Genomic DNA, 62,514 nt, shown 5'->3' with positions numbered 1-62,514 from the left:
TTAATCAGTTTTTGGTGTGTGTTGCGAGCATTTTAATGACGTCATTGCGACCGATTTCACCCCACAATGGTTTATTATCTATGAAACGCTAGTAGCCTGCAGTAGAAAAGGTGTTGTATAGCGCCATCTGAGGCGAATTTCTGTACCGTGAGTTTATTAGCGCAATGTAAAACGGACGAAGAGAGCAAATATCCACTCTAATGCTCTTTCTGTCGAGTAAAGTGGATCATTACGATAACGTTCAAGGATGTAAGTCTACGCAAACTATGTTAAATTGTAACAACATTGTTATTTATTATCACACATAAAAGTTTACAGTTTAAAGTGAAAGTGTAAGTTTAAAGTGTCAGCACTTCCCCGTGCAATAGAATCCGAGGCGCAAAAACAAGATACCCTTTCCAACTCATTGACTGTCACCATTAGATTGTTTGACTATTACTGCAAGAGACCCCGTATATCCTCTCGCTGATATATACTCCCTCGAATATTGACAATGTATCAAAAACCATACACTTCATTCCCTTTCCTGAGTTCACCAAAGGTGTATTTGTTGTTCCTGTTAATGGCATACTTGCTGGTGATGTTCTTTCGGTGGTCGTTCTCAATGAGGGTGTGGTTCCTGACGTAGGCTATAGCGGGATAAGAACAGGTAAGCCAACGAACAATGCACTTTTAAAAGTGGTCCTTATTATGATAAAATGTATTGTGCAGGGCAAATAATGTGAATTGACTAATTTTAAGTCCAGATGGTAATTAGTTCATAATATGCTCTCCAACTGAATTTTTTTCGACTTACCCTCCCGCACTCAAACTTCATTTTATCCACTCCCACATATTTTTGCCTGTTTCCCCTCCCTTTGTGGATTTTTGAAGCTCCTCTGCCTTGTTGCAAAAAAAACTTGTCAATTTCCCCCGCCTTTACAAAATTTTCCTCTTAAAATTTTATCATTCTCTTGCACACATGAAGCTCCCCTGCCTTGTGATAACATAATCTACATTTTTAATTTTATAAATAGCATTATTTATTTCTCAGGTATAGAAGTCCCAAACCAGAATAAAGTATACATTTTCTGAAAGCCCTGATATAGGGAAATCTTATCAAGCACAGAACATAGTCATTATTAGCATAATAGTCACGTGACAAGCGTTTTGCAGAACCTTCCAAAATATCGGTTTTACCTCCCTTTAGAGTTGATTCTTTCTGTGTGTCCGAAAGCCAGGAGGATGCAAGATTTCTGGCTATTTGTCAATACTATCATTCTACTGAGTCTGAAAGGATAAACCATAAAAATAAACTGTGACCCCACGCCATTTCGTAAAATTAACATTATATCATTAGTCCTGACACTCCTAGTACGCCATTACACGAAGAACGACGTAGGCAGTCCCTACGGCAACGGAGAAGGGTAAGTTTTAACAAGTACAGTATCATCGACTTAGAATTCCTCGAACAACTCCACTCGCTTGACGTATCGTTACAATTGTATAAAATCATGTAGTGCACTAAATGCAGTTGTATCGAATTCTGTACGTGTATGACCGATAACCCCTTAATGGCAGCATTTGAAACGCGTCACGTGAGGGGTGATGAAATCGTGATAAGTGTTTGACTCAGGAATGTTGTGTTTTTATGTCGACTATGTCAATATTAATCGTCTACTGCAACAATTAAACTTGCATACTCTTTGTAAATGGGTGTATATAAATTATGGACTTTTACATCACAATGTTTCGAGAGGTATAAAGCTATGTTCTACACCCGTCAATGAAACATAAAATGCTATTGGTCTCCCTAAAATTAAGCAGCACATAATACGCTGGTGTAATTATGTCAACAGGACTATTATAGCGCCCTCAAGCAACGGAGTGTCCGAGATAATATTCATGCATGAAATGACCTGCATTCAATATATTGCTATTAAGTGCAGGCTATTTCATACAATATTTTCTACACTTTCTCGGTATACGGTGAATCTGCATCTTCATACATTGATCTGGGGCACATCTAAAGTCATTTTTTGTTGGTTCAATGCAATTATGGTGTGAGGCTCTGCTGCTATATCAAATCTTGTTGCAGAAACGGTATCTGTTGACACCTGTAGATTGTCCACTTTTCTTTCACCAGATTTTCTGTTCATGTAGGGAACCATCTTCACGCTAATGGCACCAATTTGGCAAAGAAAATTCAAAATTGTTGACTTCCCTAGAAAGACAAAAAACTGAAGCTTGAGTAGTTTCCCTTCTCCCTCAGAGCAATAGTTTGGTTTTTCTGTTGTATTGATTAAGTCGACAACCTGAAAGAGTGTTCTATAAGAATGTTCTAGAGAAATGTAATCAATAGCTCACAATTGAGTGTAACAGTGAAATAATTCTCACGCTAAAATTGGAGAAAAGCATTGCTGGGTTCTCGAAAATAAACAAATTTAGATGCTCATTTCAAATAAGACTCAGATAGATAAAGGCTTTTCCTCAAACGATAAACCTAAAGTTTGTTGGAACTTTGCAGCAAAACTAACATAAATGCTTCGATTTCCATCAATCGAAATTGATCACTATCCTATGAGAACGTTTTCATAAGACAGTTTGCAAGTGACTCGAGAATTTTGGTACAACGGTCTCACTTCTGGCCGGCGTAAATAACATGGAAACTTCGTATGTTTAACGTTGTTAAAGAAGAAGATTTACTGCCAAATACTAAAGAGGGTAGCGGGCAATACTATCATTGAAAGTTCCCTCAGCTGTTTTTCAGATCAACAGCGCAGAGGATTTTCAACTTGTTAGTTAATCACAATCAGTAGAAATAACTATTGGAAGGGACAAGGTTTGGAAATTGACATATGGACTGTTTTCTTTGAAATAACACAGAGACTGTGAGGGGTAGCTGTAATAGACACACTCTGCAAAAGTGCATGTTTGTTTTATAAAAATGTTTAATATACATGGTATATATAAGTTATTTATGAAAATTAATTAATTATTTGATTAATTAACTAATTAATTAACTAATTAATTAATTTATTAATTAATGAAGAATATTCTTCTTGTTTTAATTAATTAAATGACCATTCTTCTTATTTTAATTAATTAATTAATTAATTAATTAATTAATTAATTAATTAATTAATTAATTAATTAATGTATGGCTCGCTTGTCCATGTGAGAATTATGAAAAAAAACAATAATGATTTTAGTGCTGTCCCTTTCCAAAATAAGTGGCAAGGCTTCACAAGCAGGTATACACTGTAAATATATTATCGCGAAACTGATTAATTGACAGACTTAGTTAAAGTCGGTGAATTTAAAAGAAAACATAAAATCATTTACAACATTTTCTTTGCGTCCCTTCTATATTATACATACTATTTAAGATTAACAATCCAAGTCTGGTTTTCATAGCGATCGAACGCGTTACCTTTGAGTCTGCGCAGAAGTGAGTTCATTTTCCCCAATCACATGTTTCATATGAAAAGATAACACAAATCAATCAATGTATGTATGCATATGTCTGTACATTTGATAACATTCAAGTTCTAGTAATTGGGGACACTATTAAATATGACGTTTCTTTACCGTTTATAATGACGAAAAGATTACACAATTATAAACGTGGTGAACTTACACAGTAACTTAACATTCCTCCCATTCTAGCTATTATTACATGTATAGTATAATACATTTCTGAACATCTAGATATCGTTGAGTGCTGTGATTTGCTTTTTTATCATTTAATCATTGTTTACACAAGGATCACGTGACAGGTAAATTTGTTTAACTTCTCAAAATTCGGGCTTTCGTCTCTCTGTACAAACGTGCGGTGCCATCCTGTTGAAATTTGCGTGGTTAGCAGGCTGTGCATCCGCCTTGCTAAAATTGTCTACCATTTTTGTATTTGAGGCTCCAGATCATATTCTATGACACGACAAGTATTCCGGCTCATGATCGATCCGTGGTCTAACACCTTTACAAAATGAACTGGGAGAGATTAATAGAATCTCACACCCCCGAGGACCTTGGATCAGATTTCTCACATTGGCACTCGTTGGGGATATTTTGTCTCTCACGAGCCGCAGGCGAATGTGCGACAAATATCTCCAACGAGTGTAAGAAATCTAATCCCAGGTCCTCACATGACCACAAAATGCGTTAAATTCTCACTGCAAACATTGAATGAGTATTATAAGTGTATCATTGACTATCCTACTTCGTGACCATGTATTATACCTCGTCACTAACACCAACCCTGAGGCGAGTTTCACTGCCGATATTTCAACTTCTGCTCCGGAATAGATATCCATTAAGAAAAATTGGCGATATGTTCCAAGTGGCCTATGTTCACTTGTTGTGTGGAAAATTCGACCGTCTTTTGTGAGTCTGTCACCAACGTCGTACAACATTATGCAAAATCATGACTGCCTGCACTGTAACCTGTTTACTTTGTAGTTCCGGTCCGTGTGCTACTCATCGCACATTGGATGATATGTTGCACGTGGAGCGAAAGGCCGTTTATAATCCAATTAGAATTCGTGTAATAATATATCGCTTTCGTACATGCGCATTTATACATAGTGTGGGGTCGATTTTACCCACACCGTCGATCTTACACTCCGAGGCATTTCATCGTTCAAATCGATTGTCTCATGATCCTTCTATAAACAATGATTACAAAATACAAATCACCTTGCAGTATTTGCCAATTTTCAAAGCTTTCGGAAAATTTAAATGGGGTTAAGAGTTCCAGATTTTTGCAAAGAATTCATTGTATGGAATAACCAATATTTCCCCCCACATCCAGAAGAGCAACGGTTACATGAAAGATTGCACCATTCTTCTAGCAATGACAAACGCTCAGTCAGCAAATGTCCTAATATATATAGGTGTTCTAATATGCTCTTGTTAAGATAGATGTGTATGATAATTTGTAAATATGTAACTTAGGTCAAGTAAAACACCCTGCCTTGATCAGACTGTACACATATTGCAACATCTCTACGAAATCCGGCACCGTGTTTGAGAATTTGATTTATCTGGGCAGTATTTATATAAAATCCTATACAACGTAACACACTAACCCCGCAACTTGATGCGATTAAGATAGTGGTGCAGTCTCTTTTGAAGCGCAGATTAACAACAGGGCGCCCTCACCAAATGCATTACGTCAGACACGAGGGCGCAATTTCAGTTTTTGCGCTACTTTCATAGTCATTTGTGTGACGCCCTTTGTTTTGGCTTACTCGGTCCTCAAACAAGGCAAATACAGTCTCATGATTACATCAAGGACGTGGCACCTTATATATTTGTCAAGAATTCTACTCATTATGATATTTATACTGAATAACCGACTCAGAAGGATCACAGTGTGCTGATAGGGGTCATTCTATTTCAGTGTCAATTTTGATTGTTGCTAGAAAAAAATGATCACCTGGTAGATGCTATGATTGAATTTCTGTCACGTGACTGCCTGCGGTAGAAATTCCTTGACGATTTGAGAAGTGTGACCTCGGGGCATGCACACGATGGCTGTCTTATCTTTAGCGCCAGATATTAAAGCATCATTGTTTCATAGCTGCTGAAACCATTACATAATCATCTTAAATATTCGTACTCTGAATTGACGATCCGAAGCGCCAATTGCTATCATATGACGCAGGCTGCCCTCCGTGAGTTCCGTTTTGATAGACACTAGGCTGACCCGGCATCGTAGAATTCGGTATACCTGGCGGAACTCCGTTTTGATAAACTCCCTTCGGAGGGACCTTGGGCCTTCCTGTAGGCTTACTAGTCGGTCCATATCCATTTTGGTATCCATATAAAGGGTTGGCATACTCCTTCGCCTTTGATTGTGGGTAGAAAACGTTCTTTTCACAGTCAAGTCGGTTAGCTTCTGCCTTTGCTTGTTTAGCTGCCAGTGCTTTCGATGCTTCCATAGAAGCTGCTTTATGACTGGAAAAAAAGAAAAAAAAAAAAAGAAAATGACCTTCTACAACTGTAAATTATTACATTACAGGGATAATAGCGATGACGTTTGACAGTAATGATATTTCACTTTTCCTAAAATTATACATTTTTCTCTTTTTCCTTCTCCCTGAAGAATACTGAAAAATAAACTTTAAGTCTTGCCATGACATCACTTCCGTACAACACATCATGTTGTAATTGTCAAATGAAATCTGTCTTGACCAAATTCAGTTGTCAACAATAATATTAAGCCAAACAATATTAGACAGAGTGTGAGAATAAGTTCGATATTAGGTATTTCGAGAGTAAAACAAGAAGTTGTATTACTTCAAGCATCATAAAATGGGAAGATACATAAAATTCACATCTATTGTAGCTTTTAACATTTTTCGCCCAGAGCACAACTCAACAAAAGTCCACGCGATGGCGAGTGCAGCAACCACATACCTGACCACAGCTGAGACAACTGCGAGAGTTACTATGGCAACAGCTGCTACACCAATCACGCCGACAACCGCATCTGAAACAAAGAAAGATGTAAAGTCTTTAGTGTCCTTTCATTTTGTATTTTAGAAGCAGTATGCCTAAAAATTGTAATAGCACAGGAATTACGCGAATTAATGTCATTGGACTAAATGGAAATACGTGTAGACAGCGTACAGAGGGTCAATATTGTTTTCCTTTCTAGACTTATTTGCCGAAGTTGCGATTTGCCAAAGGGCCAACAGCATAAGGTAGTCAATTACACATGTTCACTGTTTTACTGTTTCGGCATAGATCAAAGAATGACTTAACGATCCGCCGCTCAATGGAGTTCCTTTGGCCAACGCTACTCCTTCCTCGACGAAATTCAATCCTTTTTGAGAATCTCTCTCAGGTACGGTAGTCTCTACTTTGTTTCTCCTGGGAGAGTACCTCTTGATAAATGATTTAATATTGTTAAAATGATCATAACACGAAATGCTAAGAGTTGTACTTACATAATCCAGGAGGAATCGTTCCTTCATTTCCTGACGAAAAGAAAAGCTCAAATATTAGCACTACTGCCAGTAAAGTCTATGCATTTCACCTAAACAACAATAGCACACAAGAAATTAAAACGAGCGTCTTTTCTTCACAGTAACCATACATTGTTATGTGAATGAGACACTAGTAGTAATTAAATTGTTACGTTTGACCGTACCATAATTTAACCATATTTGAAATTCGCCAAAAATGGATTCAGTTGTTGAATATTTTGCCTTGTATATTACCGTGCATGCTTTTCGTGAATACATAATGGTCGCAGTGAAGGAGACACCAAAATGATATTGTCATTTGAATATTTGGGAAAACCCCCACCTGTTGATTCAGTTGTTGATTCTACAATCTCAGTACCCCCGGTTACTGTTTCAGTTGACTTGTCAAAGTCTGACGTGCCCAGGGTTGAGACATCAGTCGTTCTTTTATCCGTTACGCCTGGAAGGGTTGCCTTTTCCTCTGCAGTTGTTGTCGAAGGCGTCGTCGTCGGTGTGGTTTCCCGTTTCGTTGTCCGTCTCACAGTTGTACGCGGTATGGTTGTCGATGGAGGCACACTGTCCGCGGTCGTTAAAATTCTCGCCGTCGTCTCTGGCAAAGTTGTCGGTTTTGACGTTGTCAATCCGGCTGAACTAGCAGGGGAAGTGCTAATGACTGCCGAAGGGGTAGTTGAATCCGGATGAGTCGTTGATTCAACAGTTGATGGTTTAGCGGACGTGCCCACTGAATCTGTCGCCCGTGAAGTTTCGAAAGATGTGGTTGGTGCGACGGGCAAAGTTGTGTGAAGATTTGTACTCGTTTGTGGCTTAGTTGTTGGCAGCGTTGTAAGTAATCCAGTAGTTGATTCTTGTGTAGTTTCTCCCGATGCGGTCGTTGAGGGTGCACTGTCCGTAGTTGTCCCGGCTGTCGTCGACAGATATTCTGTCATAGTTGTTGGCAGCGTTGTAAGTAATCCAGTAGTTGCTCCCTGTGTAGTTTCTCCCGATGCGGTCGTTGAGGGTGCACTGTCCGTAGTTGTCCCGGCTGTCGTCGACAGATATTCTGTCATAGTTGTTGCAAGCGTTGTGTCTGATCCAGTAGTTGCACTGTCCGTAGTTGTGCCGGCCTTGGACGATAAATAAGTATTCATTTCTGTCATAGTTGTTGGCAGCGTTGAAGGTAGTCCAGTGGTTGCTCCTTGTGTTGTTTCGCGTAATGTTGTCGTAGTGGGTGCATTGTCCGTAGTTACTCCAGCTGTGGTCTTGGGCATAGTTGTCGAGCCACCGACTGTAGTGTCTGCTAAATTATTCGTCGGGGACACCATGATTGTTGTTTGTGCCGCGGTCGAAAATACAGTCGATCCGTCGGCAGTCGTTTGACGTGCTGTCGATGTTGGTCCATCGGTAGTCCCAGCGGCCGTTGTTGTTTCTGCAACGGTTGCTAATGCCTCTGTCGACGGTTTAGGTGAGGTTTCCGCGCTAAAACTGGTTGTTGTCGGTTCCGCCGTGGTGGGTTGGGAAGTTGTTGCGCTTTGTGTGGTCATCGCGGCAGTAGTGCTCATTTCGGCGGTTGTTTCCTTCGCTGACGTCATCGCATCTGATTGCGTTGTTTCTGGTGCCGTCGTTGTCTCTGTGACGGTGGAAGATTCGTCGACGTCACTCGTGGCATCTTGACTTGGTGTTTGGACATTCGTAGTTGTAAGAATCGTCGAACTAGGACTTTCTGTATTCGTCGTGCCGCTCTCGGTGGAGCTGGGTTCTGTTGTCGCAATCGCAGTCGTCGTTGTGTCTGAGCAGAAAATTGAATATCAAATATAAAGTATTTAAAATTAGAAAATAATGAGCATGCTCTTCAAATGTTCAGTTCACTTTATGAAATGTCAATTAAAGGTCGTAGCTGTAGCTTTAAGGTAGTATGGGCCTCGAAAGTGAAAGACTTAAACTTTTACTCAAACTTTCCTGGAATGAAACTTTCAACCATTCTCTTAGCAAATCAACGATAAAAATCGGGGGTCACCGTGCAAAGTTTGGAACTAGCGAAACAAAAACCACTAAACATTTTGCGATATTTGAAATTCAAATGGACGCCATTCCTGTGTTAACTTTGTAGGGGAAAATTAAATTTTGGATTTGCAAAAAACTAAGACGTTGAAAGTTTTTCTTTCTCCTAGAGCTTCCAAACGAGCCGCCACAAGTGGTCGATCAGAAGTGAGTTGTAGAAATTTGATACCTCAATTTTGGTATTATTGACAAAGATTAGTTTAATTTATACTACAGAACTCTATAAAATTTCAAAAGAGATATTAAATTTCATAGAGTAGTATAAATTAAACTAATACTTATCAATAATACCAAAATTTAATATCTCATTTGAAACATTGTATATATAGAGAAAAAATTAATTTAGTTTGCATTAGTTATTCCCATTCTTAAATGGCAGGGATTGAAAACTGAAATTCAAAAAAGTTATTAAAAAGTGACGAGCAAAATTGAAATGATTCTGATTCAAAATGAAGAACTACATTGCGAAACGAAATTGTCGTTTGTTACATCGTATCTAAAGAACATAATGTGAAAATGATTCTTACAAAAAAAATGAGCAAGCTGAAGTGGAGGTAAATTATTTTGAAATCTTGAGAATGGGAGACAAAAAAGAAGCCAGTAAATTTTGTTATTTGAATAAATTTGCACTGGAAGTATACTTCTTTCTCAACAAAATTACGACTGCGCATGATTATCAAGCTAATGGGCGAATCCCAACAATGTTGTGATCTTTGGTTAACATGTCAAATTAATGAAAATTGAATGAATCTTTGCCAAAAAGTCATTTTGAGCGAAATACGCTGTGTTATATGCAGCTATCCAATAGTGTTGTCGGAAACGAAGAAGATGACGAAGACGACGACGAAGATGATGATTGTGATGATGGTGGAGTGGTGGTTGTGATGATGGTGATGATGATATTGATGATAATGTTGAGGATGGTGATGACGGTTATGATAATAATGATGGTGATATTGCTAGGCACAATACATGGAAGAAAAACTTCTTAAGGTAGCTAAATACCTCAAAGACATTTTCAGATTTTTATTTGTTTCTCAGCTATTAAAGTCCCAAACCTAATAAAGTATATATTTTCTGAAAGCCCTGTTATTGGGAAATCCGGCCGTGCACAATACACGGTCATTATTTGCATAATAGTCACGTGACAAGCGTTTTGCTGAACTTTCCAAAAATAGGTTTTCGCTCCCTTTAGCGAACACACAGCACAATTTCCGGTTGAAATTTATGTATTGATAAACCTTAGCAATATCCTTCAAATCCATATCTGCGATTTTTTCTCCGAGTCTTAATTTAAATTATATGGCGCGACAAATACAAATTCTTGAAAAACACCTAGCCTAACACCTTTTATAGTGCATAACAAAATAACTAAGGCATTTACATATATATACTTTGTTGGGGTTTAGGACTTCTATAACTGAGAAACGAATAAAAATCTGAAAGTGTCTGTAAGGTATGTAGCTACCTTAACTTTCAAAGTGATTAGAATAGTTGTTTAAATGTCAGAATCATAAACCATACCAAGTCCAGGTGGAGGCGGTAATTCGAATTCGGGAACTTCAGTAGGACAACCGCAATTCAGCCGTTCGTCGGACCCCGTTCCGAAGCACCATTCTTGGCACGACCCAAATTGAATCTGTGAAAAAGATATTACAAAACGAACAGTCAGCATTAATCCCGTACATTTAATGATTTTTGTGATTTCTGATAGACCTTTCCTTAAGGTAAATACCCTGACATTAGACTCCATGCTTCAGGTAATATGCACCCAGAAATTGAAAGACCCAAACTTCCGCTCAAATTTTCTTCCGGGAAACTTTCAGCCACTGTCTTATTAAGTGTAAATAAAAATCAGGAATGAATACTGGCGAAATAGACTACCTATAACATTTACCGATCTCAGTAATTCGAAATGGCCGCCGCCGACCCTGTGTTAAACTCCACGTGCGATATTCGGAAAAGTAGGACGCTGACAATTTTTCTCGCTTTCATAGCTTCGAAAAGAGTCCAAATAAGCGGAACACCAGAAGAGCATTGAGCAAAATTGAAAAAATTAATTACTGTCCCCGAGGACCTTAAAGTGTCGTGTTTGCGATCGTAAAAATACAGTTTTTTCCAGTTTCTGACACAAAAGAAAAAATGTTGTTACTTTTACCGTGTGACGGTATGGATGTGACAGGATATTTGAGCACGAACGAAAGCTTGCCTCGCTTTCAAAGTACAGCCTTGACAACATGAAAGCCCCTCCAGTGTTACGCTGACAAAGGCCCGAAGAATTGGATTACATGACTGTGGAGTCTCTGGCTAGTAGCACTGTTGTCATGTGATTTGTTCATCCGTGTGACACAACCAGTGACCTAGTAGCCCATTCCAGTCTTTCCTTAGTTCGTGAGTCTAGGGACATGTATACGATGAGATTTTGATCGGTTCACGACACATGCACACGAGCGAGAGCACAACACGATATTGGAATTCTTGCGTAAAAAAAAAAAAACCGATTTTTTTCTGTAGATGAAAGCTAGCTCGCTCGTGTTCAAACCGTGTTATATCGTGAATATAGCACGGTTATTTTCACGTCTCGGCCAATCAGATCGCTGTATTGCTGTCATTAATAAACTGGCATGATATTATTCACAATAAACGTTATTCTAGAATCGTAATCAGCGGTAGCATTCCGGTTTTTTTAGTTATGAAGACGTTCAATAAGAAAAATCAACGACTAAGGAAAAACCGACTCCTAATCCGGTTATAGTCATAACGACGTCATACGAAACGGAATCATAATTATTTCTTTTTGAGTTTTTACCAATTATGAAGAAGTAAGGGCTTTCTCGAACGAAATACGTATAGTTTTGTTATGTCTACTCTATTATATATTCACAGAACCGTATGCAACCATGTAAAAACAGGTTCCAAGAAACATGCATCACTGTGCGCAACACTCACGGTAATGTAATGACAACCTAACTTCTTTGCTGGCTGAGACCTGTATCTTACTGTAGGCACGTTACAGTGACTGCGCAGGTCTCGGTACACGGGGAAAGACGCTGCATTGCAACGCCATCACAGTAGATCTAGGAAAACAAATGTATAAAAGTTATTGATGATTTCTTTTCAGGTAGTATGCGCCTCGAAAGTGAAAGACTTAAACTTTTACTCAAACTTTATTCAAGGAATATTTCAACCATTCTCTTTTAAAATAAAGAATACAAATCGGGGTCACTAAGCAAATTTTGGTACTAGCTAGAGAAACAAATTGCCCAAGATTTACCGATATTTGATATCCAAAATGGCCGCCAACCCTGTGTTAACTCTATGGAGAAAAATAAAATTTTCATTTTTCGAAAAACAAGACCGTGAAAAGTTTTCTTACGCCAAGAGGTTTAAAATAAACCCCCACAAGTGGTAGATCAGAAAACAATCGCAAAAGTTTCAGAGTCCGAATATCTGTCCCCGCGGTGCATTCTACCTGAAAGCCCCAATAGCCACGAATTTTATGCATTGTTCACATGATTTTATTTTCAAACCAAAGTTGGTTCGTGTAAATGTAATAACTGAAGGACACGTATAAAAGTATCACTGCTGATTTGGACCATGCCCAGTATGCGTTTAACAGGTTGCCGCACCCATAAATGTATCCCCCAAAGGTAAAAATAATGCAATATTTCCTGCACATACACGTCGTGACCATAAAAGAAACAAGTATGATGCCATTTACTTGAATGCACAACACACGATCGCCAACATTTTGTTGCTATAATCTTTATTTTCTCTGTTACATGATTAGTTTTTGAAAATGGCGGGAAATCTAAAATGATGCAACAGTTAAAACGTTTGAATTTACATGCCACATTCGACACTTATGACAGTGTTATGCACTTTTTCAGTCCTTAATGGGGCTTACTCAAAGAAAACTCTTGGAAAACTCAGGATATTTTGGGATCGGTTTATTACACATTCATAGCTATTGTGGCTTTAAAGAAGCGGTAATAGCTAGTATGAAAATTTGTGTATCTCGGGTGTAAAGTGCAGTTTTTCATCTAAAAACTTGCTGAATGTGCCAAATTTTGATATTGGACGGCGATAAATTAAGAGAAAATATTGTTGTCATTTTATATCTCCTCTAATACCAATGCACGTTCATCTTTTTACTTTAGGTAGAACGCGCCTCGGGGCTGGGGACCGATAATTATATTCGGACTCTCAAACTCTTCCAATAGTTTTCTGATATACCACTTGTGGGGATTCATTTTAAAGCTCTAGGTATAAGAAAACTTTTCACCGACTTAGTTTTTTCGAAATTAGAAAATTTCTTTTTCTCCACCAGGAATAGCTGCCATTTTGAATTTTAAATATCGGGAAATCTTGGGTTATTTGTTTCTCTAGTACCAAAATTTGCACGGGGGTTTTGAAAGAGAATGGTTGAAAGATTCCTTAAGGAAAATTTAAGCAAACGTTTAAGTCTTTCACTTTCGAGGCGCATATTACCTTAAACCCTTCTTGCCTGAGCTCAGATAGAATGCACCGCAAGGACAGATCTACGGACTCTCTACGTTTTACAGTAATGTTTTTGTCTACCGCTTGTGTGCGCTCATTTTAAAGCTCTTGGGGAGGATAAAGTTCTACCGGTAATCGTCTTATTTTTGTGAAAATTGAAAATTGATTTTTACCCATGCCAGGGATGGCAACCATTTTGAATTTTAAAGATAGGTAAATGTAACGTAATTTGTTTTATAGTTCCAAAATCTGCACGATGACCCTAAAATTTTGTTATCGGCTTTGAAAGAGAGTGGTTGAAAGATTACCTTACTGGACAATTTGAGTTTCTTAAAAGCTTGAAGTCTTTCAACTTCGAGGCGCACACTACCCTAATTAAAACGAAAGTAAATGAATGTATTTTAATACCACGGGGATGAGTATCACGATACCGTATGGTTAGAGTTTGTTCTACATACATGTACTTGTCTTGATTGTCAGCCCGTTGACAATTATTGTCGTGATGTACTTTAATACGCACTATTACGTACGTTCTTTTGACAGACACTTACTTACTCCATTGAATAAAAATAAAATGGCGAAAGGATGTGGCGACTTCTAGAACATGCCAAGACACGTAAGAGGGACCAGTATAGAATTTGCTCAGAACTTACACAATAATTATTTCGCATAAATCACGCCTACTAAGACCTCCATAGTTCAGTCTTTTTTTAAAACAAACTCAGTGTTTTGCCAACCCCCTTCCTCCCAGAATAGCACTACAACAAATACTTGGCATAGTGGAGTTATTGTATTACCTCAGCACAGACAGGACAAAGAACCCCTAGTGTTTCTCATGAAGTGTTATGAAATCACCAAAGGGGCTGTTTTCGCAAAGAAATACCGTGTGACTTTTCCTTCTACTTAAAACGTCTGCCGCAAATATTTTGAATAATCATCAATGTTTCAGGCTATGGTGCATTGTTTACATTCAGTGCCTGCAGGTACCAGTGATGTCTGGCGGAACAAAATAGCGTGGCCTCGATTTTACGTTGCAAAATTATGTTGACTCTCGCAGATTTTTGTACGCTCTATCTATCTCTATAATGATATCAGAGGTTCAGAGTGCATTGACAATTTATTACATGTCTTTCAGGACAAAGGTGAAGCCAGGTGAATTGGCGTGAGGGTCGGAGTAGAGTTTATTTTTAAGTGTTTGGGAGATTATTTTATCTTATCAATTCTTCGAAATTCTAAAGCAATTAGCAACCTCTGTGCAGTATTGTCATCCTTAGAGTCCATTGTAAATATTGATGTCAGTAACGCAGCAGTTCACGTTCAGCGTTTGTAGGTCACTCTCTCGTGTTTCAAGTCATTCTCGCAAAGGCAGAGCTTCGATTTCTGCTCCACAAACCTACGCAATTAGTGTACAAAGGTTGCGGCAAGCCTGAGGAGGTCTGTGATTTTTTAGGCACGGTCTCTGCATGGACTACAGTTCGATGCCAGTGTTTATTGTGACCCATCTTGACTCGTCTTTGGGCTTATCGATCGACTGTCCGTGTTTCTTAAACAGCCCGAGGGTAGAACTCGCAAGTTTTGTTCACAACATTAGAATTTCTTAGATAGGACTGTAAATTTCATAACCTACGACAGTGCTGCAAAAAACAATTTGACCACGACTTTTTTGAAATCAAACGCACGGTACTCGAACGGAAATAGTGTAACTGCGTCATCATTTCATATGCATCTTAAAAAAAGGTGCAAGCGATGAAAGCACATAGTTTACACTCTTTTCTTTAGCAGTCAAAGCGCCACAATAAACTCATGACATCATTCAAGTGAATGGGTTTCCCCCTTGCTTTTACCTGCTGCTTTCAAGTGTGATGTTGACCTCAATTCGAACACTCACTGTAACCACGCCTAATATAAGGGTTATTCAAGAGATGGATTGCCGATTTTTAACGTTCCTGTGTTGTGATTGTTCAATCGCTATTTTACAACGTTGACAAAGGAACGCCAGCTTCTCACAGGATCATATGCAGTGACCCTGACCGACTTCAATGAATGTAAATACATCACTCGATGGTATAGAAATATGGATGATAAATTGGTCAAAGGTCGGTTTAAGGTGATTCGTATTCGTATAAATTTACATAGGTAGACAGCGTACTTATTGTTGTCTCTTTCAAAACCAACTTAGGCGTTTTGAGCGTCCATCTCTCTGTGTTACGTGTACCATGGACAGTAGATCTAAAGAGGTGTCCTCCCCACTCTACCGTCTATACGTGAGCAGACTAGTATGCACATGTATTTATAACCGATTGTAAGTGCATGCAGACGCATTGCAAGCAAACATTTGATGTATGTATGACTGCAGGAAAGTATGTGCGCGCGCACGTCTCTGTAGGTGTGTGTGTGTGTGAGAAAGTACTCGGCAATAGAAAGGTGTGTGTGAGTGTTGGGGGGGGGGGGTTAGATGGTGAATGACTTGTTCTCTGTGCACACATGTTCACAATTCATCTGACCATTGAAACTAAATCCTTCACAAAGCTCTGCGAGCTGTACTTTTTAGACGTATTTTCCTGTGCTGTTGACTTCAGTGACTTGGTTCTGTTCGTCAAAAACCGTTAAAACTGTCTTTCTATGCTTCTAAAGTCATGCCGACGTGCCTAGTGTTCAAGTTGGCATCACAGACTTTATATGTACCTCGACAATGTCCTATAATATACATGTAAGTCCGTGTCAGAGTTCATTTGTCAACGATGACGTCGCATATTGTAAACGCAACACATATGTTGTTCGACGAAATGTAAACACATACTTGGGAGAAGAACACGATATTTTTGTTTTGTGGAACCAAAACAAAACTTGTATCTATAGTTACAGCCATTGCCTCTTTATGTAACCCCTACTGGTATTTTTTATCTTCAATCTGTAGAATCTAAATTTTGGCCTTCCCAATTTAATTTGAGAAACAACAAAGAAAAAACTACACACGATGATTATGGTAACTATATGAAAATAATCCATTGTAAACACACTGACTTTCAAAACTAATGGAATACTAGTGATGCCGTGACAGCCCTACAAACTAAACATGAGACATCAATCGAAGTCGTCAAACATCATCACTGGAGACCATTTTAAACAGCATTTTGCACGATGATCACCATTTCTGCCATTACGGTTTTGATGTTTAGGGACAATTACTTAAATTTGAGCCCGTAACTGTGGTTTAAAAGAGGAGTTCAGTATTGTCTGTGTGAACCTCAGAACTTTAATTTCAGCCCGGTTATCGTGTCGACTCGTGTCTACAAGTTCCGAAAATGCGAGTCAGAACGACACAAAAGACCGTGACATTTTTCGGACAACGATTTTTTTACACCCAATACATCGAAGAGTGGCCTGTGAAATGTGGGCAAATCGTATTTTACTGTCATTTCACGTGATTATCTATATTAAAACGAAATTTCTATCTGTAATGTATTTTGTCAACGTAGTATTTCTGAATTGGAATCTTGGCCGTCATATGAAAGTATGAATAACGAATTGCATAACATGCCACGTGTTAAACTGATAAGGTATTGATATTTCTCATCGCGAGTAACGATGTGAATGGCGACAACTAGCCTGATATGTTGATAAGAAATTGAAAACAGAAAATAGAAAAGGTTCTACCTGATAGGGAGCCTTCATTTTTAACGCGTGGGAAGGGGTGCGGTTAGTAAAAATGAATTTGGGGATTAAATTCTGGAGGAGTCAGATTTTATGAAAGGCGGTTCGAGGTGGAGCCATATTTTACACATGATTTGTACGTAACTATGGCAATAACATATAAGTTGAACGAATCGTATACACAATCACAGACTCTATAACTATGACACAATAGAAATAGAGCCATGGTTTCATTCTGACAGCACAATTAAAATTCTACGAACAATACAAAAAGGATTCCTGCTCCAACAGCGCTGGTTGTTATTGTAAACAAACAGCAGACCATACAAATTCCGGCTTATAGCATAGTGAATAGGCTAATAAAGTATTGACCACTGGTGCCATCATGGCAACTCCTGGTCAGAAAAAAACGATGAATTACCATAAGTACAACTGTAGCAGTTTACAATACCCGTTAAACCGTCCATGGTAATTCAACCTCCATATAATTTCACCCCTGTAAAAATGAAGACTCCCACAGTTGACATACCGTGTATACAATTTCTAATATCTGAGTTCAATTTACTGTTACCCTTGTAGAGTTAGAGTTATTATTTAGAGTAGAGTTGACTTGTCGTCATTGATGTCGTTATGCATAAAGAAAACAAACACCAATTTGGCATTTATTCGTAGTGTCATTGGCATTTATTACTTACAAATAAAGTTGGCCGACAAAGAAACACAGTGCCAATAAAGCCCAATAAAGATCGAACTTTGGTCAAGTTTAAATTTGTGAATCGATCGAATAATGCAATTTGCCCATATCTCAACGGCCATTCCAGGTGAAAAAGTGGTTGGCCGAATGTCTTGGGTTCACAAGCATCTGGTGACAGTCAATTTATTCGAACGGAATTCAGAAATTACCGAACAATGAGGCCAATCTCGGAATTTTCCTGATTACTACAGCAGCAGGTGTTTACTTTTTGTCAGTCATAGCAGAATGTCGTGTACTGCATGCTCGCGTTCCTCAGGCCAGTGACCGTCCCTCCACGGTGCTCAGGCTATCGACTACAGAGACAACCAAACTGTTGTGCAAAAGCTATGTTTGACGGAATCCATTAGCAGATTAGCACGTGACTACACTTAAGTGGAAATTACATTGACATTGTTATAATGATAATGACAAAATTGTTCCAAAAGGACAGGTAAATAAAATAAGTCACGACTAAACACAATAAAATGCAAATGAGCGGCTTCATAAAGCTTTTGTCATCAGCTCGGTGTTCTAAGAAACGACTTGTTCGGTGAAACGACAAGAGAACATTTTAGGAAATCATGAACTCATGAAACCTCGAACAATGAGAAGGGCTCAAACCGTCCTTGTGGGAGTATGCGCCTCGAAATTGAATAAACATTTTTCAGAGATGCTTTTCACCATTCTCTTTCAAAATCATGAATAAAGATCAGGGGTCACCTGACAAATTTTGGTACCAGATAAACAAATTACTTCAAATTTACTGATATTTGACATTCAAATTTGCCGCCATCGTGTGTTATCTCCATGAGGGAAAATGAAATTTTCAATTTTCAAAAAAAAAAAAAAAATTTTCAATTTTCAAAAAAAAGAGACGGTGAAAATTTCTCTTCCTTCAAGACCTTTGAAATAATCCCCACAAGCGGGGGGAGCAGAAAAGCACCGTAAAAAGTTGCGAGTCCGAATATACGTCCTCGGGCCGCATTCTACCCGAAAGGCCTGTGTTGGCGCATAGAACCTCGAGAAAAACGGGACAGGCAACTGCTGTTGTTTCTTTGTACGATCTAGCTTGGAATATATTAAGTTTATTTGCCAAGCGGTCCCTGACAACAATACTTCGTACGTACATTTAATGTCATTAACGATCAAACTGACGTTGTGCATATGTACACTTTGCTCTTGCATGGCACGTTCCGAGTAATGACACAGAGATTTTTGAGGGTTTTTTGATAACTGTCATGGTGAATGTTCTGATAACGATGAAGATCACATTTTGGATTCTAGCCAACAGGAAAACACCAGACGATAAAAACAGTGTACATTTAGCCATAGACGCTACAGAAAACTCTTGCTAGGTATCGACATCTAAAGTTTACATTCCCTACCAGAAAAATCTCCGATAACAACAAACTTTTACAAGTTAGACAAGTCTACACTTCCCCAGTCCTGAGAAACGAAAATCTGACCTTTATTTCATCTGTCACGCAAAATTTGACGAAACTCAGGGTATACAAAAATGACTACTCCATCGGAGCTCAAGTACACGACCTCTAACGTTTTGGTACTGTTTTAGCCTCAAGAAACACCAAAATTCGAATATGCTACACATGTTTACACTCGCAAAGTACTAGAAAAACATTTTTAACACTGTCTTCCGCTATCAGGCGAAACCTTGCGATAAATCGGGACTCAACAACGGTTGGTGGAGTCAGAAGCGGTAAGATAGATAAGCATTTACACAAAGCTAAACGCTGTCCTCGCAAATTTGGCCGTTCACAGTTTTCAAACAACAACATTTCAGTAGTTAACATACATACTTTACCGAATCATGGAGCACTCCTCGCACAGAAAATATTCCAACGGTTAAAAAACTGCAAAAATGAGGGAAAATTTGGAGATACACGGACGATTGCGATGTGAAAACATCTCTGTGATGTCAACTGCTGTTAAGTTTTTCTCGAGGGTCTATGGTTGGCGCAAGATTGTCTCATCAGAAAATTTACCCACAAGATTACAATGTCAATGAAAACCGAAGGCTATCGCACCTCCAAATCCTCTTACATACTAGAACAAAGGCGATCCCAGGGATCGCCAAAAGTGCCTTTAATGCACTTTAAAACTCGTCTTCTTAAAATACAATTGCGAGTCAATCCCAGCACCTCTGGATCTAAGAAACCTCTTGCAAGAAACAGGTAGACAAATGCGTGAGTAAATACGATAGTCCAAACTCCGTCGTGATAAATGTCAACACTTGTCGGCCAGAGATGGCGTATGTTTACAAGAAAGGGACATATGTTTAAACACTGTTGATTTAACTCGAAAACAATGTTTTATTATAAAAAAGGGAGAACCAGATATGAACTGTAAATGCTCACGTGTTTCATTATATATTGAAGTTATGTGTAAATTTGAACCTTTGCCACATGTTTTCAACTTCATTGAAAGTATTATGATCAATTCACATAATGAACAATATTCACCACAGATTAACTTTATAGGTCATTAAGTATTCAAATACGCAATTAGCTGAAATAGAAATAGTTAATTTCTTTGACTGCTGTCATTGTATCACCACTTTATATAGCAAGTGTAATTGCCTTTGGTCAAGTCCTTCAAACTATATATTCCAAACTCTGAAAGCTCATTAGATATGCAAACTATAAATTAGCTGACAAGAAACTTAAGTGCGAAATGACTTCTAATATTGGTATAACCTGGTATAATCATAAATGTACATAGCATGTTATGCCAACTTTGATCAATAAATCCAAGTATATATCCCTTATTAGGAAAGTTCATTAAATACACAAATTAGGAATTGGCTGAAGCAAAAATGCTTAATGCCTTTCAATAATGTTAGCCTGCATAATAGTATCTTTAACGTATATAGCAAGTTTTATCAATTTTGGTCATGTAAATTCAAATATATAACCCTAATTTCAAAATTCATTAAATATGCAAATTAGGAGCTGGATGAAGTAAAAATGCTTCATGACTTTCAGTAACGTCGTATCATAATATCTTTATGTACATATAGCAAGTTTCGTCAACTTTGCTCTAGTCAATACAGATGAATATCCCTGATTATAAAAGTTCATTAAATATGCAATAAGGAATTGGCTGATGTTCAAATGCTTAATGACTTTCAATAATTTCTATCTTTAATGTACATAGCCAGTTTCGTCAACTTTGGTCTCGTCAATACAGATAAATACCCCTAATTAGGAAAGTTCATAAAATATGCAAATTAGGAATTGGCTGAAGTAAAAATGCTTAATGACATTTAATAATGTTCTATCATAGTATCTTTAATGTACATAGCAAGTTTCATCAATTTTGGTAATGTAAATTCAAATATATATCCTTAATTTCAAAAAGTCATTAAATATGCTAATTAGAATTTGTATGAAGTAAAAATGCTTATTGACTTTCAGTAATGTTAAATCATAGTATCCTCAATATGCATACCAAGTTTCGTCAATTTTGATCAAGTAAATTCAGATATATATGCCTAATTAGTAGATTTCATTAAATATGCAAATTAGTGATTATCTTTCACGTCACCCCTTAATAACTTGCACAGCTGATATATCTTGATGTTATCAACATTTGTAGCAAATCTCATCAAATTGTGTGCAGTCGTTCTCAATGTATAGCCGTTTTTTCTAAAATCATTAATTATGCAAATGAGCAAAAAGTAAGCAAGCCACACCCACCAAAAACTAATCAGTTCTATGTATGTACCAGATTTGATTCTGATCTGATGAGCCGTTTTTGAGATATGAGCACACAGAGAGACAGACAGACAGACAGACAGACAGACATCGCTGCGACATATGCTCACGTGTGTCAACACGTGAGCAAAAAACGGACCCGGGGATAAGCGATTCGCGGTGACCGTACCAAAAGTCAATGTTTAGTATTATCTTATGACGGTCAGAGAGCTACTTCATGATTATTTGATAGGAATATAGAGTTTCGCAATTAGTAAAGAATTTCTATCGCCCTTTGCCAGTTGAAACCATCGATTGAAATTCATGTTTACCATGTTTAATTCCACCATTTTTAACCAGGGCAAAGAAGCTTTAGACATTTTTTTCGGCGTGCAGTGAAGTCCATACAGTTAAGCTCTAATGTAGGTATAATGTTCGTTAAAATCACATTGAAAGCACTCTCTGATATTAGAAAGGATTACCCTGAGGTTCAATAAAAACAATGCTATATATCACTGCTAAGGAATGGGCCCTCTAGGGTCACCATAAATGCTGAAAGAGAGTGTGTTCCACGTGGCAGAGATATACTATATATATATATATATATATATATATATATATATATAATATATATATATTATATATATATATATATATATATATATATATATATATATATATATATATTATATATATATATATATATATATATATATATATATATATATATATATATATATATATATATATATATATTAAAATACTGAAAACATAACTTTCGAAATTGCGTCATAGATCTGCTCTAAATAAAGTTTCATTTAACGCGCGTTTCCCCATACCGGAGTTGTCAGGTATTGTCACCTGTCACTCAGTCATTGCCGGATGTGCGAGCTCTGTACGGAGACTGCATACTCGTGTACAATTTCTGCGATCATGTTAGGTCACGGTTCACGGGGCAGCTTGTGGAAAGACGATGCTCGCTAGAGGTGGCCAGGCAGGCAACTTTTTCCCCAGTCAGCGGGCCGGGTATTCTATTCTTTTCTCTTGTCGAGTGACTCGGAGAGATCCCAGTTGCGCGGAGTAGTTTTATGGGATTGTTTGTCTTTTTCGGTTTTAATGGTGCTCAGAAGGATATAAACAGGCGTTACCCTCTCAATGTCGCACCTAACTTCTTGTTTGTCAAAATGCCTTGGTATATTCACACCTGAGAACACCTCTGATCTGAGAACAGTATCATTCCGAATCAGCTGGTAGGATCACCTACCGGAGTCTCGAATCATTTTAATCTCCCGGAAACGATGAGAGACTGGTTTCTCTAACTCTGCTGTATTTGCATGCTAATAGGGATGACCTTGCAAAACAAAGAGAAAGTCAAATTGAATGTACTGTTGTTGTCGTCGGTATTTAGGGGTTTGCCATCACCCACGACATAAAAAACCACCGACGAAACATTGCACGCTTACCGAAGGAAAACTGTGAACGACTCGTAGATTGATATTTCACTTGTTCAATCTTACACACCTGCGCGTCGACTTCGGGTCACAATCGTCCAAAGAAAGACGGGAATCAGGCGATTTGCTGTGCAACAAACAGTTCACTTCAGAAGATCAAGTGCTTCAATTATCGACGGCCCCGGCCCATTCATTGTTCAAGTGAATCGATGTAGTCGTGTTTTTTTCGTTCGATAACTTCCTCATAAACCATGTGTGTTCTATACGTATTGAAAACGGGAGTCAAGCCTCGAACATTATAGTCTTCGTTACTCATAAAAACACAAAGCGAGAACATTTCTTTTTTATACCCATCCATGCCGTGCATTATACAATTTGGACAGTCGAAACTATTGAGAATTGCGGATAGACACTTGTTAGCCACGGTTTGTTGCAACGCCGACCGAGTAGGTGACGTTTGAGGATCAAAGGGACCCTTTGATCGCCAAGAAGTGCGATAGAGACAAGAAACCACTGTTGTCTCTCGATGGCTTCAGACCTGCCACGATATACTTATATAATATCATTTTTAGCGATATCAGCAGGGTCAGGCGATTGTTATCATCAGTACAGTGGCGGCATTGAAAAAAACCCAACTGTCACACCTGGTCACAAACTGGAAGCCATTTGAAATTTCAGAATTTTTCACTCTAGCAGAGGTCGATTTGAGTGTGAAGCAAGGCGTTTACATCTACATGTGTAAAACCCAAAGAGCTGAAAACTTACCGAGGCGATCAGGATACACACCAACGTCAGTGCGCCTGGCGAGGATCCAGTTACCAGCCCGAATGAGAACATTTGCGTCGCTTCATGGGTTAAAGCGGACCATAAAAGAATGAGACCAATCTTGATATATTGTAACGGCGCAAATTAATCCACTAAGGCGTACATTTGACGTTGACTGAGGGCGAAATTTGACTGCCCCGAGCCGACATTTTGTGCGATTGAGACTGCACTGTTCACAGTTGCGCACAAACGGTAGAGCTGATAAGAGGAAGTATCGTTGCTTGTTTAACAAGACAGACGTCAAAAAATGCAAATTATCGCTAGAACACGCGGATGTCAGGACCTTACCTGGCCATGGGTTCATATGACAATGGGGGAGCAGTCAAGAGGACGATTTCAACGTACTGTGACCGGAGTTACATTTTACATGTAAATATACTGCTCTAACTTGTTTTGAACAAAAAATTAGAGATTTTGAGGGGAGGTGGACGCTAGTGACAACGGCTTTCCCGCTAAGATTCGCGGAATTTCCCCTCCCACCAACAAACCGGCTTCTCCAGAACCCCACCAGCAGAGCTTATAAGTTCCCGCTGATCCTCAAGCTCCCCTCCTGACAAAAGCTTCCCTCTACCCTCCCCTTGTCCAACGACGATATTCCCGAGGACAACCGAATCAAGCTTTAAGACCCTTCCGATGGGCTTCTAGACAAATTGTCAGTGGATCACTAGCACAAAATTCCCTCGTCTGCTTATGATAAAACATAACTCAGCATGTCATTTTCTTGGCTTGTTTTTTTTAAAGGAAAATATGCCCGCTCGCCCTACAAACAATCGTTGGCGATTTTTCACGTCCATTTCACGTCACGTTCCATTGCACCCCGTCTCTCTCTTTTCTCTCAACTCAACCAGTAATTCGAGCAGGACATTTTTGTAGGAGCGGGTCTGATGCTATGTAGTCAGCGGACAAAATGATGGCAATTTTAACGTCTACCTGACAGTTGCGTAGGATGAAAAATACTATCATCTGTCAGTGCGAAAATTCGAAAAGTATACAGAGCCACTCCACATGGAGTGACAGTGGTTCACCTTTGCCATCCCCTCGTTCGGCGTTACCTGTCAAATGGCGTCGCCACGTATACGTGTGTCATTGTCGTCTATGAGGCACGACGGGTAGAAATAAAGACAGGTTTAAGCATTTTGCATTTTCGTCTGAGTACTGACATGGTGAAAGCGTCGTTTCTTTTCCTCGCTGGCTGTGCTATGGTTCCACTGAAACGTGATAAACACAACCCTTGAAGGTACATGCTTAGCATTATAGGAATTTACGGTCGACTATTGACAATAATATCCAGTCTACCTGTTTATTTCCTTTCAAATAATTGGTTGAGAGAAAACAGTAACTGCTTTGTAAAAACCTGTGGCATTTTAAGTGATTGGCTCGATAAATTTGGCACGGCGATTTCAGAGGAGACATTTTGAAATTCCTCGGCGGAAAAATGTGAAATTATATGGCGGGCGGAAGTGAGAGTCGTACAATTATTGCTTCGGCATTATCAAGGGCTTGGTTGACATTACACTCAATTGACCCAGCGATGAGGGCACGGCATAAAATGGAGGGCCGCAAACGTTGGAATAACACCAAATACTTAATTCTAAAGAATTAATTCTGAATAATTAATTCTGAAGAAACTAGTGGGAGCGACTTCCAAATCATAGAGTTAAAGTGGTTCTTGATTTTTTTGAGGTTGTTAGGGGTACTTTACAATCAGGGAAATGTTCTAGTTTCCAGACCCCCAAGACCTTTGTGAATTTAGCATACATAACGGTTCAATATTGACATAAGTATTAAGGAAACTTGAAGGCAGATCAATGCACAAATACCGGCAATTCTTGTCCAATTTGTAATTTCTCTAGCACAAAAATTTGCACGGTGACCCCCCAATTTTTATTCTTGATCGTGAAAGAGCATGGTTGAAATATTCTTGACGAAAAGTTTCGTTAAAAATTTAAGTCTCTCATTGAGACGTATACTATGTTAATGTCTACCTGCCTCTTCAGCTGTAGTTTGAATAGCAAATATCGGCAATTCGTGTCCAATTTATTATTTCTCTAGAACAAAGATTTGCACGGTGACTCTCAATTTTCATTCTTGATTTTGAAAGAGTATGGTTGAAATATTGATGACAAAAAGTTTCAGCAAAAATTTAAGCCTTTCATTGACGCGCATACAACCTTAAAGTTTGCCTGCCTCTGGAGCTGCACTTTGAATTGAAAATAACGGTAAAACGTGGGTAATTTGTAATTACTATAGTAAAAAAAATTGCACGATGACTCCCAATTTTCATTCTTGATTTTGGAAGAGAATGGTTGAAATATTGGTCGAGAAAAGCTTTAGCTTAAGTCTAATCCTTTGATTGAGGCGCATACTACCTTAAAGTCTGCCTGCCTCTTCGTAATTCTGGGGAATGATGACCACGGACACAGGACTAATGTTGTCAAGGCAAGATATATCAAACATTTCCCACGAAGTCGATAACGTCACAAAAGATTATATGTGCGCATGCGTTGAGAGTTTCGTCAACGATAAATTAGGCAATTTAATCTTCTCAACCTTTGCGTGTCAGTAATAATAAAGCATGCGCCCCCTGAACAAATATAAGACCCTCATTTAAATAAACAAACACCAAACTGAGACGATAAAAGTACAGTACAAAGGTAAACATCTTTATTTGCACATGCTGATACATGTGGAAGAAAACTTATAAGTCACTGAGTTAACGGAACTATAATGAAATTGAATTTGCATAAAATGCAAAATGTATTCAAATTTTTGGACACGTTTTCATCTGCCACATCCATGATATGTTACATTCACATCCGGGTTGGAAGACATTTTGAGATGCTTGGATACAAAATAACTGTCAGGGTATGTACGTCTTGTTTATTGTATTTTGATTGAATGCTCTGTCGCTAAATCAATCGCTTCAATAATCATTAATTTATTAAGGTTTACATTTACCGTGTTACTCACAGATGACAATAGTACAAAAAAATTAAATAATTCACTATGTTGATAACACTTGGTGCCACTTTACTGGTAATAAACTACACTGTTAAGAGGGGCAAAGTTAAGGAACAGGAAGCTTACTTGAGAAACTTTCTCTTGTTCCTAAATCCACTTCATCCATAATGCAGAGTAAAGTTGTTTATCCAAATGGTTAATCGATGACGTCATAATGTTAAGGTAAACGATGAGGACTGTCTCCTTTCATCGTCAAAGTAGCGTGTGATCTTTCGAATAGGTTAATGGTTTATCTACTGATTGGCTGACAACAACACCAGCCACATACAGACACGTACGCCCCTACGTGTACCATGGCACGTTTACATTTGGCTGCTGTAAGGTAGAGTGCTTTTCATTTGACACGTCAGGTCCAGTGCAGAAAGTTAATTCTGCAAAAGGAGTTTCTAAGAAATATCTAGACACTGTTGATAATTGCTGTTAAAGTGAAAATATATATCACTTTTGATGTTTTAAATGTCATTGTCCCGAAAGGGGTACGTTGTCTTAAGACAACGGTTTAGCTCGTTAAGACAGCACATTGTGTGTAGTAAGCAATGCTATTGATGAAATATGAATTAACAATAGCATCGTGTCATGACACGATGCATGCTGTTGATGACTAGTGGAAGACTGGACTGTGCATTGTACATAGTTTAGAGAGTACGTAGAACAAAAAACTGTACATAATTCGAAAGTTATAGAGATAAATGACGTGTGGAATATTCATAGGGGATAGTTCAAATGCCAGCCCCTATAGGGGTAGGGATGGGGTAGAGGTTTCTTGTCTCAGCACAGGTTTCGTGTTTATTTTCATGATATTTGTTGCCCATAAAGATTAATACTACCGACCTCTAGTGTCTTGGTCTAATCTTAGCACTGATTTTGTAAAGATTACTTTTTTCAAACGTACTTTTATAAAATTATAGCAACAACAAACCTGTGCTTAGACCAAGACACCTCTACCCCCATCCCCATCCTTGGGAAGGACATGTGAACTATCCCTTATGGGATATTTTGTGAAAGTACGTCAGACTGCTTGAGCCAGTAACTCTCTAAGTTCGTGGGTAACATTTATCTTTACAACAATGTGAAGAACATTAGAATGGTTATTGCCGATGTTTAAGCCTAACTTACAATGTGATGCGCAAACGGGGATTTCATTAGTTCTAAGTATGGCATTTGGGACCAATTAACTCACAGTAAGCATGTAACGGTCGATTACCCGAATAAGCTCATTTTTGCAAAGTGTATCGGTTAAAGGTATACTGTCACCTGTTCCAATTTTGCCATAGTTACCATGGAAAGAGAAAATCTAAACCAATCACAGATTTTAAGCACAAATACTTGATTAAGCAGCTCTATCTGTCGATGTTGTAAGGCAAAGTGTCTTTTGGGCAAAGACTCTCAGATTGTTTTTAATTCTGTATTTTTAAAAGCTCTTTTAGTGTTTTCATTTTTTTTGTATTGTTGGTGATGCGAGCGTTAGCTGTTTACTGTCTTGTTATTTTTTACATTTGAGCAAGTACTCGAAATAAAGATTATTATTATTATTATTATTATTTAAGCGGGTGGCCGCTTTATGAAAAGAGCGCCCTCACATGGGCATTTTGAATACCAAGGAACGCCGCTTTGACCATACATGGGCATATTTAGATTACCGGTGACTGTATACCTTTAACACTGTTCCGAGTATGCAAATCAATTTACCATGAGTCATTATCAATGCAGAATATTCATCGGCCTAGACACTTACCATTATGTAGATCAGAGATTACGAAGATGTCGATTTCTAAAAACCAATTGTTTACATTTCACATTGCTTCTATTAGATTCAGATTGCGTCGGCGGTGTTTGATGGGTGTGGGCTGTTATCTCTCAATATCACAATGAAATGGCATGACAGAATTTTCTTCAGATATGCTATGTTTGCATGTGCTTGTGTCAAACAACATGCTGCTAACGGTTGTACAATGATGTTATATTTGTTATGATTAGCATAACATAACAGTATAATATATATATATATATATATATATATATATATATATATGTATGTATAAGGTCTATAGTCAATCAGAATAAACTATCCCTAACCATTTGGCAGCATATAATTTTTATCTTTGTCAAACTGTGAACTCGTTGACTATTGTGTTGCTTAGCCCATGGTTACCCGCTTTCCATATTTTGTGTAAGTTGAGTGACTTAAAACCATGGTTTAAATTTAGGCCCTATAGTGGCAAGAGAGACTATGTGCAATGGTTGTGAATTCGCAAGGTCTGAAAATAATCAGCTAGTAAGTTAACGCCGGAGTTTGTAGATGTTGCTTTAATAGTCGGGTTCCGAAACCACGCCCAGCGTGACTTTTTAAACACTATATAATCGCCCTGGTGCTCGACCATATCCTCGGTTCCGATTATACCTCGGATTCCGATTTGAGTACATCCCATCGTCGCCGCCGAAATCACTGCTCTGGGTGCTCTCACTCCTTTGGTAAGGCGCCCTCCTTCCGGACATGGCGGAATTCGAGGCCATTGCACCGGAAGTGTACCTGTCCCTGTCCGTGCTGTAGTAATCTGGCCTCGGAGTTCTGTACGCCGAGCTGAATAAGCCTTGATTCTGAGTTGCATTTTGCCAGGTATAGGAACTGCCTCTGCCGAACTGCCAATTAGAATCCGTGTTCGGAATGACCCTTCTTGGGCGGTTACTGTACATGTCACTGTACGTGCTATTTTGTCTAGTAATATACAAAGGTTGTGGGTTAGATCTATTGAAGATGCTGTCTTCATAGTCAGAAATGTTACTCATATTAACTCCATTTTCGTCCTTTGCTTTGCCCTTTTTCTTGTTTTTCTTATCGGTCTCCTTCGGTTTCTTCTTATTGTGTTTGTCCGATTTCTGTTCAGCCCTCTGGTTTGCAACACTACTTCTCCGAAGTGACGGTCCGACTGCGATCGATGTCACTTGTTTCTTTAGGCTGTTTTCTGGTGTGACGTCAAGAGTGTCGTACAGATGTAAGCCTTCTTTTGAGTTTGATTTCTTTGCTGAGTTTAGTTTCCGCCTAACAAGACAAAACCATTAAGACTAGCGTCAGCGTTCGTTACGGATTTGACCCTAATATGGCAGGGGTAAACATAAGAAATGAAAATGTTGGACCTTCCCAGTATCTATGACGTAATCTGCAGGAGCGAAGTATCGAAATAATCTACTACATGTACACTCATTCTGATAAATCTATTGTCCAACACTTCAGTTTTTTGAATGTGGATATTTAGAAGAAATCAGTTACCGGATTAAGCCTAATGCTCTTAAAAAGATGTACGTTTCAGGTAAAATAACCCCCAAAATTAGTGTAGGTATAGGTCAGAGGAATTTTATTTTTTATTTTTATTTTTGTTGATTGAGAAGCATAAAATACGGTGATATTTAGTGAATTACTCGAATTTCTTTTGAAAATGCGTTTTTCTAGGGTACGTCAGGTTACCGGAAACACACAATGTTTCTTTATTTGGCCAAATATCTAAGAGAAACTCAACAGAACAACGCAATTTCAGTGGAATATTCGATGATTTCGATCGCAATTTGAGGAGAATGTCATATAAGATAGGAGTAGCCAACCTGCCAATTTTGAGAAGAAGTAGCAATGTTTCCATTTAATATTGTACGTTTTCCTGGCAAAGATGAAAACGTATAGTTCAAAGTGACAGACAGACGAGGATGTTTATGATTAAATATTCCATTACTTACCAACGATAATAACGATAAACAATAATACTAGTTATTGTCGTCAAAACAACTGCACCAATTACTGCAGCGATGGTGATTATCTCATCTGTGTGGGGAGAGAGAGAGAGAGAGAGAGAGAGAGAGAGAGAGAGAGAGAGAGAGAGAGAGAGAGAGAGAGAGAGAGAAGAGAGAAAGGAGAGAGAGAGAGAGAGAGAGAGAGAGAGAGAGAGAGAGAGAGAGAGAGAGAGAGAGAGAGAGAACAAAGTAGGAGAAAGTGATTAGTAAGGACCAGATGTAATCACAGGGTAATATGGATCGAAAGACAAGGAGACGACGGTGAGCAATGAAGACAGCGACAAAAACAAACAAAACAAAGCAAAACGAAACATGACAGAGAAGGTTAAACACAGGGATTTGATCATAACTCAAGTATATATAGACCGTCACTTTACTGTACGACCAATCTGATTTCGCATAATCACATTTATCTGATAATGACATCCTTGAGTTTGCACTGACTGTATGCAGAACGTTTCATTTGCATGCATGTAAAAATCTATAGATGTAAAGATCAAGCAACAGCTCACATGTTCCGCCTCGCTCATGGTGAAACATACAGGTAAACATAGAATCGACAAACAAACAAACAATACACATACAAACGAACGAACAAACAAACAACAAAAAAACAAAAAAAACAAACAAACAAATAAATAATAAATAAATAAATAAAACAAATAAATAAATAAATAAACATACTGATGTCTAAACCGCCGTCATCTTCATCTTGTTCTGAAAGTAAAATAATCGCAGTCATTCTGTCACGCTTTGGCATTCATGAATGAAACGATGAAGCAATTAAGGTAAAGTAGTTTTATATTAATGATTGAAACAATGGCATTGTTTGCCAGATGGTTGTACATTACATGTCACAATTTTACTAGAAAAGCTATTGTTGTTGTCCGAAATTAATTTGACAAGTTCTCATAGATTTTCAAGATTTTACGACAAGAATTAGGTCCTTCGGCCGAACAACAAATTCTCTGCCAATTAAATGAGCTCGTAACATCCCCAAAAAGTTACAGCCTTTGTGAAAGCCTAAATATTGCAAAATGCAATGATTGGCACTTTGTAGTTATTGGTCGCATAAGGAACACGTTACAGTTAATTTGAATAACCTCTAACTTACACCAATTATCGCCAACAGTGTTCTCGAGACACATTTCTTGTTTTGTTACACTGTTTAAATCACAGACATTCTTTGGAAGGTTGGTAAAACAGATTTGATCTCGCAAATGCCAACCAACTTCACCGCAGATTTTACACAAGGGTAGGAAAAATAATCTTTAAAGCGGTTAATGAAATTTGAAGTTACCTAATCTAAATGTAAACGACGACTACGATATACAATTTATAGCATTTACAAATATCTACGGTTTCATAGAATACTTTGGTACAAAATAGGGATGGACTAAAAATCAAGAGTTCCGACTCTTTCCGAAGCAACTTTAACTTGTTTGTTCATTCTACTTTGTCTCTCTATCATTGTTGATGCATTTGCTTATCTTACCAGTTGATGTCACGACAGTCGGCGTCGCGATGTCGTCACTCTGTGACGTGTGGGGTAACGTCGTAACTGTTGTCGTCTTCATACCCGTCCTAGATTCAGTCTCGGTTGTTTGCTTGGCCGTCGGTGCCACTGTCAGACTTGCCGTGGTTTCAGCTGTCGTAGGCCGCGCTGCAGAGGTGGAGACTTTCTCCGATGTTTGGTCTCGATTTGTCGTAGCGATTACGTCGCTCGTCGCTCCTAAGCTCGTCAGTTCACTGGTAACTGCCTCTGTCTCCGATTTCGACGTTGACTTCTCTGTAGTGATTTGGGTGGTAATTTCTGTCGTAATTTCTGTCGTAATCTGTGTCGTTGTCGGCATGACTGTTAACAAAAACAAACAACAGACGGTTCGTATGTTAACCTACATCTAAACTTGGAACTCCGACTTCCAGTCATGGATATATAGTCAGTAATGGCCAGTAAGCCCGTTGTTCCTTTCTCATAAGACGATAGATCACTGTTATGGTCATTAGATTCAAACTTGCTTTGAATCTACACCTTGGCCCAAAATGCGCACTACTCAAGGTCAGTTTTCGATTTCTTCCACTGTACAAAGTTTTGATGTTAAGATGAGTATATCAAGACATCAGTTTATAAAATCGATAAGACAATAGCTGTTACAAGACTGCAGGATTGTGTAAAAGTTTCTTTACTATACTGTCACTTAGCGCTTCACAGTTTAAGTATGAAATGTAATCACTGAAGAGATAAGACCAGACTCGATTAGCTTTTAGGTACTTTTCTAGTTCCAAAATTGTCATTGAAGCTGTAAAATTTACAAATGGTTGTAAAGAATGAATGATTGAACAATGTGACTATGTCTGTTTTCAATGCACACTCCTGGAACACACATAATTTTTTTTTTACATGCAAAACTATTTCATTCATGAAGTTGAACAAAGGTACTCATCTTTGGGTAGATATCTATGACGAAGACATTACATGAAATAGTATCTTCTAAATAATAGTGTTTACCACAATCAAAGTTTGATAACGTTCATTATGTACATAGATACATAGATACATACATAGATACATAGATACATAGATAAATACATACATACATACATAGATACATATATACAAAACATACATACATACATACATACATACATACATACATACATACATACATACATACATACATACATACATACATACATACATACATACATACATACATACATACATACATACATACATACATACATGAAAGACAGTAATGGACAGACAGATTACCACACGTTGCTCTATCGTTGCTTGGAGATAAATATAATTTTACCACCGTGACTGCATAATTATCGATCATGTTTCATGTGAAGTTCTCTGTTCTGTAAAACTAGACCTTCGATTTAACGCCATTAAACGCCCCTTATTAAATTTCCCACTTACCTGTGGTCGTCGGAAGGCATGGCTCTGTGCAGTTCATTCCAGGGGGACAAGGCAGACAAAACTCTGGAATTATTCCGCATGATGTGCAAGTGAGCGTCTTGATGTCTGTTTCATTTGAGCTGATTGTTCTTTTCGAAGGGAAGCAATGGTCCCCATCGCCGAAAGTTCCGATGACCTGCATACAGAAATGTTATAAATTAAGACGAGTGAAATATACGGCTATAATTCGGTTTAGTCACAGGTCAAGTGTGGTCCACCTACTAAAAGAAGCGCGTTGGTTGATAAATAAATAAATAAATAAATTACATTTGAATATTTGATGCTGAAGAATGTGCGTGTGGACATGCAAAACTAAGTGACCTTTGACACGAATCTTCCAAGAGGAGGCGCACTTTCGCCCACGTTCAACGATGAAACACAATTTGTAGACACTGAAGAACAAACAGTGAGCAAACGAACAAAACCGTGTCATTTTTTGGGATCTAAGTAAATTTACTACTAGTTTAGTAAGATGTTGGAACAGCATTTAATTGTTTATTGTATTTATTTTTGTTAGTTGTAATCACAAGATAATGAGAATATTAGACTTGTATTTCTGAAAATATTAGTGAAGATGTACAACACAGAAAATGCTAGTATTTAAAATGTTGATTTGGATATATTTCAGACAAACTGTCACGTTATGTGGGTTGTTTGAAAATTTGCAACCCCTTTGTCTTCGAACGAATGAAATATACGTATAAAAATGAAAGTCATTGATTTGTCTTGCTCAATATTTCTAGCTGTCTCTACGAACGCTACCAAACGCTGCCGAACGAGGCCGAGGGACGCAGGTACTGTCTCACTCGGCTATACGCAACAGATGACCCGTGCTGACACCAGGTCACTTTAGATTTATAGCAAAGCTCGAGTGTCCAGCTGCAAGATTGGTCAACTACCTAAGGGACTGGATAGAAATTACTGGCGGGGGGGGGGGGGCAAAGGTCGGTGTTTTTTTGGATGGGTCGCTATTTTTCGCCCAAGAATTTTTGAAGGGTTATGAAATTCACGCATGCCCAGGGGCAGGGTTACCATTTTTGTGCAAATATCAGAAGCCAAGATGCGGCCGATATAGTACTTCGTCCATAAATATTAAATCATAACAAAGAGAGTCTGTCGGGCAAGTTATTTACAATTTTCTTTTGCAAAACAAGTTATATCTGTATCACCGAAAATTGATTCACTACACGTGGAAGTCTACGACGAAATTGTGAATATTGTTTTTGATATAAAAATTGCAATATCTGTTCATTTATAGACATTGTATAACTGATATAAATGCACCTGATTAGAAAAGGTTGGTTACAAGAGCATATGTGTACCAGAAATTTGGTTTTGGAATTCCATCGAAAATGTTGATTCACTATACATGGGAGTCTATGAGAAAACTATGAATATTTGTTACTGTGCTAAACTACTAGATCTGCCAAATCTGTGCTTTTATAGGTATTGGACGATTGATACAGAGAAAGACCTTGATCGGAATAGGGTGCTTCAAGGTGCAGGTGTGAACTTGAACAGCAAATATGATATTGGAATTTCACACAAAACTATCACCCCTCCTGGTTGTCTAGGGGTAAACTATTAAACATTTGTCCGATAAAACTTGCTATATCTTTGCATTATGGATAAATGTTGTTCAATAGTGACTCATAGGCTGTAATAAGTTTCTTGACAAACAATGGTGCTCTCTGTACAATTATAAGCCAAACTATAACACAGCTACTCTCCGTTTTGATTTAGAGAAGCCAATTGTACTGCAAGTTGTTGGAACTCAAGAATTATTTATTGTGAAATGAATAAATATTTTGTCATCAAATTACTTAAAACCTTGCATAAAAGTGATTGTTTGTAAAGATTAAAAAGCATTAGCTGAAAGTTCAAAGTCCAAATGAGAAATTATATTATTTATATGGCAGGGGGAGGGTCGGAGTGACTTTTTTCGCGCAGCATCATTTTGAAAAACACCTCCCTCTGTAATTTCTGTCCAGTCCTTAGCAAGTTCCAACACGAGCAAAGTTCAGGGTTGCTCTATTGTTGCTGATGTAACATTTACAAAAAAGATAATTTATCTTTTTACACGACATAAGTTTGGCCAAATGAATACTTAATCGTGTGAAACAAACTCTTTGTTGTCCCTGGGCCCCTTGGTTTGTCCTTGATCTCGAAATTGATTAGCGCCAAGGCTGTGGAGTTCAGCAACACGGAAATATAATCAGACAACACGACAGCATTTCATTTTGAAAGAATAGGCCTAAGATGTTTATCTTTCTAAGGAATTCGGACTTTGTAAACAGCGGTCTATCACGTCACGTGCGTTTCTAATAAGTACGTATAGAATTTGTAACGAGGGTAGTACTATTAGTTTAACCTAAATCCTCTCGAGCACAAGAAAGGATTACAAATACAAAACTGAACAGTGACAGCTGACCTGTTGCGGTTACTAAGACACTCAATGACAAAAAAATCAGACGAAGACTAAACAATTAACTTAAAAAGTTATTTATTTAAAAACCGTTGAAAGGTGTTATCGGTAAAGAGTTTGTGTTCAAATTTATTCCATTGAACTACTCCTTGGTGCATAAACGTTTTCTGAAATAAGACCATTTTTGCGGCTTTTGGAAGTTCCAATTTATTCATCACAACTTCTTTATCTGATGAACATAAGTACAGGCAGAGTGTCATGCAAAAACCTGCACATGTAGACCATGATTTTTACCAAAGAAAACTATTCAGAGTCGATTCCTTGGACTAAAGATGAATTTGAAAACCACAGACCTGATCTAGTAACACAATTGGACGTTAGTCATCGTGTATTTAAAGTATAGACACAAAACGCTGTGAGGTCGCTCAATGTATCGCACCCCACCCTCTATTCAGTCAACTCAAAAAGAACACAAGAATGCATCATGGGAAATCAGTTGCCCATCGAAGTATAACTCTACATGATTCAACAATCAGAAAATTCAGTGTTGAGCAAGAAAAAGAATGTTCAGTTAATCGAAAGTTATATGCAACAGGATTCCTCGATTGCGAACTTTTTGGATATAGTAAAGGCGTGATATTCAAAGGTTGACAGTGGACGTACTGTGGGCCATTACACGCGTTGCCTAAGTTTTAAGGTTCGTGACAAAGGAACAATCGTGCAAAGAATTGTACACCCACACGCACAAAGTCGTAATGTAATGATATTCTGCTAAAAATTGACTACGAGGTCTCAATGGCTTCAACCAACCAACCAGGTAGATTTGGTTTGGTGGGAAGGTCGGAAAGTTATAGGTCAGTAAACAGTACAGTATTTCAAGTTTCAATACAGAAAGTGGCCTTTGACCTCTCCATACATTCCCGTGAACGATGCTATTGTTCTCTGTGCATTTCTAGCTTTGCTGGGCTGTTCATTGTTTCGGGTGATAAGCAGCAGTGGACGTCCCAAAGCACTATGACCCAAATAATTCTCACGAAATGCAAATACTGGGCCGCTCGCCTTGTCCACCTGTAAGTTTACAGTTGAGTCGAGCCATATTTTGTGTCATATCCAATATCGAAATCAGTTTTATGATCACAAGGTAAACAACGGGTCCTCAGAACCTTATCATGACGGCGATGCATAGTTTGTGATTAGCCAATCGGGTCACCTACACCAGCATTAAATATTGTTGCCGGTCAGAGGGCATATAAATGCTGTAAATCTTTATCGCCATTTGGTCGAAATCTATCGAGTAGATTGTGTTTGTAAACAGGTGCAGCTTAAACTTAAACTTTGAGAATATAGATGTGATGAAATTCATATTTCGCGACATATCGTAAAACGTAGTCATCTTATGTGCTTGTGTTATGTATGTATGTATGTATTTATGTATGTATGTATGTATGTATGTATGTATGTATGTATGTATGTATGTATTAGTTTGTTTCCATATCTGTGTGTCTGTCTCTGTCTGTCTATGTCTGTCTGTCTGTCTGTCTGTCTATCTGTCTGTCTGTCTGTCTGTCTGTCTGTCTGTCTGTCTGTCTGTCTGTCTGTCTGTCTGTCCGTGTCTGTCTCTCTGTGCGTGGAGGTACTATGGTCTGTCTTGTAAATGAATCAATCTCCCTGTCCGCAAATCCGTCAGTCTACATTTGTATATATTTCCTGTACCTAAAAATCTATCCATCTATCTATCTCTGTCTTCTGGGAACAACTACAAATTATATTTTCAAGGCTAATACTTTCCACTTTGATTTCGCTGATGTAAACAGCATAAGACTAATTACTATAATGGAAACACGGTGACAGTTTTACCCATTTACAAACACGGGGACAGTTTTACCTATTTGCAAACACGGTGACAGTTAAAGCTATTTACAAACACGGTGACAGTTAAAGCTATTTACAAACACGGTGACAGTTATAGCTATTTACAAACACGGTGACAGTTAAAGCTATTTACAAACACGGTGACAGTTAAAGCTGTTTACAAACACGGTGACATTAAAGCTATTTACAAACACGGTGACAGTTAAAGCTATTTACAAACACGGTGACAGTTAAAGCTATTTACAAACACGGTGACAGTTATAGCTATTTACAAACACGGTGACAGTTAAAGCTATTTACAAACACGGTGACAGTTAAAGCTATTTACAAACACGGTGACATTACAGCTATTTACAACACGGTGACAGTTAAAGCTATTTACAAACACGGTGACAGTTACAGCTATTTACAAACACGGTGACAGTTTTACCTATTTACAAACACGGTGACAGTTAAAGCTATTTACAAACACGGTGACAGTTATAGCTATTTACAAACACGGTGACAGTTAAAGCTATTTACAAACACGTGACATTAAAGCTATTTACAAACACGGTGACAGTTAAAGCTATTTACAAACACGGTGACAGTTTTAGCTATTTACAAACACGGTGACAGTTAAAGCTATTTACAAACACGGTGACAGTTAAAGCTATTTACAAACACGGTGACAGTTTTACCTATTTACAAACACGGTGACAGTTAAAGCTATTTACAAACACGGTGACAGTTAAAGCTATTTACAAACACGGTGACAGTTAAAGCTATTTACAAACACGGTGACAGTTACAGCTATTTACAAACACGGTGACAGTTACAGCTATTTACAAACACGGTGACAGTTACAGCTTTTTACAGCTATTTACAAACACGGTGACAGTTACAGCTATTTACAAACACGGTGACAGTTACAGCTATTCACAAACACGGTGACAGTTACAGCTATTTACAAACACGGTGACAGTTACAGCTATTTACAAACACGGTGACAGTTACAGCTATTTACAAACACGGTGACAGTTATAGCTATTTACAAACACGGTGACAGTTACAGCTATTTACAAACACGGTGACAGTTATAGCTATTTACAAACACGGTGACAGTTACAGCTATTTACAAACACGGTGACAGTTATAGCTATTTACAACACGGTGACAGTTACAGCTATTTACAAACACGGTGACAGTTAAAGCTATTTACAAACACGGTGACAGTTAAAGCTATTTACAAACACGGTGACAGTTTTACCTATTTACAAACACGGTGACAGTTAAAGCTATTTACAAACACGGTGACAGTTAAAGCTATTTACAAACACGGTGACAGTTTTACCTATTTACAAACACGGTGACAGTTAAAGCTATTAACAAACACGGTGACAGTTAAAGCTATTTACAAACACGGTGACAGTTAAAGCTATTTACAAACACGGTGACAGTTAAAGCTATTTACAAACACGGTGACAGTTAAAGCTATTTACAAACACGGTGACAGTTATAGCTATTTACAAACACGGTGACAGTTACAGCTATTTACAAACACGGTGACAGTTACAGCTATTTACAAACACGGTGACAGTTACAGCTTTTTACAGCTATTTACAAACACGGTGACAGTTACAGCTATTTACAAACACGGTGACAGTTACAGCTATTTACAAACACGGTGACAGTTACAGCTATTTACAAACACGGTGACAGTTACAGCTATTTACAAACACGGTGACAGTTACAGCTATTTACAAACACGGTGACAGTTAAAACGTTTTACAAACACGGTGACAGAGCTATTTACAAACACGGTGACAGTTAAAGTTATTTACAAACACGGTGACAGTTACAGCTATTTACAAACACCGTGACAGTTACAGCTATTTACAAACACGGTGACAGTTATAGCTATTGTCTTTGTAAAATATTAACCATTCTGATTAGCACAATGGGTGCGTGTCTATCTGTTTGCTTTAACGCCCACGTTATGTCTTGCCCCTTGAATTCAGTAACTTAAAAGTTATCGTAAAATTCTATTTGTTCCTGAACTAAAACCACATTTCTATAGTCAGCCAAGTGTTCATTGATAGAATCTGTTGATGTTAAACGAGTTTCCAATCACCAGTATAAACAATTATTACAGGAAGAGTTCAAAGGTCAAACTTGAACTTTGACTATTAAAAGCTAGTTTCTTTTCACTGTGGTGAGTTTGAGTACATAAGAGAGGAAGCGTCGTATTTTTTTCGCTGGGGAGAATAAAGGAATAGCGTTTAAATTGCACAATATTATGGCAGATTTTCGGGACAATAAAGGTTAAAATATCCGGCGGTGTAGCCTTATAGGTCTGTACAAATGACGAACTGGGTGTGACAGAAATCTACCGATGGGGACACAGGGTACGAGCGGTTGAGCCCTATTTTTGAAAACAAGGGTGTGTTGGAATTAGTAGTGAGCTTTGTGAGAAAGAGTTATACACTGGGAATAGAAAAGTCAGACGGAGGTCAAGGACCATCAGACAATAAGGTATAACCAAACAGCCTGGGACACTAAACGTTCAAAACTAGAGGCTACAGCTGAACAAGGTGAACTAACGCCAGAGCCGGGAAAGGCATGCCACCATGGAAAAGGAAGTGAGAGGAAGGTAAAGTGACAGATGATGAACATGGATACAGGTTAAAGACCAGAAGAATTGCAGTCGCTCTGATGGAGTTCCGAACAAGAGAACAGATCTAGTTATAAAGGGTCAACTATGGAAAAACCAGTATCATGAGAGACTCACACCTACAGAGAAACAAATAAACCTGTTCAAGGGAAATATTTATTCCCAATTCCAAATAAAGTGTCATCATTTTATAAGAACCCGGCAAAGTAAACAGCGACACTCCATACCTGGTCGCAAACCATGGTCACAGGGAATATAAGCTTATTCTCGATCACACATGTACAAATCCACAGATCTGTTCATTATGAAAGACAATGGTTTGCGAATGCAATCAAAATCTTTGACAATATCAATAAAATTACTTTTTTTTCGGCGTCAAAATAGACCCGTTCACGAGGGGTAGAGTTATCTGACTTGGCTATGTTTGTTCTGAAACCATTCAAGTGTCCATAATGAAGCTCTCGAATTCGAGACAAATGTTTTTTTTTTATTGCCTGTGTATGTATATAGGTCAGAAGTCGTCTGGTCGGAGAGTGTAAGGGCTAGGGCGTGAGACTCTTACAACGGACAATAGACGGACAATAAACACCACGAAACGACGACCATTTGAAGTGAATTACTGTTATATAGGATGTCATTCGAGATACTCTCTGAACCATTTTGAAGGATCCATGCATAGGTTTCGTAGAAACGCAGTCATCGTTACCCAACGACAATCTTTTGCCACCGTTTACATTTGAACCCGGAAACATTAAGAAGTGATATATAGGGAGGTCGTCACATTGACTTTTTGTTTCAAGCACATGAACATCAGCCAATGGCCAACACTCAAAACTATGATGAATGCATGGAATATTAAGTAAAACTATTCTTACCGATATCAGTGACTGCAATAGAATCACGACCGTCATAAAGCGTAGGAGGGCACAGGTCCGTCCTCTGTTCAACAGCAACATCGTCGTCGCGGTTGTGGTGGACGCTTTTTGAAGACACAGTCGACTACAAAACACTATCTACGTATGGTCTTCACTTTGGCGAAACTCAATGTCTCGCCAAGTGTCCGTTTCGACTAAAGCGTTGTACAGTAGCTCGACAAGCCTTACACGGAAGTATTTGCGTTTTAATTCACAGTGTTAGCTGTAGAAACGCAGCTGTGGTCAACCCGCCAGAGGGCGCAGTTTTCATGACATCATTTATCATATATTTGGCTCCTGTACATTAACCTTTGTGTTGTTATTCTGCGCTGTCTTGTTACACGATAATATTTTCTTGTTCAATCCTGTTTTATCGATTACAGGTACAGTCACAGCTAGCATAGATGGAATACTATTAATCATGAATCCCATTGGCAACTACCCTGCAACATACCTATTTCCCCAAGTACCTTTGAGTGAGTGATTTCTAAAAGGTTGCGGCAGATATTCTCATAACAAATCCATTTATCAGATTAAAATTCCAACGGTCAAAGGTGAAAATGGAATGCGCAGTCATAGCAGGCAGGCACAAGAATCGTCTTAACACAACATGTTTACCTAAAAAAGTTTCTTTTGATCATATTATTCTTTGTGGCGAGAGAGAGAGAGAGAGAGAGAGAGAGAGAGAGAGAGAGAGAGAGAGAGAGAGAGAGAGAGAGAGAGAGAGAGAGAGAGAGAGAGAGAGAGAGAGATTATTTCTAATCATTCTAGTAGCCTAGGTCTCAAGTCAATTACGAGAGAACATATCCGTTCACATCGTCTTATCAATGTAAATCAATGTAAATGATTTGTCATAAGTATGTCCAGGAGATATATTTGACGATTTTCATGGCTTTGAAAGAATTTTTAGAAGGAGAGGTAAACTATTTTTTGTCCAACTTAAGTCTTGAGAGTCAACAGGTGGTTCCTTTCCGCATACACGAAGGTAATCGTTAGAGGGCGCTTTGATGCAACAAGCATATTCAATAAAGTCCACTTCAGGTGCTTACTTTAAACACTGTTTATGGTTTAGTCATATTATCGTGCCGTGCTAAAGTGAGAGTTCAATTATTTGTTCAAACCTTGCTCAAATGATGACCTCTATAAAAAATTCGGAATTATGTTTTGTGCTTTGCATTCGGTCTTTCATCGATTCTGTTTTTATCCTTTGTTTATGCTTGAGTATATTATTACTTAACTATGTATGCAAACGTCTAGTGTTTATTCGAACCTGAACCCTCCATGTCCCTCAAAAACGACCCTTGGAGGAACGGACAGTACCCAAAGCGTAGTTATAAATGGCCTGTAAGACCCAAAAGATTTAATTGTCCTCAGCGCACGTATTGAAAGCCTTCATGTCAACCTTTTTTTCTGTTTCTTCAGTCCAGTAGATATACACAATGAAGTATTGTGTGCTTTATACAAACAACATTCGAATAACCAAAATTCAATACAACACATTGGAAAGCCATGACAGGTAGGAACTGACAAAATGAAATTGCCGTGACCAGATAAAATCGCTTTGTTGATCCACCAATAACGCAATTCGTGTCTACTTCGATTTACGAGATCGCAACGTCCACGAGACACGGAAAAAATTATAAGCTAGTGGAATGTATCGGTAGACTTCTTTCCATCAACATTTTGACTGACAATGAAGGGAAAGTAGACTCGATTATAAACGTCAGCAATGTGTGATGTCTTTTTAATACTACAAGCAGAACTGGCAGAAGCAAGTCTCTATACTATCAATCGCTTGCTTTGCTCGTTTGCCGTAGCTGTGACACGAATAGAACATATTTATAAATGCGATGAATATTTCGTCAATTTTATACATCTTGTGGACCATGTGCTTGCGTCGTGAGAGCCGTTTTTTTATCTTACTACATTAGCCACGTACTGATTGTCATCAATACGTTCTCTGAGTACCTTCAATATGATTTTCTTACTTTCTTCGCATTGTTTGTTGAGCTATACGAAGCGTGGTCTGCGGAGACACTTTTAGCAATATCATTTTCTTACAGTTCGCTGCAAACGACTTCCAATGACATTATACGGTGCTGTGAAAAAAATCATTGAGTGCTACGACAATGACTTGTGCAAAGAAAAATCTATGAGCTGCAAATGGGAGCATCTAACATCTGTCAAAAATGTCCATAAAGGGAGGGGGAGGGCCACAAAAATACAGGACGAACATTCTCGAACGTGCCTGACTCAAGTAACAACAAAATAACGTTTGCTATCACGTTAAATCATTAACGCGATTTTAATGTAAACATATACCTTGATTAATCATCTGTTATATAAATGTCTGTGGCAGTTCAAAAAAATGAATACTCGATATGCCAGTTTGGCGCCCTCTTAAGGCCATAAACGATATGTCGTGACCGTTAACAAAGACCCGACTAAAGTCTTGCTTGAGCCAATGGGATTGCAAAGGTCGTTAAAATGCCCAACGCCTTTGACGTAATGTCATGCTTGGGATAACGAAGCAAACAATTGCCCGCCCTAGGCATTGGTTATTTGTATTTTAGTCACGTACTTTTGAATACTTTTGAAAAGTGCATGGATTATTAGGTCACAGAATTGAGTTTTATTGAGTTTGAGTTATTGGGAGATCAAGTTTGTACCTTACACCGAGCAGATAATCATCAGTAGCACTTGTAGGCCAAGGGTTGTTTTCTATTAGTGGGTTGGGTTTCAATGGCAGACTGTATAATGTACGATAGAAATCCAAAGTGATGCGAAATTCACCCCAATCGGTGAACTAGAAATCTACTCTTCTGAGCGAAGCTCAAGTGCCATGGCCTTTAGCGACGACAGTTTTAACAGAAACGGTTAGGTACTGAACATTACCAGTCTTCTTCAAAAGTTGAGAACTCTAGGAAAAAGCGTAGGTGGAGAGACTCAGTCAAGCAGATTAGAACCTTCTGTTTGGAATAATTCGTTGGAAGAGAGTGTATAGCGAGATTTCAATGTTGCAGATTGAGAGTAGAAACCCAACGATTGTAGGACAACTGAGAAAGAGGCCTTTCTTTTTGTGGCGATCAGTGATTTTATAGAGTTGACAGAGAAAACGGATCAGTTTTTGTCACAATGTACACCAACGTGGGACTTGAATTTCATAAATGTGATATCGTCGCCTCGATATACGTAAAGGTCGAGGGAACGTCGACGGGAAAAAACAACGATTGTTCGTGTTTAGATTTTGTTAGGGAACGAGCATTATTAACGACAGGAGGGGCCTTATGAGAATCAAATATTCCATCAGGTTTTTCCCCATGACGTTAGCCACATTTTTAGAGGCTCCGTTGGCAAGTCAAATTTTGATGCCCCGCCCCCAATATGTGTGTATGTATGGATGTATGTATATATATGATGTATGGCTGTATGGATGTACTACACAGACACACAACAGGAGATTATAAAGCTACACATACACATACGAAATTAGCCACTATGTAGGCCTTGTTTTAAACATAAATCTACGTACAAGAATACGATAATAAAAGCGCTTTTGTGTTCAAAAAATTGGATAACTGAGTTTGGCATAAAAGGTTCATTTCACTGTATGCTTATCTATGGCGCAAACTATGACACATTTTTTCCAATACAAACCGGTAATATCTGTGCATTTATGTATCTTTGAAAACTGATATGAATGTACTTCACTAGAATTTGGTGATTGAGAGGGCATTTGTGTACAAGAAATTTAATTTTGGAATTTCACCCACAAATGTCATTTCACTATACAGGGTCGTCAGTGGGGCAAACTATGAACGATTTTTTAAGATGCAAAACTGGCAATATCTGTCCAATTATGAATATTTGAAAACTTATATAAATGTACTCCATCAGAATAGAATGCTTGAGAGGGAATTGCGTACAACAAAAATGATTTTGGAATTTCTCATTTTTAAATATTAAAATAATCTTGCGCCACAATATATGAAAATAATGTCTCTTACCGATATTGATCATAGAGGAGTTACAGATCTAAGGTGCAAAAAGTGTTAGGGTTCCTGTAAGATTTGTACCGTGATTTACTATAAATTGTGCCAAACAGCGTATTAGTGTTGATTTAAATATAATATCTAGGAACTCATGAAGTAGCTTTAAACGTTAATTTAAAGCTTATTGGGAATAATTTAAATGTTTTGAATGTTAGATTCCTTGTCTATTTGTTTTTGTCGTCAAGTGCGTGCGTTCATTTGTCTTTTTTGCCTGGTTCATCTTTTTTGTTTGCATTGTATTGTGATAGCTTTAATTGTCATGTTTCGTTTAGTTCTGCTCTGTATCAGTGCCTGTGTTCAATGGAGGGCAACAGGGAAGACACGCATCTTTACTGAAACGGATTACCCTCGTTACAAGGTTTAATGAAATAAAATAATTTATAGACCAGTTTACGTTTGAATCACTGAAATTTAGCTTTCTTGCAACTACGTCAATCTTCCTGAGAAACACTGTTCTGTCTGAATTTTGGAGAAATGAGATTAGATTTTGTTTTCAACACTTACGGCAAATCAGTGATGTTGCAATTGGATTGAGAGGGAACTTGAATGTTGAAAGTTCATTTTATTAGGCATGTCCTTCATAACGAGATCTGACAGGCATATACATATATAAAAATATATATATATATGCACTCATGGGAAATTTCAGTGCTCGATAATCTGTGTCTATATGTGTGCCGGTGTGCCAGTTTGTCTGTGTCTGTGTCATCACATGTGTTGTTATTAAAAATACGGACGGAATCCGTGTTTCTTGATAATTTTACTAGTATATTTATCGAGTTTATGAGTAAATGAGGCAAATGTAGAATCATGATTTACTATGTGTAAAGAATGTTTAACCATTTGGCATTTCCCTTTTAGACAACTCCTTGTGAATGGTTATTGTGAGTTTTTGTAAAAATGAACATAAATATTTTTAATGCATTTGAATATTCCGGTTCAACATTCAAATTTAGTCCGCCTGGTTTGTATTACAGTGTGCTGACACGCCAGATAATGGACATTTCAGATTCTGTGTAGATAAGAACGGATGCTAGCTGTATTGAGTAAAGAGTTTTTAAGTATGCGTTCGCCATTGGGGTTTAATAAAATATCTCAAAGGAGGATGGGGCAGAAAAAATCTGCCACCCACCCCCCTCAATAGTGACAGCAAACCCAGCCGTTTGCTCAAATAATGGATGCTGCATTGCATTTTTACTATTTAATTCTTGTTAAATAATAACTTTGCATGTAGTATAGCAAGCCTCATCTCATCATCGTTGATATTTTGTACGCCAGCCTTAACGAGAAGAATAAAAACAAGCGTTTCTTCATTAAAAATAACATTAAAGAATTTAATATTATGAAAAGGTACCCGTATTTTCCTTCAACGACAATTCAAAATTAATAGCATTAAAAACAGTTTCTGACTGAACAAAACGGCTATGTAACCGACCAGATATTTCGCCATAATTATGTAATGTCAATTGTTGAATTTTTGATTCTTTGATGACTATGGAGTTGGAGACGGCTATCATTATCATGATGCGTTATATTGAAGCAAAGAGGCTTTAACTTTTGGCGATTAACGTTCATTTTTGTTTTGCCGGATTATAAATTGTGACACCCCTTGTCAGAAGGCATGACCGGTACACTAATGTTCGACGGCTACATATTGAAAATGCCGACTTCCTGCGCGTATTGAAATAAAAAACTGCGGCAGATGGTGTTACAAAGTATGTTTTCGATCGTCAGTAAATGATGTACTTGACATTTTAAAAATCAGAAGACATCCGCCTTAAACACGTTAATTCTCCTTAACTGTCTCTGTACTATGATCTTGTTTAGCATGATGACACTTCAGCAAAACAGAGACGCCATCTCGAGATAATGATATCGCCTTGGTTTGGCAACAATAACAAACAAGAACTTGTACATCTGGCCATCTGGTTCTTATTAAAACAAATCCATGTCCATTTAGTGAAAATGGAAGCCATAGTTTCTTAACTTTACATGGGAATCATTCCAAGTTTTCACTTTGAAATGTAACAACTATGATCTTTGCTTTCTTGAGTGACATTGACACGATTGGAACCAATTTGGGATTATTGGATCAGCATATTTTTCAAATTTCTCATAATGTTGGGCGCAAAAATTATAAATTACTCATAAAAACAAGTTTGTAACTTAAAAAGAAAAGCAGATGAGCTAACATTTGTAGATTTCAAAGACAATACTTCACCATCCAATTATCCCGAATTAGTTCCAATCGTGTTCATTTGTAAAGAACGTCGATATATTTTAAGAATATTTGATCGATTTTAACCATAATCCATTGAGTCAAGGTTTGACTTATTCGTTGTGAAATGCTCTAACCGTCACATAACCCAGCCGTGAATACATTAAATGCTCCTTGCAGGCATGTGTTTTACCATTTTTATGCAGCCGTGGCTCTGTATTAAGAGATATATCATTGGACCATAAGCGGTTACAGATAGGGTGTAGTTGGGTCCAGTGTATTGGATTGACTAACAGACACTAGTAATTGCTGTATTTATTGTCCCCGCGGGTTTGATTCTATGTGTAATTTCGTCTATTTTATACATGTATTTGCCATCACTATGCTCTGTTGTATACACATCACCATAACGGTGTGTGAATCGGAAGTACACTGAAAACCGTCACAAGCCATTCACTGCATGCCATATTGTCTTCTTGGTACAAATGTCAACAACGATATGTGTCTTACACGGGCTCTCTGTTGGCTGACATGACAGTATTCGATCAGTCAGTCAGTCAGTCTCATGATATCAGTATTAGAGTTTAAGGCGTTTTCGTTAGGTTTTTATCAATAGTTTTAGCATAAGAAAAGATGAGAACTAAAAATGCTCCCGTGTTTTGCGGATGTTGCAGTTGTCTGTAGATCGATACTTATATCTGACATTATAAACGTTCGACTAGTGAGTAGCTACATGAAATGTATAAATATCAACGAATATGCAAACGGCATTTCAACCTTACATGAAAAGTCTTTCACCGCTAACTTTCCTTTAATTATCTCTCCCCCCCGAAATTTGTTGCTTTTGAATCAGCAATTGACATTATTGATTTCACTTTTATTAGATTGATTAGAACAGTATAGAGTGAGAGAGACCTAACTTAAAGGTATAGTGAAATCAGCCTGTACTACTGAGCTATGTAGCTTCCGGGTGGCAATATTGTTACACTCGCAACAGAATTTCTTCATAAAGTAGGCGCGGGTGTTAATTTTTTATATTTGTATGTGCAGGGTCAATTCGGGGTCAATTCGCTAAACTTAGGCCACGCCCTCAGTTTGGTCATGGTTGACACACTCTGACGTCACAACGGGATTCATTTACATCGCTTAGCCATCACTTATCTCTGCCCCGTATCCGCTATCAAATGTTAACAAAGTAAGTACATCCACGGGACAACCCACGCTATCCGTCCGCTCCTCACCAGCAGACTGTCCTGCTAGCGCTATGTCTGTTAGAGAATTGCTCGACCAAAAGAATACTGCAAGCGCCGTCTGCTTTGTTAAACCATGGAGGTAGTACTACCTCTATGGTTAAACGAAATCCACGGTCAATGAAGGTCGGCTTTGCTCGTTCACGTATATCATATCAGTAATGACTCTGTACTCTGTAAAAAAAAATTAGCGAATCAGAGCAGCCGATACATGTCGGGGATGCAAACGAACAAATCACAGAATACAATACACAGATTGTACATCTCATGATTGAATATATATGGAGGACAAGAATGAGACCTCCATTGAGACCCGGAAGTAACTTAGCGAGAATAGAGTATGTCATCTATTTGCACCGTTCATCGTGTTTGTTATGTTTTCTTTTCAATTTTAGAAAGATAATTGCCTTATGGTCTATGAAAAAGGGTTAAAGAAGCGATCTGTGCGTATTTCACTGAGCGATCATCCTGCTTTTAGGCAAGCCGCTTCGATCTATTAGCAAAACTACTGGAATTTCACGCAAGCGTGGAGAATCGTTTTGATAAAATTTTCGCCGCATTCAATTATTCATTTATCGCATTCTGCAAGTATTGCGAGCGTTAGCGTGAACACTGAGAGTATGATACTAATTATGCAAGCCGAAACCCTAGAAGTTAATCTTACTCCCCGTGGGGAGCTTACAAAGGTGTGAAATACTTGCTTCCCGTTATCAGTGTTACAAGATACGACATCGGGCAAACTTCGCAAGGCCGAAAAAAGTCGGCTTGAGAGGGTTTGGGGACATGCCCACATTGCAATTTTTTTTTGCCATATTTACAACCATTTGCAGTAATAGAGCGCGAAGCCACTGCAGTGAACTGCAATAAAACTGCTTACACTAATTAGTTTCAGCTGTAGCCGTGGCCACTTTGGTGTTGAACAAGGCTTCTTGATAAAGACCAAAAAGTCTGCTTGTACAAAGGCAAAACTAGCTCTGTCTGAGGCTCGAGTTGTAAATGAGAGTTTACGATTGGCACCCTGTGTTCAAGATTGAGATACAATGTAACATTACCATGCACTGGTCCATGTACAAATCTTTTTTATTTCAACTTCCCCAGACAAACTGTCTGCATGGGACATACAATGTTGTCGACTTTGCCAGCTGGCTACAGCTGAAACTAATTAGTGTGAGCAGTTTTATTGCAGTTCACTGCAGTGGCTTCGCGCTCTATTACTGAAAAGGGTAGTAATAATCGCGCGCGCTAAACGAAAAAGAAATAAACATAACTGTTCTATCGACTATTAACTGTATTTCTGTGATTTTACAACATGGGCGTTTCACCAGACCTTTAAATGGTGACATTCCCATTTAGGTAACCGCGTTCATATACCAAAATCGTATTCCTTCCAGAGTTGAACAAACGAAAGTTGTTGTACAGCAAGGCTTCTGTTTTAGTCCACTGTTGTTCACAATATATGCAGATGATCTACATTTCTCTCTGAAATATTGTGATATAAACGTGTACGCTGACGAAACAGCCTTTTACTTTATGTGTACAGATGTGTACACAATTAAAGAGCTTTGAATGACGATTTACAATACCCCATCGTAGTTTTTGACGGGTACCAACTTTCTGATGGTTACATATCATGATGAAATTGGTTTTTGGCAAGTATAAATCCCAATACACTCTCCAAATCTCAAAGTGGAAGTGTTCCCAGTGTATAAAAACTTCAGCACTTTCTCTGGCACTCTACATACCTGTCATACTTTTTGAGTCCCCGGGCTTAGTCGCTAAAGTAGGATTTGCCTGAGTGCTGCAAAAACAAACTTACGTCCGCTAAAACCAGTATACAATAACTGTTCAGTATTCAAGAACATCACAAAATATCCTCAGCAAGAAGCTATTTACTCTCGACATCATTTCTACTTGAAAGAAAAGCGTGCCCAGTCAGGTTGAAGATGAAAAAAATATAGAAGTAAGCTCTCTGAAGACACCTAACACTACAGCAACTGCTGTGAGCATCCTCCTGTAGGGATCAATATGCTTGAATTTAACAGCAAACACGGGGAAAAAGTATTTGACAGATACGCCGCTCAATCCTCAATGTCAGTCCTCAACATCAAGATGGAGCAGCATGTCGCCAATTGTGGCCCACATCGCTAGTTCCAGAGATGTCTGAGACAAAAAAACACATATAAGTCGTAGGACTGTGCCATAGAGCAAAAGTCAGTTATTCAAAAGTTCTCTTTTGGGACCCTCCTTCAACAAAAAAGGATGAGTGTGTACGCAACCAACCACGTAGGATGCTCTACAGGCAATATGACATTGGCGTGATTTAGAAAAGAAATGTGCTAGGCAGAGAGGTCTCGGAAGAGTCTTTGCAATTGTTGAGGACGCAAGATTTGTTATGATCCCCACAGCAATTTCTACTTCTGTCATACGTATAACGTAACTAGTCCACGACTTTGAGCTGTTATTCGAAACATAACCGCTTGAGCCATATGGCTAAAGCATAACAATTACGGGAGGTTTTGGCAAATGATGATATATGAACGCGTATGTATGTAAAAATATGTAATCATTTACGTCTTTATGAACTATAAACAAGGTTATCCCGTATTCAAAAACACGAATAGAGTCTATTTTTCCGTTAAGTGCACTAATTTGATGGCTATGTAATTATCTTGTTAAACCTGCCACCTGCCACAACCACCTGCAGAACTACAGGTCAACTTCCTTATCTGCCCCATTTGTTCTCCATCGACGAGTGTCAACATCGGGAGAAACTACAAAGATCTCAAAGTGGAAATGTTCCCAGTGTATAAAAACCAGCATTTTCTCTAGCACTCATCATTATCAATATCAAATAGTTGTCGTCTTACAATAACGTACATTCTTTAGAAGCTGGTATGCAGGAAATGTCATGAAAAAAGATGCTACCAGCCAAAAAGAGTGACTTTTATTTTAGGAATACACTAGAGTCTGCAATGTCCTTTGAAAATGACACTAGTTAACGATGTGTGTTACTATGATATTCTCAATATCAAGAACGGTGACGCTACGTTTGAAAAACCTTTAAAATTCTTGTCTCAAAATCTGCTCACAGGAATGAACTTACAAATTACAGCGGATGCGTACTTTTAACATTAAAACCAACACAATAGTTGTCGTTACTGGCTAATAATATGTGTTCAAATTTTGAACTATTGGTCACCCACGACCTCAGCATGTAATGTGGACAATGGGACTGATATAGCGGAAAACTGTTACAAGCAATTTTGGAATAGAGTGCAGTCTAGAAAATCTCCCTTTGAGCTAATACTTACTGTGGGGGTTTGTTACATTCTCACTATCTTCGGTTATGTTCTTACCTGATCTGCATACCAAAGGTACTCGGCTACATCCTAACGTTGGTAAAAGCGATTAGTTGGAAGGTAATACTGATGTTAATGTGTGATGATTCTGAAGTGTTACCTGCTAAAATCTGCCAGGCTCCTTTATTCACTTGTATATCCATAAACTAAAGTTGCGTCTCTACATCTGGATACCACAATATCAACCCAATAACTCTCATCGCACCATTTCTTTCAAAATAGCTTCATAGAGGCAGAACTTGTACTTTTTGCATAATGTTGGTCTTTTTACACAAATAGTGATTGCCTTTCAAATTCAACTTTGCTGTTCATTAGAAAAAAAGTGATATTTCATTTCTTTCCAAGTCAAATTGACGTGTTACTTGACTAATATTACTGTGAAAGAGGCAATAAATATAATTTATCAGTTCCAAATAAAATCAATTGACGCTGAACAAAAAAGTTGAAAATTATGACTGTCTAAGCTGATGTATTCTGAAGTCAAGCCTCGCTATACAAAGAAGGGAGGTGAAAACAAAATAAATATTAATTAAGAAAGAAGGACGATACACACACGTGACAGGTTGAGCTAGCCAATTGCTTGACCCAGCTCAGGCGGTTCTTCCTTCTGTAAAAGCAGTTGACTTTCAAGGGTATCACGTGACATTAAGTTTTCACATGGCCTATGAAAGTCAGATAGATTTAAGTCCCAATAAATACGTCAGATGTTCACAACTTCCGAAACGACAGGTGAATAACTGCCTTTACCAAACTGGGTGAGAATATCAGCTAACAGAAAAGGGTAAGTGACTATAAGCCGTGTTTTATCTTACTGCAGAAAGTGAGGAAAGCAAAACTGTTCATTTTTGTAAGCACATTTTGTACAGTGGAGCATTCGCATTTCCATAAAAATGCATATGTCTACTGTTCAAGAAACCTTACCATCAATAATGGCAGTGTTAAATATGTAGAGAGCTAAAGTTTTAGGAATGTCAGCTTCTCTTTTCTAAACATGTGGTTTGCGTAAAGGCGGCCGTTTTGGAGTCTGATCGGTACAATCATGTCCCTTGATACATGCAACAATGTAGCTTTATAGCTTTAAAGATAACAACTGAGTGTTTTATACCTTAATTTTACAAACATGATTCTTTGTTTTCAGTCTTTAAATAATTTCACACACTGTGGTGTCTTTGAAATTTTAGCGGTTAATTTTTAGCTGCAAATATAGTGAACTGAAGGCAAGATTGTCACGTGAACAATTGAAGGACAAAATTACAAAAGACAAATGTATTTTCGCGTAATATATGAAATTTATGAATTTTTAGAGTGTTGTCACTTAGAGCAACGAAATCCAAATAGTCTTCCGTCTTCTTCTTCCTTGTTACAAGTTTTGCCATAACGAGCTTAGTTTTGCAAGATCAGTTGCTGTATTTCATGCCACTAGAGCAATCTTTAAGGAACACGTGTGTCGATATTAATCTTCCAGGACATATTATATTATAGCCCAAAAATGGGACTATGGGCCCGAGGGTAGGTGACCATTTGCCCGACGTAAGGAGCGCAAATTGTCTCCTGCCCCGAGGGTACATAGTCCCTTGTTCGGGCTATAATGGTTTGATTTCATGCCTGTCTTACACTGTTTCACTCCTAATATTTAGGTTTAATGGCAAATGATAATGAATGCTTTATTTCCATCTTAGACAAAATCCGTTGAAATGGAACAATTTTCATCATCGGACGGCGCGTTGATATATTTAAACTACTGTTATGCAGTTATCAAATTTTTTATGCAAAATTTTCCAAAAAGTGGATTTCCTATGCAAAACATGAAATTTTAACAATTTTCCATCCAAAAGTTGTCAAGTTGAAAATAGTTCCGGTTCACTTTCAGTCAAGTGATGCCTGTGCGGCCCGCGACACCATCGACGAGTTACCATTGAATCCTATTTAGCGAACGACGTTCGATATACAAGGCATGTTATAAATAAGAATATGCAAAAACCAAATAACTCAGTGACAATTCTATGACATTTTAGCTTTTCACGTGTTTTCAAGTGAGTTAACGCAGAACAGGAGAATCACGGGGATCGCCGCGGTTGCACAGGAATTCACCTCATTTGATTTGAATAATTTAACTCGTCACTTACAACGCCATGTTACTAGAGCTTTCAATTTGCTTTTTCCTTGGTGTGTTTACGCTATAGTAAACAAATCGCCAACAATTGCGTAAAACATTAGGGCGAGGATTAGTACAATTGAATTAGAATCCTCAAAACCGTATTTCGTGTTTCTAAAAATACTGATGCATCCAAGACAAATTGCGATCGTTATTCCCTATCGTCGCCCTTTGCTTCCTACATTATTTTGTATAAAATACCGAAATATTAATACTAATAGCGGTTGTGCCTCAACTTGTGCTTGTTGTGTCCCTTCCTTATTCGCTCGGACATCCGGGTAGTTTGGGACAACGAGTAACTGACATATCCAGTTCTTGTGACAAACTTTGACTGTATGAATAGTATGCTTCGCATACGGTGTTTGGTCTGATCGTATAAATGAAAGTATTGTTTACTTATTTGCATAATACTGAGATTGTTGACCTCTTTTTTTCGCTGTCAAAAAAATCCTTAATCTTTGGACAAGCAGCGAAAGATAAAAAATGTTGTATGATTAATATGCAATTTTATTCATATTCATATTTTGACTTCATCATAAGCTTGATTAGTAGACTGTTCTTAGCTCAAAGTTTGTGACTCCTTGACAAACGTTTCCGTCCGATTGACGATGGCAAGCCAGCACATGACAGCATTTATTTCATTTGATAATGTACTAGCATTTATTTCGATGTAAAATGAAGTTTGTTTCGTGCTAGGTGTTGGACATACAAGAAATGAAGGCCGTGTGGTGTTTCCTGTGCATTGTCATGTTTCATTATGGAAAGGAAAGAATGACTGCATGGAGTGACGTGACTTCACCACAACTCGGAAGACCTCCAAATCTAGGGAAGAGTTTCCAACCTCTCAGTCTGTCTGGAAGAGGCCAAGAACGCAGACGACAAAGACGAGATTCTACCTTGCATCAGGCGACTGCGTCATTTCAAACCAAGTCATTAGAAAGAACTACGACTACTGGTTCTCCAACTACAATCCATAAGTGGCCGCCGCCAAGAATGCCTATCAATCCGACCACTTTACAGTGCCGTACCACAGACACAGATCGACTAATCGGCTCATGTTTGTCCTACAATGACATAAACTGCGTGTCGGATGTACATGTACGTGCAATAATCGAAACCATGACTATGTGCAGCTGCAGGCCTGAGTGCGTCATTTATGGCGGCTGCTGTCACGACTACCAAGAAGTGTGCCCCGGCAAGTCGAAAGAATTTGAAAATCTTGCTGACTCTAAGAGGTGCATGGAATCTGGTTCGAAATACGGTGGCATGATGGTGACTTACAGATGTCCAAAAGATTGGCATGATGACGTCGTGAGATCTAAATGCGAAGATAGTAAAGGTAAGAATAATCTACATTCCTATGTGTTTTTCGGATGATCTGCTCTTCAAAACAACAATTTACTTTAAACAAAATTTCAAAATTAGTAGAAACTGAACCAAAGAAATAGGGAATAACTTAGTGAAGAAGCAATTGTATCCTAGTCTGGTGTGGACGTTAATAAATAGCAAAATTCGCTTTCATCTACGTGTGAAAGGAATGTCATGTAGGTCACATACATTGTACATTTTAAAACCCTATACTTCAAGCTAATGCCAATGTACGGCGCGCAGCTATTACTGTAAGTATACGGGAACATTGATATCGCGCAACAGCTGACACACACACGCACCACCGCGCGCGCCGCGCGCACACACACACACACATAATACGCTGATATTGTTTTGTGACGGGACACTAATAGGGAAAGTATGGACGTCGAGGCAGCCGCTTATTATTTACTATGAAAATGACGGTGGTAACACTCCGGTAAAATCTAAATTAACGCTCTCAAGCTTTGCCTTGCCGAATTCGGTTTCATTACTTTTTTATTGCCTTAGGATTGCAACTTACATTTCTTCTAATTCTGATAACGTGTAGTGTACCATCATGATATGTCCTGTCTCTACGTACCACCTTTGCGTTTGTATGACGGATGAAATGAGTTCCTGTAAATAAACATATAGTTTTTATATTGAATCAGCATAGAGATTTGACTGCAACCTTTTTGGAGATATGTTACAGGCACGTTGCATAATGTTTTCCTTATTACAGGCGAGACCATTCTTGGAGCAACTTTAGCAGTCAAGGCCAACGGAAGTGACCAATCATTATACAGGAACATCTATTGTGGTATTTGCCATGGGGTCAACATGACTGATTTATGGTTCGGGAAACTTAAGTGGGAGTGTCCACCGGATGTGCAAAATGTTATACACTTTTCTGAGACAGACATTATAGGTGTAATTTCAAGGTTAAGAGCATTGCCTTCTTGCAAACTGTTACCTGTATTACCCGAGTCACATGACAACATCAATTTCTATTGCCAATATTACGTAGATACTTGCCCAGAGGGTAGTGACGGTACCCTCGTAGAGCTTTGTCAAAATCACACAGCGAAAGTTTCACAGTTTAGCATCAGACGTACAGTGTTTTATAAAAACGTGCACTGTGCATTGTGCAATGATCTCGACCTTAACAAGGATTTTACGTTTTGTGGGGTTCCTCAGTCTTTGCAAATTCCGATAAGATTTTTCACATTGGACGTTGTGATTGATTTTGATGTTCAAGGTAATTATAATATGACGATAGATGGCACACCCTCAAGACATCAATTCACTTGCGGCGACGGTAAAGTATTTGATATCTTTACAGAGAATTGTATTTCTGTCGATCCACTACGCCCTCAGCAAAGCAACCTAACACGACCCATACAAAGAAATGACACCGGTGTTTTGTCCGCGTCATTGCTGACATTGCACATAGAGTTTTCATCGCCCAACAACTTTTTGCCAATTGCAAAGTTGGAGTCGACCGCAGAAATGATTGTCAATATCCTATACCAAAATTCAGCAAGCGGTCTTGCACTGCTTGAACTTAAAATGTTGCAATCATCCTCCAGTACTGGGGTAGCATTTGTATATTCCGTTGTTGTCGACTCTGTAACACTAAGGATAATTCTACGGGACACATGCGCAGAGACATGGCAGGAATTAGCGTCCTCGTTTGTCGAACTGCAAATCACTGCCATAGGCATTTCTTTCAAGCAAACAAGGAGTTATCTATGTAACGATAAGAGGGACCAAATTGTACTGAATACAACAAATGTGATTCGCTACAACGGGACCTTTCTTACAAGTCCTCGTTCAAACTTCTCTCAGCAATCGCCATATAACCATAAACAATTGAAATATAGGGCCTGTCAATACGAAAAAGCCGGTGGTGGTCTTGTAAGTATCACGTCTACATTAGGGCTGTGTTCAAGTAATCATTCGAATATGAGTTGTCCAGAAGGCGTGATCATTAAAGTGAGAAGACAAGATTTTCAAATAGTTGGTGAGGACATTGTTTACAGGTCATTACGGTACACAGCAAAGGAATACTTTCTCTCTGAAAAGGGCCTCCATGCCTTTCTATGTCATATTGACAAGAAGCGCTCCTTTCTTTGGGATGTAAACATCAAGACATATCCTAAGAAGCTATTGGTATTCAGCAGTTTTGTGCTGTCAATTGGATGCTTACTTGTAACCATTGTAGTCATTGCGCTGTTTAAGGATATGAGAGATAGTGCCAGAAAGATTAGTATACTGAACCTGACAATTGCTCTGTTGATTGCACAGGTCATCTTCATAACTGTTGTTCACCTTGTCAAATTTAAGGCGATATGTAACGCAGCATCGATCTTGTCGCATTATATCTGGCTGGTGGCATTCTGTTGGGTGGGTGTTGTGTCATTTGACCTTGCATACCACACAAAACAGCTTACGGCAAAGAAAAATGATCGGTTAGTTCGGATCTACTGTTTGTTCGCGTGGTTATTACCTTTTTTGTTCGTTGCTGGATGTGTATTAATAGACATGATAGGGCCGTATGACCTAAAGATTGGGTACAGCGAAGGCCCAGTGTGTTGGATAAGCAGACGGATACCCCTGATTGTTGTATTTGTTGCTCCTGTAGCTCTGATACTCTTGTTTAATGTCATTTGCTTGGTATTCACGATCGCCGTGCTATGTAAATCTGAAGTACAATTGAGAAAACACCGTTCCAAGTCATTCACAACTCACAATGTCGTCTTTGCAATGGAAATGACAACAATCATGAGTCTAGCATGGACTCTCGGTTTAGTTGACAGTTTTGTTCAATCAGATCTTTTGGATTTAGTTTACATCCCTCTAAACGGTCTTCAAGGGCTGTCAATTTTTGTGGCGACTGTGCTCAATCGAAGTACGTTTAAATTACTGCGTGAAACGTGTTGTAAATCTGCAAACCGTTGAGCAGAAATGACAATTCTGCTAAAAGTTGATCGAGAGTCAGCGAGGCTCAGGTGTACTATACTCTTAAAATGGAATTGTAGTTAGCAATGAAATTATATCACATTAAAAATAATCGCACAAAGGCATACGCATGAATATATCGATATCATACTTAGGCAATAAACCACACCCAGCGACGGTATACCACGAGATATTGACCAGTTCTCGAAAATATGCACGGACGATAGCAAGTGCACATATCGAATGAAATTGTCAAAAACCAAGCGGTATACCAATTACTTGGGTGGTTTATTGCTACTGTATCATAACAGTATATTGAAAGTCTTGCATGAGACGTTGAGAAACGTTTTTATTCTCTAGATGAGAGCTCGCGCGTTTTACAACCGTAATATATTGTAAATGTAGCACGGTTATTTTCATGTCTCGACCAATCAGATTGCAGTATGTTGGCCATTAATATACTAGTACGATGTAATTGGAAACATGGCATTACCTAACCCGACATCGCAATCATAATGTGAACATGCTTTTTTGTCTTGTACCGGTGTTTCTTGTGTTACGCTTTTTCAAGAGATTCTAAATGTGTAGACGACGTAAAACTAAGTTGTCCTGATGTTGACGTCAGTATTCTCAAATCGTAGCCAGTATTACATGATGTCAGTGTACATAATCTACATGAACAGCACAAGTTGTTATGTGTTCGATTAAACAGAAAGAGAGTGTGTTAACACTCTGTTTGGTATAGGAAAGAATGACGCACCTGATTTCGTTGGAAGGTACAGAAACAAATTCACAAAATCAGGATTGATTACTTTACAACATAAATAATGCAAAAAATAGGAACCAGATCTACTGAAGAACATATATTCCGTAAGCCTCCTGGGTACAGATATTTACGGAATATCTCACCCTTTAGCCAATAGATTGAAATATCGTTGACCATCATTTGTAGATTGTAATCAAGTTGGTGACATGAAAGGAGCATGAGCTGATGAAGTGTTAAGACTGATTAAAGGCATTCATCATATAGTTTAAAATATACTTTCAGTTGAATGCGAATATACGGAATGCATTGGAAATTGTTAATTTGGGGAAAAACGTTCAAAAGTTGTTTAATGTTATGTGAAATGGATTTCTTGTAGAAGTGTCGAAGTAATGGATGGATAAAAAAATTTTGGAATTGACAACGACGAACGTTCTGAACGTATTCCAAAAGTCATAGTTTGTATCGAAACATTTTGCCTTAAAATACGACAGAGCCAAGAAATAGTGGCATTGACAATCCGTTTTCAAAGCAACGAAGAGAAGTGCGTTTGGCTCAGTTACCAGATATTTGTGCTGCCAGATCATAAAGATTTTTGAAATGTATTATTGAAAACCATATCTCGATTTTCACTGATAAAAGAATAAGAAATGTGTAAATTTTCTTACATGATAACACGATTTTATTTTAATCGAAGAAACCAGAGAAAAAATAGTGTAAAGAGTCATACACAAATTCTATGTATTTAATCTTAAAGAGACATTTTCGCACTGTAACAAGTTGAATCAAAGTGATCAAGCTCAGAAAATTGATGTTTTGCCAAAGTCATACTGGTGTTTATTGATTTAGATGTAATTTTTAGATATGTATACATTTCCTGAGAAATATACAGATTATGTGAAATGTGATACTGTCTAAGTAATAAACATCACAATGGTTACATACGTATTCGTTTGCTTTTTAACAGAAATTTTCTTTTCCAATGTTTTTATTAATGCTAGGTAGAAATCTTAATTTTCTGTGTGAAGTCATCAATATTATAACTTGTAAAAAAGGTTGTGTCGCTTCAGAAGATTCTGTACATTCATATAAACAAGAGCCAAAGTGAGAGACTAAGGGTTTTATTCGTTCGATCGCTAATTGCTTTTTGGTTAATTCTTCGAAGGATGAAATTTTCAAATGAATGAGCATATCCCATTTTCTCTGGCCTTTTGAATTTATAGACAATTTATTCTAAACTTGCTTTCATTTATAATGAATGTATGCATTTGTACAAGTTGAAGACTGAAAATTGACATGAAAGATCTAACTTGTCTAAGTAAACATGGAATATATTATACATGATATATATAGATATATGTATATATATACATATGTATATAATATATATTATGTATATATATGGATATTTAAGTATAAATTATATAATTATATAGTTACATTACAACAAAACAACTTGTCCTCTTGTTGGTGGATACCCCATTAACGTCCAAATTGAAGTTTAAATGATCAGAGATCTCTAATCAACATGTGTATTCACTTGGCTTATTTTTATTCTGTGACATGTCGCCAACGTTTGCAGTGGATTTTAAAACAATGTCGATGACCTTAAGATAAACTGTGACTTGTTTTCAAAACAAAATGATGTTACATTTTAAATATGCTATTAAATAAATGTTACTGATGTATAATGTTCAAAGTAGTTGGTCATTACTTTAAAGTATGAGTGTACGTATACAACTAGTGCAGCATGCTGCTTTTGCCTTAAACTTCACATTGTATTTGATATTTGCAACTACTTCGGTTAGGGCTACACATTTTCTTTAAATCGTTCACAATTTTGAAAACAACAGCGTACAGGTAACGAAAAGTGAAGACTAAGGAACAACACCGCTATATATGGATTGCGTGCAGCCTCTATAATGAAATGTGTTTGTGATATCATGCACGTGCAGTGTTGTTTTAATCATTAAACATAGATATAGATTAGATAACAAACAAAAAGCGACGTGAATCCATAACCTTTAAGGTTTTCAAGGAAAAACAAAGTTCTTATACCATACCATGCAAATAAATAGTCAATGTCAACAAGAGCTAGACTCTGGCCGTTAACCGTGACAGGCTCTTCTCACACAGACAGTCACATTCATGGGGAAGTTCATGGAAGCTTATCGTACCATCGTACCATAACCTCTATGGCCATCCATCTTCAGGATGTTTAGAATAGTGTCTTGTCTAAGGCATTGTGTCAGGCATTTTTTACAGCAACAGTTCTGCGGTTTGACTTTTAGTGCAGCATTTCACAGCTTTCACAGCGTAATATAACAGTGACGTAATGTTTACAGTTCTGTTTTCTACAGCACTGTGCTATGCACTATCGTCGCGTGTTTCTGTGTGTAATTTTGATTTTATTTCCTTATGAGCAGAAAAAAGGATGACGCGGCGGGTCTGAATCGACGCGCGCGAGGATGAGAAACAAACTGTTCATTTTTCTTGGCCTTGTGGATAAAAGTTCTCATTTATGCAAATTGGGTACCCGTGTAAATTATGCAAATTAAGGGCAACTGAAAAACTCAACATTGTCAATGTTCTTTTTGGATATATATTTAGTATTCTACATGCAAATACCTTTCATTTAATATATCGCTCGATAGTTCAAGAGTATGTTAAGAGTAGTTAATGATAAATTCCTAATATTATATCGCGTTCATGCAGATTGGGTACCCGTGGGATTTATGCAAATGCGGGACTACGGCTGGACTTGACAGCCTAACATTGTCTATTTCATTCAAGTAGAGATAATAAACTTTCCAATAATGTATGATGTGGCTGTATGATATGGCTGTATGCGTTAACATTTTCAAATTATTGTTATTGAAAAGGGGAAAA

At 38.1% G+C, this 62,514-nt stretch overlaps 3 protein-coding genes across 3 annotated transcripts; 1 reads left to right on the top strand and 2 right to left on the bottom strand.

The window, feature by feature from the left end:
- Window positions 1-3,544: 3,544 nt before the first annotated feature.
- On the bottom strand, window positions 3,545-24,103 carry LOC139133112 (uncharacterized). Its single transcript, XM_070699533.1, has 7 exons — window positions 23,828-24,103; window positions 10,536-10,650; window positions 8,665-8,739; window positions 7,297-8,580; window positions 6,936-6,965; window positions 6,403-6,475; window positions 3,545-5,940 (listed from the first exon to the last, which is right to left on the bottom strand). The coding sequence occupies exons 1-7, from the start codon at window positions 23,897-23,899 to the stop codon at window positions 5,589-5,591; spliced, it is 2,001 nt and encodes a 666-aa protein (XP_070555634.1). The 5' UTR covers window positions 23,900-24,103; the 3' UTR covers window positions 3,545-5,588.
- A 5,130-nt stretch (window positions 24,104-29,233) lies between these two features.
- On the bottom strand, window positions 29,234-41,764 carry LOC139133111 (uncharacterized). Its single transcript, XM_070699531.1, has 6 exons — window positions 41,479-41,764; window positions 33,615-33,789; window positions 32,184-32,543; window positions 31,373-31,405; window positions 30,635-30,719; window positions 29,234-29,948 (listed from the first exon to the last, which is right to left on the bottom strand). The coding sequence occupies exons 1-6, from the start codon at window positions 41,557-41,559 to the stop codon at window positions 29,255-29,257; spliced, it is 1,428 nt and encodes a 475-aa protein (XP_070555632.1). The 5' UTR covers window positions 41,560-41,764; the 3' UTR covers window positions 29,234-29,254.
- Window positions 41,765-53,119: 11,355 nt separating this feature from the next.
- LOC139133110 (uncharacterized) lies at window positions 53,120-60,884 on the top strand. The gene is made up of 3 exons (XM_070699530.1): window positions 53,120-53,177; window positions 55,248-55,890; window positions 56,644-60,884. Exons 2-3 carry the CDS (start codon window positions 55,266-55,268, stop codon window positions 58,860-58,862), a joined length of 2,844 nt encoding a protein of 947 aa, XP_070555631.1. The 5' UTR covers window positions 53,120-53,177; window positions 55,248-55,265; the 3' UTR covers window positions 58,863-60,884.
- Window positions 60,885-62,514: the final 1,630 nt, after the last annotated feature.

Source organism: Ptychodera flava, chromosome 5 (genome assembly GCF_041260155.1).
Source record: "Ptychodera flava strain L36383 chromosome 5, AS_Pfla_20210202, whole genome shotgun sequence".
NCBI lineage: Eukaryota > Metazoa > Hemichordata > Enteropneusta > Ptychoderidae > Ptychodera > Ptychodera flava.
This window is presented reverse-complemented; position numbering and strand designations above follow the sequence as displayed.

What these genes read in the sequence shown, in the direction of transcription:
- LOC139133112 (XM_070699533.1), bottom strand. Translation starts at nt 23,899, where the DNA reads ATGTTCTCATTCGGGCTGGTAACTGGATCCTCGCCAGGCGCACTGACG. An exon ending in TGTGTATCCTGATCGCCTCG is followed by an intron (nt 10,651 to 23,827) that starts GTAAGTTTTCAG and finishes TCTTTTTCACAG; the next exon opens with ATTCAATTTGGGTCGTGCCA. An exon ending in GTTGTCTCAGCTGTGGTCAG is followed by an intron (nt 5,941 to 6,402) that starts GTATGTGGTTGC and finishes CTTTTTTTCCAG; the next exon opens with TCATAAAGCAGCTTCTATGG.
- LOC139133111 (XM_070699531.1), bottom strand. Translation starts at nt 41,559, where the DNA reads ATGTTGCTGTTGAACAGAGGACGGACCTGTGCCCTCCTACGCTTTATG. An exon ending in GACTGTCGTGACATCAACTG is followed by an intron (nt 31,406 to 32,183) that starts GTAAGATAAGCA and finishes TTTTACTTTCAG; the next exon opens with AACAAGATGAAGATGACGGC. An exon ending in GTTTATCGTTATTATCGTTG is followed by an intron (nt 29,949 to 30,634) that starts GTAAGTAATGGA and finishes TTGTCTTGTTAG; the next exon opens with GCGGAAACTAAACTCAGCAA.
- LOC139133110 (XM_070699530.1), top strand. Translation starts at nt 55,266, where the DNA reads ATGAAGGCCGTGTGGTGTTTCCTGTGCATTGTCATGTTTCATTATGGA. An exon ending in TAAATGCGAAGATAGTAAAG is followed by an intron (nt 55,891 to 56,643) that starts GTAAGAATAATC and finishes TCCTTATTACAG; the next exon opens with GCGAGACCATTCTTGGAGCA.